Genomic DNA, 72,089 nt, shown 5'->3' with positions numbered 1-72,089 from the left:
AAGAAAGTAGCCCTTTTAAATTCATCTAAATATTACGTGGAGTCCGAAAAGTATGTTATACAGTAAAAGCGAATTTTATACTGGGATAGAAAGAAGGTAGGATGGCACGTTAAATTGGGCTTGCTAAGGTATAGCACAGCTGGTGGAGAGAGATCAGGCCGACCCCCTATTCAACAACTCTATAAAACTCCTCTCCTTACTCGAGAGCAGCCACTAGTACGCAATATTATGGTAACTTAGCGGCGCGGGGGATTTGCGCTCTAATATTCTTGTTCATTGTCTGTTCGCCTTCTTCATCTTACCATTTCGACTTGTCTGAGTATCTGGTAGCCTACTTTTCATTATCGGTTGTGAAGGTACTAACTCCGACGTATGTTAGAACATACATTAATATGTATGATATGGGGGAGGGCATCCTCAATGAGAGGAGACACTCATAAAAAATTCTGACTCGTGGTTGTTTTTTGTCAAATAGCATCCGGATTGTCATGAGTGGAGGTAGGACTCTCCCCCCTTATATGAGTCGTAGCGACGCCTTAGTACCATTTTGCCATGGACTGTGCCTCAACGACATGGCGCATTAGCTACTTGTCTTGCGATCCCCGTCGTCCACCATGTTTGCTCTGAGTATGGTTACTTGACTGGGTCGATAGTGGCATTATTTCCGGTGCACGATCACATCACATGTTGTATCTGGTACGTGATCATAGTTTTATGCGTTCGATGATGCAGAGCCTGGCGAGGTTGTGAGCGCACTTCTGTCTCGCAACACTAAGTCTCCTCGATAATATTTGGTTATGCTCCGGGTCTTTGAGGCGAAGCTCTCTTCTGTCTGACGCGTTAGCCTGGACTATTTCCGGTCAAGAATTAGGTACTGATCCCAGATCGACCCCCTTGTCGTGCTGACGGAGACATCAATATCCTCCCTGACTCTACTGTTAGCTGGACATTTCGTGTGCCTGGCATGCCGTTCATCGTCATGAGATCTGAACGGTTAGCGCTGAAATGTCCTACCCTTTAGCCGCCAGAGATGGCGCTAGTTTCTGGTAATACTCTCTAACGATACCATGGTCTAAACGTTGATTTGGCTATGTTACCGCTTTGCTCAGCCCCTCTTATAGCGTTGTTAGTTGCAGGTGAAGATTGAAGTTTGCGTTCCTTGTTGGCACTGTTTTATTTTACTTGTTGGGATATCACTATATATCTTATTTAATTAATGCATCTATATACTTGGTAAAGGGTGGAAGGCTCGGCCTTATGCCTGGTGTTTTGTTCCACTCTTGCCGCCCTAGTTTCCGTCATATCGGTGTTATGTTCCCGGATTTTGCGTTCCTTACGCGGTTGGGCTATAATGGGAACCCCTTGACATTTCGCCTTAAGTAAAGCTCTTCCAGCAATGCCCAACATTGGTTTTACCATTGCCACCTAGCCTTTTTCCCTTGGGTTTCCGCGATCCCGAGGGTCATCTTTATTTTAACCCCCCGGGCCAGTGCTTGTCTAAGTGTTGGTCCGAAACAGAGCCTTGCGGCGCCACCTCGGGGAAACTTGAGGGCTGGTTTTAGTTACGATTGCATCCGGTGTGCCCTGAGAACGAGATATGTGCAGCTCCTATCAGGGATTTGTCGGCACATCGGGCGGTGGCTGGTTTAGTTTTACTCTGTCGAAATGTCTTGTGTACCGGGATACCGAGTCTGATCGGAAGTCTCGGGTGGAGGTCTATCCTTCGTTGACCGTGAGAGCTTGTGATGGGCTAAGTTGGGACACCCCTGCAGGGATTTGAACTTTCGAAAGCCGTGCCCGCGGTTATGGGCAGATGGGAATTTGTTAATGTCCGGTTGTAGAAAACCTGAACTTGACCTTAATTAAAATGAATCAACCGCGTGTGTAACCGTGATGGTCTCTTTCCGGCGGAGTCCGGGAAGTGAACACGGTGTTGGAGTTATGCTTGACGTAGGTGTTCTAGGATCACTTCTTGATCATACTTTTATCGACCGTGCTTTGCCTTCTCTTCTCGCTCTCATTTGCGTATGTTAGCCACCATATATGCTAGTCGCTTGCTGCAGCTCCACCTCATACCTTTACCTTACCCATAAGCTTAAATAGTCTTGATCGCGAGGGTGCGAGATTGCTGAGTCCTTGTGGCTCACAGATACTTCCAAAACCAGCTTGCAGGTGCCGATGAGTCCGTGCAGATGACGCAACCAAGCTCAGGAGGAGCTCGTTGAAGATCTTGTCCTTTATGTTGTTTCGTTCTAGTTGATCGGTAGTGGGGCCCAGTTGGGGTCGATCGGGGACCTTTGTCGCATTTGGGGTTCTTCTTTATTTTGGTTCCGTAGTCGGACCATGAGTGTATTTGGTTGATGTAATGTTTATCATGTAATTGTGTGAAGTGGCGATTGTAAGCCAACTATGTATCTCTTTCCCTTATGATATTACATGGGTTGTGTGAAGATTACCTCACTTGCGACATATGCCTTCAATGCGATTATGCCTCTAAGTCGTGCTCGACACGTGGGAGATATAGTCGCATCGAGGGTGTTACAAGTTGGTATCAGAGCCTTCCCCGACCTTAGGAGCCCCATTGCTTGATCGTTAAGGCCGAGTTGTGTCTAGAAAAATGTTTTGAGTCATTTAGGAATTATATATCGGAGAGTTTAGGAATTCTTTTTACTTCCCAGTCTCCTCATCGCTCTGGTAAGGCATCCTGACGTAGAGTTTTGACTCTTCTCTTCTCAAATTTCACTAAAAAAAATTTAGGATCACGCGAGTATCTTGGATTTTGTTCCGATGGTTTTGTGACGAGAACATTGTTCTTGGTGCCTCCTGTCTTTAGGGGTTGTGGCAGTGTCCCGGGGAGTTGAGCTCGGAGGTGTTGTCGTCACAATTTTATCGTTGCAATTCTGGTATACTTGAGATATGTTCGCGACATCGAAAATCTCTTTTATGCAGTTCGTTGGTGAGATAACCTCGACGCCACCCAGTACTGGGGCGGGAGTTCGGGAGTATCGCCATAACTTGTATAACGGATGCTTTTCGAAGGTTGAGGTAGATGGTTCCGAAGTTTTTTTGGTTATGTGTTGAAGGATGGATACAGCTGGATGTAGGATTTGCTAGTTTGGGTGAGATATTATGCTTCCCCTGTATCCCCAACACCTGATTGCATAACCGGAAAGTGTTCGGGAGTTTCATAGGTGGGAATTCAAGTAGCTCTTAGGATATCTTTCCGACAGATGTATGATATGAAATTGGGGTTCGACGTCTAGTGGTCCACCTATTCACGGTCGATTTTACAGTGGTCTCGTTGTGTCTTAAAGAGTCCTTGGCTATGCCGACTCGGGGACGCTTCGTATGTCATGTGCACTGCCTTGTACATGATGGTGCTGTACGATCGAGCCCGTGTAGGCCCCACCACGAAAACTTCGGACGAAATCTCTATCATATGTTTGTTCTGGCTTATTCCGCAAGCCAACCCTTTGTTTTTGTTTTGAGTTGTGGTATTCGAGTTGCTTCGAAGTCAAATGTTGATTCCATACCTTCCCCAAATGGTGTTCTCATACTCCTATGAGAATACTAATCCTTCTTGGTCATCGAGATTGTCATCTAAAATTCTTTTCAACCGACGTGTTTTCTCTTCAAGTGGATACAATCATTTCAACAACCACAAGATCAATTATCACTTCTTCTCAACGATGTTCGTTTCATCTATTCTAGATTGTCTTTGTTTTCTCCCACCCTCCCTCCCTTGTTTTCTCCCAGGATTCAGATTTCTTATTCAAGTATCCTTTTATTCATGTGAAGTCTCCCCATTCTTTTTCGTCAATTTTCTTATCCGGTGATGCTCATGAAGATGCTAACGAAGTTTCTAGTTCATCATTCTTCATTCTTTTCTTCTCCGGTGGAACCAATTCAAGCTTTCGGTGTTGATCATATTCTTTTCCGTATTTCAATGTTTTTTTTCTCATACCGTTGCACCTCATAATCATCCACCTCTTGCTATGCAATTGTTCCGGAGTGCTCAAGATATCTCGAAGATTCCTGTTTCCACTCTGCTTTTGTTCAAGATCTTTCGAGGATGTCACCTCATTCAAGCCATTTAATTCAACCGGTGCAACCTCTCTTTTAAATCATTTCAACGGTGTTTATTTTGAGTGGGCCCTAACCCACAGGTCTATTCCCAGGATCTTACCTGACTCTTCTAATTTTTCCGGAGCTATTCTCAAATCTTTTAAAGTTTGACGTAAGAATGAATTATCATCAGTCAAATGTTTTTCTCCAAGATATTTCAAATTCTTTTCATCGTTGGCTCAACTTTTCCATTCTTTATTCCGGAGTGTCTAAATAATTCTTGGTGGTGTTTCTCGTGGTCATTCTCGGATTTTGAAGACCGAAGAAGAGTTTCTCTTTAATCTCGCTCCATTCTCTTCAAGATTCGTGATTCTAGCTTGTTGCCATCCTCTCGTAATTGTTTTGATTGTGAGAATTCTTTTCATCCATCCGGAGTAATTCAAGAGTCTTCTCAGTTTGATTATCCGGAGTCCATCAATTCAGGTTTATTCATTCTCAGCTTTCAGCTATCATTCTCTAAATTCTACCGGTGCTTCGTGCAAGTGATCTCTTAATTTCGTGATCTCTTCGTTCTCTTATATCTAAATTCTCTCAAGCATCTTCGTTCATTTGCTAATTCTTCCCGGTGTTTCATCTACTTCGTTCATTTCAATTCTTACGGTGTTCGTTCAAGATTTCTCTTCCTTATCAATTTATTCGTTATTTCAATTCTACCGGTGGTTCGTTGAAGACCTTCCTAAGTTTGACTATATCTCTCTTAATCCTTTCTACGAGAATAAGTAATATGCCAAATCCGTTTGATTGTCATCTATTTAATTGGTGAAGGATAAGCATAATGTAATTCTTATTCTTGTTTCATCGAGTTTGTTCAATTCCTGCTTTCCGGACTGGTTCATCATATCATATTCTCAGTTCGAGATGCCTTATCTTTTCTTTTCCGGAGTTCCAACCTCTTTCAATTATATTATCACGGAGATCTCTATCTAAATCATTGCGAGGCTTCAATCTTATTCTTTCCACCAGTCAATTATTTTGGATCATTCTTTTATTACCGGAGTTTTTCATGGAGTTCTACATGTTGGCTCATCAAGGATTTAATTCTTTCTCGAAGTTTTCATCGAGATTCTTTTAAGAAGCTCAAGCTTTCTTCATATTGTAATCCGGAGTGCATTTCTGTCTATCGTATCTTTGGAGGTAATATTATGTCTTTCTTGATAATTTGAAGTCATGTTTTCTTGATTCACAAGTTATCAAGAATGAGATATTTTAAATCCTTCAATCTCGTCATTGGAATTATCTTGGGTTATATTTCACCTAAAGCCTTCCCTATGGCTTGTTGCTATCTATGTTGTTTATAAATGACCCAATTTCTTCATTTATCCTCCCGGTGAATTAAGTTTCTTGTCTCCGTGTTCATATCTATCCAATATATCGTTAACGTTAGTGGCACAATTTCACCTCATAGTTTTGAGATGTTCTCCATAAGCCCAGTACAACCTTGTTCTTTTCGTTGTTGGTTTCCAACAACTCCGTGCGACCCCTCTCTTTAAGATGCTTTTCAAATTCTATTGTGGTACAAGATGTCTTTTCCTCTCAATTCTTTCCTTTTCCAAGATCCAACTTCTATTCTTTCTCCCGGAGGTTTTAGTGATGTTGCTCTTTTCACTCCTCGTCTCGGTTTGTCAAGTTCATGTTCAATTTCTTCCATTTACAGTCAAAGTGTTGTCCAAATTATATCAGTCTTTTTCCTTCTCTATTTTGTTTAACCGGAGTGTGGTGCCATTCTGCTCAAGTTCTTTCGCCTTATCAAATTTTGACTCCCTTCTCAAACGGAGTGCTGTCTGACATCTTTCTTACCCCTTATTCCATTCTTTTAATAGGTCCAGAGGCAGTGTGTGGTGATTTCAGCAAATATCTTCTCACCTTATCAAGTTCTTATTCAATTCCTCTCTTTTCAACCGGAGTGCTGCCTGAATTTATTATTCCTTGTTTCTCTTTTCTAACGGAGTGTTTTCAACTTCGTTCACCTTCGTTGTATTCTTTTCTCGAATTTGTTCAACCTTTGCAAGGTTCTCTGGTCTCACTCGTTTGTCAGAGAAGCAACTTAGTTTACCTCTTCTCTTTCTCTTCCGTTTTCCCTCCGGTGCCATTCTAGATCTCGGGACGAGATCCTCTCGTAGTGGTGGAGTGTTGTAACGCCCCGAGACCGATGTGCCAGTTGTCGTTCAGTTATTCGCTGTTGTTGCGTTGTCTTTGCTTGCGTGTCATGCATTGCATATCATGTCATCATGCGCATTTCATTTGCATACGTGTTCGCCTCATGCATCCAAACTTTTTCCCCGTTGTCCGTTTTGCAATCCGGCGCTTCGTTCTCCTCCTGTGGTCATTCTACCTTTCTTTCTTGGGTGGGGGTTAAACATTTCCGGATTGGACCGAGTCTTGCCAAGCGGCCTTGGTTTACTACCGGTAGACCGCCTGTCAAGTTTCGTACCATTTGGACTTCGTCTGATGCTCCAATGGTTAACCGAGGGACCGAGAAGGCCTCGTGTGTGTTGCAGCCCGACACCCTTTCAATTTGGCCCAAAACCCACCTAACTCTGCTCCATCATCTCGGTCATTCGATCACGATCGCGTGGCCGAAAACCGCACCTCATTTGGAGCTTCCTAGCTCCCTCTACCTATAAAAGAGCACCCCTCCCCGAAATTTCGGATCATTTCGCAGTCTAAACCCTAGATCCACTCCTCCCCACGCCACCGGACGCGTCCGCGCTGCACCAGACATGTCCGCCCCCGCGCGCCACCTCACTCCAGCCAATCGAAGCGCGCCACCTCAGCCCCGCCGCCGCTCTCCTCCAACCCGCGGCCGCCACCTGTCCCAGCCGGCTTCCGCGTCACCCCACTTCGCCGCCGGCCCGCGGAGCCCATCCGGGGCCCGCGCGAGCCCGGATCTCCGCCGCCGCCCGCAGGCACCCCGCGCCTCCTCGCTCCCGTAGCCGGTCGACGGGAGGAGCCCCTCGATCCGCGCCTCCGCCGCCTAGCGTCTCTCCGCCGGCGACCTCGCCTGCAACCTTCGCCGGAGCGCGCCGCCCTACGACTTGGAGCCCCGTCCGGCGCCGCTGTCGCCAGATCCGATCATCACGCGCCGGGATCCGCCCCTTCCTGCTCACGGCTAGCCTCCCCTCGCCGGAGCACATCTCCGCCGGAACCGCGCCGCCGTCCACGGCTTCACCGGAGTCATCGCTCCCTGCGCCAGATCGGGACGAGTCCGATCCATCTGCGTTGACCGCGCCGCGCCTCCACGTGGGCCACGCCCGAGTCTGGCCCAGCTCGCCGACCTCCTTCCTCTTCATTTCGGGCCGCGCTCCCGGGCCCATCTCCAGCGCCGGCCTCGCTCGGCCTCCTCCCCAGCTCCCTTCGCCAGTCGCGTGGGCCGCAGCGCCAGGCCCACCCGGGCCACCTCCTCCGCACCGCGCCAGCCCAGCTGGCCTGCCTCTCCCTCCGACCGGGCCAGGCCCATGGGGGAGCCGCCCCAGCGCCTGCCCTATTCCAGTTTCAGCCCGATATGTATTTTTCTTCGGGTCCTGCGATTTGTTCATTATCCAGTGCATTGGCAGTTTTGCAGTATAGTCCCCCTAGTTCATGCATTTAATATCTCACAAACCGTGCATCGGATTAAAATAAGTTATATATGAAACTTGTTCAGAATTTTGTGTAGATTAATAATATCCAACTTTCATCCTTGTTTAAAATGTTAAAATGTTGTATGCATTAATTTGCTCCTATGCCATGTTAAAATGATTTAATTCATAACTAAATAACCGTAACTCCGAATTTAATAAACTTTATATGTAAATGGGGTAGAATTTTGCCTAGTTTAACATGGTGGCATCATCTTGCATGTTTAACAACTCTAAAATATTGTTTATGGCAGAACAGTACCAAACCTAATTTATGCTCATGAGGAGTTTCCTGAATTGTTGTTCGTTGCTTCGTGCCTCATTTAACCTTGACTAGATAGGTAGTTTTCATTTGCTTCACCTCTTGCCATGTTAATCAACATTTAATATTGTTGGGGTACATAAATGAGAGAGAACTAAATAATTGATGTGGTGTTTTGTTAATATGCATCCCGATGAATATTGAGCTCCCCTTAATTTGTAGGATTGCTTGTGCATTTTGCCATGCCGTGCCTCATTAAACCGGACATGCATCATACTTGTTTGCGCATCGTGCCATCTTGTTGTCGTGGTTGTTTACTATGTTGTGTGCTTCTTTTCCGGTGCTTGCTTCTTCGGGTTGGTTCCGATAACGTCGAGGTTGTGAGGATCCGTTCGTCTACGTCCGTTTGTCTTCTTCATGGACTCGTTCTTCTTCCTTGCGGGATTTCAGGCAAGATGATCATACCCTTGAAATCACTACTATCTTTGCTATGCTAGTTTGCTCGCTCTTGCTATGCCAATGCTACGATGCCTACCTTTTGCTTGTCAGCCTCCCAATTGCCATGTCAAACCTCTCACCCACCATGTCCTAGCAAACCGTTGATTGGCTATGTTACCGCTTTGCTTAGCCCCTCTTATAGCGTTGCTAGTTGCAGGTGAAGATTGGAGGCCGTTCCTTGTTGGAATATTTATTTACTTGTTGGGATATCACTATATATCTGATTTAATTAATGCATCTATATACTTGGTAAAGGGTGGAAGGCTCGGCCTTATGCCTGGTGTTTTGTTCCACTCTTGCCGCCGTAGTTTCCGTCATATCGGTGTTATGTTCCCGGATTTTGCGTCCCTTACGCGGTTGGGCTATAATGGGAACCCCTTGACATTTCGCCTTAAGTAAAGCTTTTCCAGCAATGCCCAACATTGGTTTTACCATTTGCCACCTAGCCTTTTTCCCTTGGGAGTCACGCATCCCGAGGGTCATCTTTATTTTAACCCCCCCGGGCCAGTGCTTGTCTAAGCGTTGGTCCAAACTAGAGCCCCTTGCTGCGCCACCTCGGGGAAACTCGAGGGCTGGTTTTAGTTGTACGGATTGCTTATCCGGTGTTGCCCTGAGAACGAGATATGTGCAACTCCTATCAGGATGTCGGCACATCGGGCGGTGTTGCTGGTTTAGTTTTACTCTGTCGAAATGTCTTGTTGTACAGGGATACCGAGTCTGATCGGAACGTCTCGGGTGGAGGTCTATTCCTTCGTTGACCGTGAGAGCTTGTGATGGGCTAAGTTGGGACACCCCTGCAGGGATTTGAACTTTCGGAAGCCGTGCCCGCGGTTATGGGTAGATGGGAATTTGTTAACGTCCGGTTGTAGAAAACCTGAACTTGACCTTATCTAAAATGAATCAACAGCGTGTGTAACCGTGATGGTCTATTTCCGGCGGAGTCCGGGAAGCGAACACGGTTGTTGGAGTTATGCTTGACGTAGGTAGTCTAGGATCACTTCTTGATCATACTTTTATCGACCGTGCTTTGCCTTCTCTTCTCGCTCTCATTTGCGTATGTTAGCCACCATATATGCTAGTCGCTTGCTGCAGCTCCACCTCATACCTTTTACCTTACCCATAAGCTTAAATAGTCTTGATCGCGAGGGTGCGAGATTGCTGAGTCCCTGTGGCTCACAGATACTTCCAAAACTAGTTTGCAGGTGCCGTTGAGACCGTGCAGATGACGCAACCAAGCTCAGGAGGAGCTCGTTGAAGATCTTGTCCTTTATGTTGTTTCGTTCTAGTTGATCAGTAGTGGGGCCCAGTTGGGGTCGATCGGGGACCTTTGTCGCATTTGGGGTTCTTCTTTATTTTGGTTCCGTAGTCGGACCATGAGTGTATTTGGTTGATGTAATGTTTATTCATGTAATTGTGTGAAGTGGCGATTGTAAGCCAACTATGTATCTCTTTCCCTTATGTATTACATGGGTTGTGTGAAGATTACCTCACTTGCGACATATGCCTTCAATGCGATTATGCCTCTAAGTCGTGCCTCGACACGTGGGAGATATAGTCTCATCGAGGGCGTTACAAGTTTCCCCCCTTATTACGGGATTCTCATCAATACAGACGTGGGTAACCCAACCGTGCCATCAATTACGACATTTGGGGAATAAGCGATTTTACCAGGCAAGTGGGGAGGCGCATCACCTCTTCCGCCCCTATAAAGGGACAAGGATTCACCCTTTTTTACCCACGCCTTCTTCCTCCTTGCTTAGCCATTCTTGCACACTCGAGCTCCAGCGCCCAAGTTCGCGTCCTTCCTCTCAAACCACTCGAAGCATGTCCGGAGCGGGAGGCAAGTGGATGGTCTCCTCCATCACGGAAGAGAACATCACAATGTTACGGGAAGCCCGATATCTGGCCGCGGATATCGCACACCGGCTGCCAGATGCAGGGAAGCTCATCCCCACGCCCGAACCCCATGAGAGGGTAGTTTTTCTTACCCACTTCGTCCGCGGACTGGGATTTCCCCTCCACGCGTTTGTTCGCGGGCTCTTGTTCTACTATGGGCTGGATTTTCATGATCTGGCCCCCAATTTCATCCTCAACATCTCGGCGTTTATCGTCATGTGCGAGGCCTTCCTCCGCATCAGGCCCCACTTCGGCCTGCGGCTGAAGACCTTCAATGTTAAACCGAAGGTGGTGGTTGGCCAGCAATCAGAGTGCGAAGGTGCCATGGTGGGTACAATGCCAAACGTCACCTGGCTCGAAGGCTCCTATGTGGAGACCAAAAAGGGGTAGCAATCGGGGTGGTTCTACATCACTGAGCCGCGCGACACAAACTGGGTGGCGGCCACCAAATTTCGATCTGGAATCCCCACGCGGCTCACTTCCTGGAAAGGGAAGGGCCTGTCCTGGGGTTCTTCGGTAGAGCTGACAGGACTCCAAACCTGCATCAGGAACATGATGAGCAAGAAAATCAAGCTCGTCAACGTGGTCCAGGTCATGCTCTTCCACCGGATTCTCCCGTGTCAACGACGAGCATTCAATTTGTGGGGGTTTGTCGGGACCCCGATCCTAAGTCACACCGATCTAGCATGTAACACATCATATCACTTTGCGGCCTCACGCACGGTATTCCCACGGGTGCCACCTTACCTTGTGTGAAACTACAGAACTCTTCTCTCTTGCGGTCAATGAGGGCTTGAGGAATGTGATGCTCACGAAAAGCCTTAGTGAAATACTTCCAGGTAGGTATCTGGCCAGCTGGAAGCATAGCCTCATAGTTCTGCCACCAAAGACTAGCAGGACCTTCCAGGTGATATGTAGCGTAGGTGACCTTGTTACTTTCAGCTACGTTCACCGAATGCAGCTTGTGTGTGATACTACGGAGCCAGTCATCTGCATCGAGTGGTTCAATGGAATGATGGAAGGTAGGTGGTTTCAGACCAATGAAATCATGGATGGACACAAACTCTTTGTGCTGATGGGAGGTGTTCTCCTCAATACGTGCTAACAAGCGGTTAGACTCATGCTTGTTCCTCTCCATCTCTAACATGAACTCTGCCAACGAAGACTGGTCGGGAGGATCCTCATCCCTACCATCTCCGTGGTTCCGGCTACGAGCAACAGAACTTCGGTTAACCGGCAACATCCTGAAGAACGAAACCAAGGAAAACAAGGATGGATTCAGCACCAACTATAGGATGCAGAAGGTAGCACAAGAATTTAGTATCTCTCAGGCTCCTAGGACAATTCCGGAAGCATAACGGCAGTAAAATGCTCAAAATGAGACATTCTGCAAAAGACGGGGTAGCACCATACTCAACATCATCACTCAAGGTTCTGAGATATTACTAAACAAACTACACCGGAAGTACTCAAACTGGGATATGACTCTGATTACCAATCCTAAGAGACTACGGAGTAGTAACACGTGATCCTGATAGATAAGAAAGAGGAAGCCTAGTTCCTTAACCCCGTAGGAAGATAGGATGACTCAGATTAGAAGGCCATGAGATATCAGGAGTAAAAAGATCCTTACGTTCCCTTCCACAATCAATTCCCCTACATAACTAAAGAATTTCTAGACTCAACTTCGACCAGGTTGGCTTGGAAATCCTACAGGCAGTCAGGCTCTAATACCAAAGCTGTCGGGACCCTGATCCTAAGTCACACCGATCTAGCATGTAACACCATTATCACTTTGCGGCCTCACGCACGGTAATTCCCACGGGTGCCAACCTTACCTGCCCGGGAACCGTTTGCGCCTTTTGCTCACGTATATGAATAGTGTCGCTAGCATCCAATGACAAGAACCGGGCCGACATGGCTTAGTCGTGAATCCAAAGCGGCACTAACCCATGAGGACAGCATACATGAATCACATCGAGCATGTCGGTCATCAACGTGGTGAATCCGGGCTGTAGCCGGCTAACAGGACTCGGTACCGGCTGGTAGCAGGCTAGGCAGGACTCCGGATGTCAACGTGACATTTCCCCGAAGGGACAGACATGGGAACGAAGTGAAACACATGCCGGCCAGTAGTGTTCCGAGCAGGTAGTTGCTGGGCTAGCAGGAACTCCGGTGGACCGGGCTGTAGCGACTACTATCGCTCAGAGAAGCACTAGACTACATTTCCATATGATAGGCTGCTGCCAAGGATAAACAACTAGATTGTCGGATCCCACACATAGCAATACACGTTACACATACGCATAACATGCAAGTATGTGTTGTACAACATGGCATCACAACATAACGCAAACTCATATAGATAAAGGCCCAGAAGAGCCACATAGCATTAAATACAAACAGGGGTCACTTGACCTAACATTCAGAGCATACAAGCAACAGAAGCATTACTTGTCTGAGTACAGACAACTACAAAAGAAAAAGGCTGAGAAGCCTGACTATCTACAAGACCCTCCCAAGGGTACAAGATCGTAGCTGAGGTAACAAGCTACTCGTCGAAGTCCAAGCGGAACTACTAGTAAGACAGAAGTCTCTCGCTGCAAAAACATAAATAAAGCAACGTGAGTACAAAGGTACTCAGCAAGACTTACATCAGATCCTATCATACATGCATTAGTATCAAGAAGGTAATGTGGGGTTTAGTTGCAGCAGCCAGCTTTGACCAGTGGGCTATCCTGTTCTACGACTACGGAGAAACTCTTTGAGTGAAGCAGCGCACACGAGTCACTAATCACCCATCAATACACTACTATGATTCATCCCCGTCTCCCTACGAGAAGGCCATCCATAGCACTCACACTTGTCTTGAGCATTTTAGAGTATCCACTTTAAGTTGTCTATGTACCACGTAAGCATCCGAGAAGTCCATAACCGAGGACACGGCTATTCGAATATATCATGATAACCCTGCAGGGGTGTACTTCCTCACACACGCTCTCACCACTTATCACCACGTACACGTCATGTATCTCGGAAACCTTCAAGCGGAAGCCTGGCAAGGGTGTCGGCCACGACCTGACTAACCACACAAGACTCTAGTCCAGGTTTATCGCCTATTCGGGTTCCATCCGCAAGGAGATCCGGCCGGGGTGTCGCTCACGGCCCCAAACGATGTGTACAGGGTTCCCGAGCCCACCATCCGGGTGCCACTCGGTACACCGGGCCACGTGTGCCTAGTCTGTCCCAAGCCCACCCTGCCGGGTGTCACTCGGTAGAAAAATAGCACTACCTACAAACACCAGAAACTAATTGCAACTCCTGGACAGAGATCAAGTTGGTTAATAAGTCGAGAGGGGCACTTAAGCATTCCAATGTGTGGTAGTAGCTAGTCATTGGAAAACATACACAGAACTCAGTGCTTAAGGACGGCTCCAGTGAGACAACCCACCATGTACTCCTACATGGCCTCTCACCGCTACCTTTACCAAATCGTGTTCACACACTTAACTCTCAGCATCAGAACATATCATAACACTCCAATCCATTCCCAATGAATCAGACCTGACACAACTCTAAGCAATAGCAGGCATGGCATGGTAGGAACACAACATGGCTCAATCAACTCCTACACATGCTAGTGGGTTTCAACTATTTACTGTGGCAATGACAGGTCATGCAAAGGAATGGGTTCAACTACCGCAGCATAAAGTAGCAGTTGAATCGTTGTTGTCCTAATGCAATAAAAGAGAGCAGGAGCGAGAGAGTGGGATTGTATCGGAATGAACAAGGGGGGTTTGCTTGCCTGGTAGATCAACAAGGGGGGCACTGCTCCTCTGACAGGTACTCTCTCGATCGATCTCCGAAGCAAAGACCTATCGAGAAGGAACGGTGTCGACAATCAAACACAAGCATATGCAGCAATATGATGCATGAATATGTGATGTGGTTTGTGCTAATGCATCTAGCATTCTGTTTGGAAGTGGTCCATTTGAACTAAGGGTTCAAATGCAACTCTAAATTAAGCCTTTATAAATGCCATTCATATGTTTTCATATATACAGCAGGTATAACTTGATTTTTCATGCATGAAACTGGTACAGATGGATAGATTGCATTTTTCTGATAATTTTTCATATATAAATCATATATAAATTATTTCAATCTGAGCTACGGTTGAATTTATATGAATTTTTGAAGTTTTGAACATTTTCTGGAATTTCCTGTTTTAAAATAATTCCAGAAAATGAATAACTGCGTCAACATGACGTCAGCACTGCGTCAGCGGTCAACGGCGCTGACTAGGTCAAACCTGACGTGTGGGGTCCACACGTCAGTGACTCGGTTAGTTAACAGAGGGATTTATTGGTCTAATTAGGATTAGAGGGCGCCGGGCCCACTGTCAGCGTCAGGATTAGTTAAACGGTGATTAGCCTTAAGCTAATCACCTGGCAGGCCGGGCCCGCACGTCAGGCCGGCTAGGGTCGTCGGTGGGCGACCTCTGGACGCGGCGGCGTCCACGCTGCAGGGCGCGGGGGTGGCGGCTGGGAGCACCGGGGCGTAGCCCGTGCTCTCCCGCATCTAGTGGGGTAGGTAGGAGGAGGAGGGGTGGCCGGAGCTCGCCGGAGTGAAGCTCGCGGCGGCGATGGCTTCGGCCAGGGTAGAAACCACGGCTACGACGCGGGAACGAGGGGGAGAAGAGAGGGGAAGCAGGGGGGAAGCGGATAGGAGCTCACGGCGGAGTTGCTGAGCAGGCCAGTGGGCTCGGGGAGGCGCTGAAGACGGCAAATCGGAGTCGGTGGTCGGCGGCGTCCGAGGAGGAAGACGATGGCGACGGCAGCTCCACAGGGCGTCCGGCGTCTTGTGGCTTGACGGAGAGGAAGAGGGATATGCAGCGAAGCTCTCGGGCTTGTCGGAGAGGCGAGGGGGAGGCGGTGGCTGCGGCTATGGCGAACGGCGGTGACGGTAGCGCTTGGGCGCGGTAAGAGAGAGCGAGGGAGAGGAGAGGAATGTGCACGGGAGAGTGAGAGGGGAACGGGGCGGCGCGTGGCGTCATCCAGGGAGGCCAGAGCGTCGAGGGGGAGGGCACGCAGGCAGGCTGGTGGCGTGGCGCCCATGCGCGCGGCGGCGAGCGCATGCCCCTGTCCTCCTGACGCGAGGAAGGGGACGACCTGGCATCGGCCAGCTGGCTGGGCTGGCCTGCTGGGCCGCTGGGCTGCCAGGTAGGAGGCCCTGGTAGGTATTTCCCTTTCTGTTGTTTTCTGTTTTCTATTTTCTAACATTTGTTTATGATTTAGTAAAATACTAAATCATTTTATTTACTTATGCCAATTTTTGTAGGGGCTAGTGGTATTATTCCAGAGCTCCTCAACTACTGGCATAATTTTTGGACAATATTATATATATATAACAATATATATCCAAAGCAAATAAATATCGGATTAATTCCAAATGGCCAAAATAAATATTTGTGAGCTCCTAAAATATTGGTTTGATTTTTATCTCTGTCCAATATTTTCAGAGAGCAACATGAACATTTTCTTGGACCTTTTAGGAGAAATTTTTATCTGGGTCATTTCCAAAAATGGTTCTGAGGGTTTCACAAATCCCCATTTCAAATTTAAATGAAATTTAAACATGATGCACACATGACTAGCTAGCCTTGAGCATACCAGAACTAGGGATGTGATAGAGTTCAACCCGGCCCAGCACCAGACGTTGCGAGAGCTCTACGACATGACGCACAAGGACGTCTGGAGGGTGCTATTCAAGTGCGCTGAGGAACCTCCTTCTCTCACCGAGGACCGGAGATTCAGCACAAAGCGCCATGCCAATCCGGTAAGTTTTTGTATCTCACAGGGTATTTATTTGACCTAGTTAAATGATGTGCGGGATCTAAGCTCTCATTCCATTAACAGGACTGGATAAAGACAATGGAGCAGCTCGATTGCCCAGCCCCCCTGCCTGTAGATCCCGCAGATGCTCTCCTAACGGAGATGCTGGCTCCGGCACCTTACGAGGTGCTGGTGAAGAAGACCAAGAAGAAGGCCACGGGGACCCGAAAGGGTCTTCGGTGCAAGGTTGTATCAGACTCATCGTCTGATGACTCCAACGCGCACTCCTCCCACGAAAACGAGGAGGAGGAGGAGGAAAGTTCTCCCCCCAGCCGGGGGAGACAAGAAAAGGAAGGCCGACCCAACCGGGGTGGCCGAAGGGTCTAAGAAGGGAAGGACCCTCCCTCCGGACTGCTCCACGACGGCCGCCTACAGCGGCGACGAGTGGCTACCCAGGGTCAAGCCCCTGGCGAAGTCGTAAGTATCTGGACACCATAGCAATTCATGGTATGTTTTATTGCACTACTTCTCCTCATGCCGAACATGATTATGCAGCCCGTCTCGAGCTCATCTCGATGTGTCTTCATCGAGCGGTTCATTGGACTCGTCAGATATGAACAACGGTTCTCTTCCGACCGCCTCCACCCCTCGCCCTACGGACAACGCCAAGGTGTTGTCTCAAAAGGCACCGAGCCAAGGGGAGGTAGTCCTGGGGGTGCCTCAAGGCGACCTTCCGGACCCTGGGCGCAAAGGGAGCAGGACTCCCATGGGCTCTAGGTTCGGCCACCAGCCGAACACTCCACCGGAATCTTCGGTGGTTCCGGACTCCAGCGGGCGGCCACCTGTGAAGGGGTCAATCCGCCCATGCCGGTGTCCTCTGTCCATCCAGAGGCACCAGACAACTTTGCGGCGCTTCCATCAATGAAGAGCACCGCACTATCATGAGTGCGGTGATCCAGAAAGTTCAGTCCGCCAAAAACGGACTGACCGAAGCTTGCGCCAGCCTCCTAATAGGCTTTGAGGTAAGCAATCAAAATATAAGAAAATATTACCGCATAAATAGTAGCCCCTGATGCTCTGTTCGACGTTTGAGAAGAAAGGCCGAATAGAGGATCAAATAATGACTCAGGAGTCTAATCAGAATATATCTATGTGTATGTGCAGGCTTCACTGCTGGTCGCTGCCGCATGTACTGCGGAGGTCTCTGCACTGAAGTAGGACCTGAAGCAGTCCAAGAACGAGCTCAGCCTTACCAAGAGGCAGCTCGAGGAGAGCAAAGGTAAGCAATACCTTGTCTACGCTTTTAAAAATAAGTTCGGTTGTAAAATAATAGGATCATCGTGAATGTGCCAGGGGCCATGACCGAGGTGGAGACCCGGAAGAAGGCGCTGTCCGAGGCTGAAAACAAAGCGGCCAAGGAGCGCCTTGAGCGGGAAAAGCAAGAAGCCCGAGTAGGCGAGGTGCAGCAAGAGCTCGAGGCTCTCGCCAAGAAACACGAGTCATTGGAGCTTGACTCTAAGACGCGAGAGTCCGAGCTTGAGAAGGCGCTCGAAAGTGCTCGGAGCGCCAAGGCTGAAGCCCACAAGGCCCCCCAGCAGATTGATGCGGTGAAGAAGATAGCAGCGGGTAAGGAATTCATTATGCAAAGCAATCATGTGAAGGAAACTTTCCTTTTTCTTACCCGATTTCGGAGCTCTCTAGGAGCGTTTGCAGATCTTCCCCGCAGTGTACTAGATGCCGCAGAGTTTTACCGAACTGAGGAGGGGAGCTCGACGGAAAATTTGTTCTGGTCTCAGTATACTGGGACCAAACACCCAATGCCCTTGAGCGACCAGCTGAAGCAACTGGTCGAGCTTCACAAGGCGGCCGAACAGGCCATGTGGGGCCTTATAGTCCGGATGTGGCCCGGCGAGCCCCTGTTCGGCAGCTACTTCGGTCTGGTGAGATGGCTTGTGGATGCCTGCCCACGGCTTGAAGTCATCAAGCGGTCCATCTGCATCGAGGGTGCGCGCAGGGCTTTTGCCCTGGCGAAGGTGCACTGGGCGAAGCTGGACGCCGAGAAGCTGGCGAAGGAGGGGCCGCCGGAGGGCAAGGAGCATCACTGCCCCGAGATGTATTATGAGAGTGTCCTGAAGGGTTACCGCCTTGTGGCAGATGAATGCACCAAGGATGTAATTTTTGAATGAACATGTTCATGTGATCTTGTAATGTGAAACGAGTTCATCTGCACTATGCAACGCTTTTCTAATTTAAAATATTACCTTCTGTGCGGCTGTTTATAAAATCTGAGAGTTGGCCAGTCGTCGGCTTCTGCCCCCATGTAACTAGTACTGGGGTGTTCAGGATAAACCTGAGCACTCTTTACCCCAATGTTGGGTCCATCAAGGGAGGTGTTCAACGCAACAAACCAGGCAATCGGACTATGAGGCTTTATCACTCACACTTAGCCATAGAAGTCTACAATTTTAAATTTTGGCGAAGCCCCCAGTATTCGGTAGGCCAAATTTGGGGCGCTATACATGCCTAAGTCGGACAAGGCTGACTCCTCGCCCGAAGCGGAAAAAGTCTTTAAGGACTTGAGACCTCTCGAATAGCGACCAGTCTCTCGCCTTATCATGACAGTCAGTTTTTGACTTTCTCTACTGAGGTGCTCGTCCGGAAGAACCGGGACACAATCGCAGTAGTTCTCCCACTGCTACCTTAGCCAATATAGCGGAACATAAGGTACCAAAGCATGGGAGCCTGGCAAACCCAACTATTGACCCAAGACATGATTCAGAGCTGATGCATATAGTGCTGTCAAAAGTGTTCGGACTTCTCGCGCCGTATTATGGGGTAAACGGAAGCCCCTGGTGTACTGACCAGACCTGAATGTGCGGGTGCGGATTGTCGTGAATGGACATATAAGAAAAAAGGATAAATAATGCAATAATAGACTAATGCTATGCATTGTTATTTAAATAATACGTCGAAGCGTACTAGTACAAGTAGTGCAATAAGCAGAAAGTGGGACTATTTGACATGTCCTATCCAAGGGCAAGCTGTGTATGGATAGTAGAAAGCGGGTATATCGATTAATATTAGAGACCATCTGAGGGTTCCCGTGTACATCTTAGCTTCTTGCCGCCTTGGTTGTTCCTTCCCGTAATGTGTCCGGCAATCGTACTGCCGAAAAGGGCTTCCAGAGAGTTAGGCCCTGAAAGAGAAAAGAAATGATAAAGGTATACAGCCCCTAGGGCGGTTAAGCCGCATTGCGGGACGTGCCCTGATCGTGCCCCCGCCTATATCCATGGTATTTTCAGTGCATAATTATGTACACGCGGCACGGATTTTGTCGCTTGGCTGGGACTGGGACCGGGGCCGAATTGCTAGGCGAGCTCTGAACGTGCCAGGCGATCCTGTTGCAGTTTACTCTGGACTCGCTTGAAGGTGTCCGGGGGCTGGAACGCCGAATTAGTGGTTTGCCTTAAAAGGCTGCTTTGTGCTTCTGCTGTGAGGGCCGCAGTGTGCTCTTCCGTGCGGAGCGAGCGTTATATGTTTCCATTTACTGTTATGACCCCCCTAGGTCCTGGCATCTTGAGCTTGAGGTATGTGTAATGCGGTACTGCATTAAATTTTGCAAATGTTGTTCGTCCGAGCAGTGCGTGATAGCCACTGCGAAACGGGATGATATCGAAGATTACCTTCTCGCTTCGGAAGTTGTCCGGTGATCCGAAGACCACTTCCAGTGTGATTGAGCCCGTGCAATGGGCCTCTACACCTGGGATGATGCCCTTAAAGGTGGTTTTGGTGGGTTTGATCCTCGAGGGATCGATACCCATTTTTCGCACCGTATCCTGATAGAGCAGGTTCAGGTTGCTGCCGCCGTCCATAAGGACTCGGGTGAGGTGAAATCCGTCGATGATGGGGTCTAGGACGAGTGCGACGGATCCGCCATGACGGATAGTAGTGGGATGGTCCCTGCGATCAAAGGTGATCGGACAAGCAGACCATGGGTTGAACTTTGGGGCGACGGGCTCCATCCCATAGACGTCCCTTAGTGCACGCTTCTGCTCCCTCTTGGGAATGTGGGTTGTGTATATCATGTTAACCGTCTTCACCTATGGGGGGAACCCCTTCTGTCCTCCCGTGTTCGGCGGCCGGGGCTCCTCCTCATCATCACTGTGCAGCCCCTTGTCCCTGTTTTTGGCATTTAACTTGCCGGCCTGCTTGAACACCCAACATTCTCTGTTGGTGTGATTGGCTGGCTTGTCGAGGGCGCCGTGGATTTGACATGAGTGATCCAGTATGCGATCCAAACTGGACGGAGCCGGAGTACTTCTTTTAAATGGCTTTTTCCGTTGACCGGATCTAGAGCCTCTGAATCCGACATTGACTGCCGTATCATCATTGTTATCGCCGTTGTTATGGCGCTTTGGTCTCTTACGACGTGGTCTGCCGTTGGCATCTTTGGTATCCGAAGTGCCCGGATTCCTTGATGTGTTGTTGCTGCGAGCCAGCCAGCTATCCTCGCCCGCGCAAAAGCGGGTCATGAGTGTCGTGAGGGCTGCCATAGACTTCGGCTTCTCCTGGCCAAGGTGGCGGGCAAGCCACTCGTCGCGGATGTTATGCTTGAATGCCGCTAGGGCCTCTGCATCCGGACAGTCAACAATTTGGTTTTTCTAGGTCAAGAACCGTGTCCAGAATTGCCTGGCCGATTCCCCTGGCTGCTGGGTTATATGGCTCAAGTCATCAGCATCTGGTGGTCGCATAAGTGCCCTGGAAGTTGTCAAGGAATGCGTCTACCAAATCCTCCCAACTGCCGATGGAGTCTGCTGGCAAGCTATTCAGCCAATGCCGAGCTGGTCCTTTGAGTTTTAGTGGGAGGTACTTGATGGCATGTAGATCATCACCGCGAGCTATGTGGATGTGAAGGAGGAAATCCTCGATCCATGCAGCGGGGATCTGTTGTACCATCATACTATTCAATATTAACGGGTTTAAAACCCTTCGGGAATTCGTGATCCATAACTTCATTAGTGAAGCATAGGGGGTGTGCGGTGCCTCTATGCCAGGCTATATCATGACGCAGTTCATACGAGTCTTGTCTGCTGTATTCGGCCCGGCCGGATTTATCTTTGGTGTATCCGGCGCGATGATCATCGTCCCATGTTGGCACGCGCCGTGACCCATATATTGACCTTGCGAGTTTTGCCCTGCTGTCCAATGCGTCTCGCAGGTCCCGTGTGTTGCCCCGGGCCTTGATATTTTTGCTTGAGTGGCGGCAGGGTGCAGGCTGAATTTTAGGCTGAAACGCCTTTCTGTCTCGGCCACGCGGTGGCCGGTCAGCTGCATCGTACACTGCTGATGGAGGTTTCAATGCTTCCTCCTCTAGGTGAGGTAGCAACCTGCGTTTTGGGTAAATCTTGGAGAGGCGCTCGAGTTCATATTCCTCGGCCTCAAGGACTTCGGTCCATCTATCTGCTAGCAAGTCTTGATCAGCTTGACGCTATTGTTGCTTTTTCTTCAGACTATTTGTTGTGGCCATAAGACGACGCTTGAAGCGCTCCTACTCGACGGGATCCTCAGGCATGATAAATTCCTCATCGCCGAGGCTCACTTCGTCTTCGGAGAGAGGCATATAATTTTCCTCCTCCAGTTCTCCATCCGCCGACTGCTCTGGAGGGCTAGCTTGTTGATCCTCCCGCTCTACATCGTACTGGAGGGGGTTGTGGTTGTCTTCGGCACTATCTGGAGTGTTATTATCTCCTATGCTGGTATCACTACTTTTGCTGTGGCGGGACTTAGAGCGGCGCCGCTGACGTCGGTGCTTGGGTTTCTTCTTGGAGGGGTCATCCTCCGCTATCTCGTCGCCATCGCCTTCTTTGGGGGGGTGTCCACCATGTATATATCATATGATGAGGTGGTGGCCCAGCGCCCTGTGGGCGGTGGTTCCTGTTTTTCTCCTGCATCATCGTCCATACCGTCGATGTCTTTGGAGTCGAAGTAGAGCATGTCGGTTAAATCGTCGATAGTGGCTACTAAGTGGGTGGTGGGTGGGCAGCGAATTTCTTCGTTGTCCGCATCCCATTCTAGCTGGACATAGTTCGGCCAAGGTTCTCCTGACAAGGAGAGAGACCTTAATGAATTTAGCACATCGCCGAAAGGCGAGTGCTGAAAGATATCCGCGGAGGTGAACTCCATGATCGGTGCCCAGTCGGACTCGATGGGCGCGGATGCAGGCGGCTCGGAGTCCGTGGCCGGAGACGTATCCAGTGGTTCGGCGACACGGCTCTCGTAAGGGGGGAAGTCAGTATCTAGCTCTATCGCCACTGAGAGTGCGGCCTCCATGGCGGAGGTCTATCCCTCTGTCATCGGATGGCGCAATTTGCTCCGAATTGAAGGCCGAAGTAGTTGCAGATGCGATATCTCGAACACTGTCCGATGGCAGAGTTACGTCATGCTCATCGTGATTGTGCGGCACACCTGACACGGGCTCGAATCCATCGAAGATCAAGTCTCCGCGGATGTCGGTAGTGTAGTTCAAGTTTCCAAATCTGACCTGATGGCCAGGGGCGTGGCTCTCGATCTACTGCGGATGGCCAAGCGAATTACCCCGTAGTGCGAAGCCGCCGAATGTGAAGATCTGTCCGGGGAGGAAAACCTCACCCTGGACCGCATCATTACCGATGATCGAAGGAGCCATCAAGCCTTACGGTGACGGCATAGTGGAACTCTCAATGAAAGCACCAATGTCGGTGTCAAAACCGGCGGATCTCGGGTAGGGGGTCCTGAACTGTGCGTCTAAGGCGGATGGTAACAGGAGGCAGGGGACACGAAGTTTACCCAGGTTCGGGCCCTCTTGATGGAGGTAATACCCTACGTCCTGCTTGATTGTTCTTGATGATATGAGTATTACAAGACTTGATCTACCACGAGATCATAGAGGCTAAACCCTAGAAGCTAGCCTATGGTATGATTGTATTTTCTCCTACGGACTAAACCCTCCAGTTTATATAGACACGGAGTGGGCTAGGGTTACACAGAGTCGGTTACAAGGAAGGAGATCTACACATCCGTATTGCCTAGCTTGCCTTCCACGCCAAGGAGAGTCCCATCCAGACACAGGACGAAGTCTTCAATCTTGTATCTCCATAGTCCAACAGTCCGGCCAAAGGATATAGTCCGGCTGTCCGGAGACCCCCTAATCCAGGACTCCCTCACTTATTTTAGTTAATTTTTGTGCATACTTATGATAATACTTTTTAAGCAATATTAAGGAGATGACCCGTTGCTAGAAGTTAATTTCATTTTCTTGATTTACCAGCAGTTCTACACTATTTGCCGAATGAAAACTCCATTCATGTGTCATGACAATCTTCTGCTTGCAAAATTAAATGACCTCTCGATACATATTCTTTTGACAAATACTCATGTTTATCAGAAGATCTTTTATATTTCTACGTAACCTCTGCATTGAAGAAATCACAAAGCTTCTGTTATTTTTAGTGGGTACTTAACCACATGTCAATTTCTTGTGAACAACCCAAAAGAAACCAGTTATCTATTTGTAAGAAACAACTTCTTAATTTTTAGAAAAGGGAAGCAACTTCTTAATGATTCCGTTCTGCACTTGAAAGCGTACTAGATGTCCCACAGCAACGCGCGGGGTATCCATCTAGTTTAAATAAAGAATGAGTTCACAACAGTACCATAAGTGGTGATTTATTTTCTTATACTAACGTATCTCATGAGATTTTTTGTTGAGTTTTGTGTTGTGAAGTTTTCAAGTTTTGGATAAGGATTTGATGAACTATGGAATAAGGAGTGGCAAGAGCCTAAGCTTGGGGATGCCGAAGGAACCCTAAGGTAATATTCAAGGACAACCAAGATCCTAAGCTTGGGGATGCCCCGTAAGGCATCCCCTCTTTCGTATTTGTCTATCGGTAACTTTACTTGAGGCTATATTTTTATTCACTACATGATATGTTTTTTGCTTGGGGTTTCTTTTATGATTTGAGTCTTTGCTTTTTAGTTTGCCACAATCATCCTTGCCGTACAGACCTTTTGAGAGGGACATGCACGAATCATGAAATATTAGAATACTTTATGTGCTTCACTTATATCTTTTGAGCTAGGCAATTTTGCTCTAGTGCTTCACTTATATCTTTTTAGAGTACGGCGGTGGTTTTATTTTATATAAATTGTTGAACTCTCATGATTCACTTATATTATTTTGAGAGTATTTTTAAACAACATGGTAATTTGCTTTGGTTATGAATTTAGTCCTAATATGACAGACATCCAAGAGGGATATAATAAAAACTTTCATATAAAGTGCATTGAATACTATGAGAAGTTTGATTCCTTATGATTGTTTTGAGATATGAAGATGGTGATATTAGAGTCATGCTAGTGAGTAGTTGTGAATTGGAGAAATAGTTGTGTTAAAGTTTGTGATTCCCGTAGCATGCACGTATGGTGAACCGTTATGTAACGAAGTTGGAGCATGAGGTATTTTTTGATTGTCTTCCTGATGAGTGGCGGTCGGGGACGAGCGATGGTCTTTTCCTACCAATCTATCCCCATAGGAGCATGCACGTAGTACTTTGTTTCGATAACTAATAGATTTTTGCAATAATTATGTGAGTTCTTTATGACTAATGTTGAGTCCATGGATTATACGCACTCTCACCCTTCCACCATTGCGAGCCTCTCTAGTGCCACACAACTTTCGCCGGTACCATACATCCACCATATACCTTCGTCAAAATAGCAACCATACCTACCTGTTATGGCATTTCCATAGCCATTCCGAGATATATTGCCATGCAACTTTCCACCGTTCCGTTTATCATGTCACGCTTCATCATTGTCATATTGCTTTGCATGATCATGTAGTCGACATCAAATTTGTGGCAAAGCCACCTTTCATCTTTTTTATACACGTCGCTCTTGATTCATTGCACATCCCAGTACACCGCCGGAGGCATTCAAATAGAGTCATATTTTCTTCTAGTGTCGAGTTGTAATTCTTGAGTTGTAAGTAAATAAAAGTGTGATGATTTTCATTATTAGAGCATTGTCCCATGTGAGGAAAAAAACTAAAAGTGGCCAAAGAAGCCAAAAAATGAGAGAAAAGAGAGAAGGGGCAATGCTACTATCCTTTTTCCACACATGTGCTTCAAAGTAGCACCATGATCTTCATGATAGAGAGTCTCCTATGTTGTCACTTTCATATACTAGTGGGAATTTTTCATTATGGAACTTGGCTTGTATATTCTAACGATGGGCTTCGTCAAATTGCCCTAGGTCTTCATGAGCGAGCAAGTTGGATGCACACCCACTTAGTTTCTTTTTGAGCTTTCATACACTTATAGCTCTAGTGCATCCGTTGCATGGCAATCCCTACTCACTCACATTGATATGTATTGATGGGCATCTCCATAGCCCGTTGATACGCCTAGTTGACATGAGACTATCTCCTTCTTTTTGTCTTCTCCACAACCACCATATTCTATTCCACCTATAGTGCTATGCCATGGCTCACGCTTATGTATTGCATGAAAGTTGAAAAAGTTTGAGAACACCAAAAGAATGAAACAATTGCTTGGTATGTCATCGGGGTTGTGCATGATTTGAATATTTTCTGTGATGAAGATGGAGCATAGCCAGACTATATGATTTTGTAGGGATAAATTTCTTTGGCCATGTTATTTTGAGAAGACATAATTGCCTTAGTATGCTTGAAGTATTATCGTTTTTATGTCAATATTAAACTTTTGTTTTGAATCTTATGGATCTGAACATTCATGCCACAATAAAGAAAATTACATGGATAAATATGTAAGGTAGCATTCCACATCAAAAATTCTGTTTTTATCATTTACCTACTCGAGGACAAGCAGGAATTAAACTTGGGCATGCTTGATACGTCTCCAATGTATCTATAATTTTTTACTGTTCCATGCTATTATATTATCTATTTTGGATGTTTTATATGCACTAATATGCTATTTTATATTATTTTTGGGACTAACCTATTAACCTAGAGCCCAGTGTCAGTTTCTATTTTTTCCTTGTTTTTTAGCTTCGGGAAAAGGAATAACAAACGGAGTCCAAACGGTATAAAACCTTTGCCATGATTTTTCTTGGACCAGAAGACACTCGAGAAACTTGGAGATCAAGTCAGAAGAGCCACGAGGCGGCCACAAGGATGGAGGGCGCACCCCCTACCTTGTGGGCCCCTCGGTGACCCCCTGACCTAGCTCTGCCGCCGATATATTCACATATATTCACAAACCACTAGAGGCATCCACGGAAAGACTTTTCCGCCGCCGCAACCTTCTGTTCCTGTGAGATCCCATCTTGGGGCCTTTTCTGGCATCCTGCCAGAGGGGGATTCGATCACGGAGGGCATCTACATCAACTCTATTGGGGATGTGCTGCAAGGCGATTAAGTTGGGTAACGCCAGGGTTTTCCCAGTCACGACGTTGTAAAACGACGGCCAGTGAATTGTAATACGACTCACTATAGGGCGAATTCGAGCTCGGTACCCGGGGATCTATCCGATGTAATCTTATTTTGCGGTGTGTTTGTCGAGATCCAATGACCTGTGGATTTATGATCAGATTATCTATGAATATTATTTAAATCTTCTCTGAATTCTTATATGCATGATTTGATATCTTTGTAATTCTCTTCGAACTATCGGTTTAGTTTGGCCAACTAGATTGGTTTTTCTTGCAATGGTAGAAGTGCTTAGCTTTTGGTTCAATCTTGCGGTGTCCTCACCTAGTGACAAAGTAGGGGTAGCGAGGCACGCATTGTAATGTTGCCATCAAGGATAAAAAGATGGGGTTGATAAGTCTCCAACGTATCTATAATTTTTGATTGCTCCATGCTATATTATCTACTATTTTGGACATTATTGGGATTTATTATCCACTTTTATATTATTTTTGGGACTAACCTATTAACCGGAGGCCCAACCCAGAATTGTTGTTTTTTGCCTGTTTTAGGGTTTCAAAGAAAAGGAATATCAAACGGAGTCCAAACGGAATGAAACCTTCGGGAACGTGATTTTCTCATCGAATACAACTTAGGAGACTTGGACCCTACATCAAGACACGTAACAGGAGGCCATGAGGTAGGGGACGCGCCTACCCCCCCAGGCGCGCCCTCCACCCTCATGGGCCCCCTGTTGCTCCACCGACGTACTTCTTCCTCCTATATATACCCACGTACCCCAAACGATCAGATATGGAGCCAAAACCCTAATTCCACCGCCGTAACTTTCTGTATCCACGAGATCCCATCTTGGGGCCTGTTCCGGAGCTCCGCCGGAGGGGGCATCGATCACGGAGGGCTTCTCCATCAACACCATAGCCTCTCCGATGAAGTGTGAGTAGTTTACCTCAGACCTACGGGTCCATAGTTAGTAGCTAGATCGCTTCTTCTCTCTTTTTGGATCTCAATACAATGTTCTACCCCTCTCTTGTGGAGATCTATTCGATGTAATCTTCTTTTTGCGGTGTGTTTGTTGAGACCGATGAATTGTGGGTTTATGATCAAGTCTATCTATGAATAATATTTGAATCTTCTCTGAATTCTTTTATGTATGATTGGTCATCTTTGCAAGTCTCATCGAATTATCAGTTTGGTTTGGCCTACTAGATTGATCTTTCTTGCAATGGGAGAAGTGCCTAGCTTTGGGTTCAATCTTGTGGTGTCCTTTCCCGGTGACAGTAAGGGCAGCAAGGCACGTATTGTATTGTTGCCATCGAGGATAACAAGATGAGGTTTTCTTCATATTGCATGAGTCTATCCCTCTACATCATGTCATCTTGCTTAAGGCGTTACTCTGTTTTTACTTAATACTCTAGATGCATGCTGGATAGCGGTCGATGAGTGGAGTAATAGTAGTAGATGCAGGCAGGAGTCGGTCTACTTGTCTCGGACGTGATGCCTATATACATGATCATACCTAGATATTCTCATAACTATGCTCAATTCTGTCAATTGCTCAACAGTAATTTGTTCACCCACCGTAGAATACTTATGCTCTCGAGAGAAGCCACTAGTGAAACCTAAGGCCCCCGGGTCTATATTTATCATATCAATCTCCTATTACTTAGTTATTTACTTTGCTTTTATTTTACTTTGCATCTTTATCATAAAAACACCAAAAATATTATCTTATGATATCTATCAGATCTCACTCTCGTAAGTGGCCCTATAGGGATTGACAACCCCTATTTGCGTTGGTTGCGAGGATTTATTTGTTTTGTGCAGGTGCGAGGGACTCGCGCGTAGCCTCCTACTGGATTGATACCTTGGTTCTCAAAAACTGAGGGAAATACTTACGCTACTTTGCTGCATCATCCCTTCCTCTTCAGGGAAAACCAACGCAGTGCTAAAAGAGGTAGCAAGAAGGATTTCTGGCGCCGTTGCCGGGGAGGTCTACGCAAAAGTCAACATACCAAGTACCCATCACATACCCTTATCTCCCGCATTACATTATTTGCCATTTGCCTCTCCTTTTCCTCTCCCCCACTTCACCCTTGCCGTTTTATTTGCCCTCTCTCTCTATCCTCCCTCTCTTTCTCTATTTGCCTCCTTTTGTCTGCTTGCTTTTTGTTTGCTTGTGTGTTAGTTTGCTTGCTTGTCACGATGGCTCAAGATAATACTAAATTGTGTGACTTGAGCAATACCAACAACAATGATTTTATTAGCACTCCGATTGCTCCTCTTACCGATGCTGAATCTTGTGAAATTAATGCTGCTTTGCTGAATCTTGTTATGAAAGATCCGTTCTCCGGCCTTCCTAGTGAAGATGCCGCTACCCATCTAAATAGCTTTTTATTTGTGTGACATGCGAAAGAAGAAAGATGTGGATAATGATATTGTTAAATTGAATCTATTTCCTTTTTCGCTTAGAGATCGTGCTAAAGCTTGGTTTTCGTCTTTGCCTAAAAATAGTATTGATTCATGGAACAAGTGCAAAGATGCTTTTATCTCTAAGTATTTTCCTCCTGCTAAGATCATCTCTCTTAGAAACTATATTATGAATTTTTAGCAACTTGATCATGAACATGTTGCACAAGCTTGGGAGAGAATGAAATTAATGATACGTAATTGCCCTACTCATGGTTTAAATTTATGGATGATTATACAAATTTTTTATGCCGGATTGAATTTTACCTCTAGAAATCTTTTAGATTCGGCCGCGGGAGGCACTTTTATGGAAATCACTTTAGGAGAAGCTACTAAACTCCTAGATAATATTATGGTTAATTATTCTCAATGGTATACTGAAAGATCTACTAATAAAAAGGTGCATGCGATAGAAGAAATTAATGTTTTGAGTGGAAAGATGGATGAACTTATGAAATTATTTGCTAATAAGAGTGTTTCTTCTGATCCTAATGATATGCCCTTGTCTACTTTGATTGAGAATAATAATGAATCTATGGATGTGAATTTTGTTGGTACGAACAATTTTGGTAACAACGCGTATAGAGGAAATTTTAATCCTAGGCCTTATCCTAGTAATCCCTCTAATAATTATGGTAATTCCTACAACAATTCTTATGGAAATTATAATGAGATGCCTTCTGATTTTGATTCTAATATTAAATAATTTATTATTTTGCAAAAGAATTTTAATGCTATGATTTAAGAAAAATTACTTAAGATTGATGATTTGGCTAGGAATGTTGATAGAATTGCTCTCGATGTTGATTCTTTGAAACTTAGATCTATTCCACCTAAGCATGATATCAATGAGTCTCTCAAAGCCATGAGAATTTCCATTGATGAGTGCAAAAAAAGAACCGCTAGGATGCGTGCTAAGAAAGATGCCTTTATAAAAGCGTGTTCTTCTAGTTCCTATGAAAATAATGATGAAGATCTAAAAGTTATTGATGAGTCCCCTATTAAATCTTTGTTTTGCAATATGAATCTTGATAATGATGGGACTGAATATGATCCACCTTTACCTAGAAGGCGTTCCAAGAATTCTGAATCTTTTGATCTTGATGCCAAATTTGATAAAAGTGGGATTGAAGAAATTAAAACCCGAGATGTTGCTAAACCCACTATTATGGATTTCAAGGAATTTAACTATGAAAATTTCTCTTTGATTGATTGTGTTTCCTTGTTGCAACCTGTGCTAAATTCTCCTCACGCTTATAGTCAAAATAAAGCGTTTACTAAACATATTGTTGATGCCTTGATGCAATCTTATGAAGAAAAACTTGAATTGGAAAGTTTCTATCCCTAAAAAACTTTATGATGAGTGGGAACCAACTATTAAAATTAAAATTAAAGATCATGAATGCCATGCTTTATGTGATTTGGGTGCTAGTGTTTCCACGATTCCAAAGACTTTGTGTGATTTGTTAGGTTTCCGTTATTTTGATGATTACTCTCTAAACTCACACCTTGCGGATTCCACTATTAAGAAACCTGTGGGAAGAATTAATGATGTTATTATTGTTGCAAATAGGAATTATGTGCCCATAGATTTTATTGTTCTTGACATAGATTGCAATCCTTCATGTCCTATTATTCTTGGTAGACCTTTCCTTAGAACGATTGGTGCAATTATTGATATGAAGGAATGAAATATTAGATTCCAATTCCCATTAAGGAAAGGAATGGAACACTTTCCTAGAAATAAAATTAAACTACCTTATGAATCTATTATGAGATCCACTTATGGATTCCTACCAAAGATGGCAATACCTAGATCTATTCTTGCATGTTATGCCTAGCTAGGGGCGTTAAACGATAGCGCTTGATGGGAGGCAACCCAATTGTATTTTTATTCCTTGATTTTTTATCCTATTTAGTAATAAAGAAATTATCTAGCCTCTGTTTTGGTTGTGTTTTTTGTGTTTAATTAGTGTTTGTTCCAAGTAGAACCGTTGGGAAGACTTGGGGAAAGTCTTGTTGAACTTGCTGTAAAAACAGAAACTTTAGCTCTCACAAGAACTGCTGTCATTTTTATTTGGAAAGTGATATTTAGTTAATTATTTTGCAGATGATTAATAGATAAATTATTCACGTCAATCAATTTATTTTATAATTTTTGGGGTTCCAGATCTTGCGCTAGCTACAGATTACTACAGACTGTTCTGTTTTTGACAGATTCTGTTTTTCGTGTGTTGTTTGCTTATTTTGATGTATCTATGGCTAGTAAAATAGTTTATAAACCATAGAGAAGTTGGAATAAAGTAGGTATAACACCCATATAAATAAAGAATGAGTTCATTACAGTACCTTGAAGTGGTCTTTTGTTTTCTTTCGCTAACGGAGCTCACAAGATTTTCTACTTTAAGTTTTGTGTTGTGAAGTTTTCAAGTTTTGGGTAAAGATTTGATGGATTATGGAACAAGGAGTGGCAAGAGCCTAAGCTTGGGGATGCCCATGGCACCCCCAAGATAATCTAAGGACGCCTAAAAGCCAAATCTTGGGGATGCCCTGGAAGGCATCCCCTCTTTCGTCTACTTCTATCGGTAACTTTACTTGGAGCTATATTTTTATTTACCACATGATATGTGTTTTGCTTGGAGCGTCTTGTATGATTTGAGTCTTTGCTTGTTATTTTAACACAATCATCCTTGCTGTACACACCTTTTGAGAGAGCCATACATGATTTGGAATTTGTTAGAATACTCTATGTGCTTCGCTTATATCTTTTGAGTTATATAATTTTGCTCTAGTGCTTCACTTATATCTTTTAGAGCACGGTGGTGGATTTGTTTTATAGAAACTATTGATCTCTCATGCTTCACTTAGATTATTTTGAGTGTCTTAATAGCATGGTAATTTGCTTAAAATCCTAATATGCTCGGTATGCAAGATTAATAATAAAACTCTCTTATGAATGTGTTGAATACTTTGAGAAGTTTGATACTTGATAATTGTTTTGAGATATGGAGATGGTGATATTAAAGTCATGCTAGTTGAGTAGTTGTGAATTTGAGAAATACTTGTGTTGAATCTTGTGATTCCCTTAGCATGCACGTATGGTGAACCATTATGTGATGAATTCAGAGCATGATTTATTTATTGATTGTCTTCCTTATGAGTGGCGGTCGGGGACGAGCAATGGTTTTTTCCTACCAATCTATCCCCCAAGGAGCATGCACGTAATACTTTGCTTTGATAACTTGAAGATTTTTGCAATAAGTATATGTGTTCTTTATGACTAATGTTGAGTCCATGGATTATACGCACTCTCACCCTTCCACCTTTGCTAGCCTCTCTAATACCGTGCACCTTTCGCCGGTATCATACACCCCCCATATAACTTCCTCAAAACAGACACCATACCTACCTATTATGGCATTTCCATAGCCGTTCCGAGATATATTGCCATGCAACTTTCCACCATTCCGTTTATGACACACTCCATCATTGTCATATTGCTTAGCATGATCATGTAGTTGACATAGTATTTGTGGCAAAGCCACCGTTCATAATTCTTTCATACTTGTCACTCATGCATCATTGCATATCCCGGTACACCGCTAGAGGCATTCATATAGAGTCATATTTTGTTCTAAGTATCGAGTTGTAATTGTTGAGTTGTAAGAAAAATAAAAGTGTGATGATCATCATTATTAGAGCATTGTCCCAGTGAGGAAAGGATGATGGAGACTATGATTCCCCCACAAGTCGGGATGAGACTCCGGACGAAAAATAAATAAAAGAGGCCCAAGAAGCCCAAATAAAAAGAAGAGAACGAAAAGAGGCCATAAAAAAGAAGAGAAAAGGCCCAAATAAAAAATAAAAAATGAGAGAAAAAGAGAGAAGGGACAATGTAACTATCCTTTTACCACACTTGTGCTTAGAAGTACCACCATGATCTTCATAGTAGAGAGTCTCTCATGTTATCACTTACATATACTAGTGGGAATCTTTCATTATAGAACTTGGCTTGTATATTCCAATGATGGGCTTCCTCAAATTGCCCTAGGTCTTCATGAGCAAGCTAGTTGTATGCACACCCACTTAGTTTCTTTTTGAGCTTTCATATACTTATAGCTCTACTGCATTCGTTGCATGGCAATCCCTACTCACTCACATTGATATCTATTGATGGGCATCTCCATAGCCCGTTGATACACCTAGTTGATGTGAGACTATCTTCTCCTTTTTGTCTTCTCCACAACCACCACTCTATTCCACCTATAGTGCTATATCCATGGCTCACGCTCATGTATTGCGTGAAGATTGAAAAAGTTTTGAGAATGTCAAAAGTATGAAACAATTGCTTGGCTTGTCATCAGGGTTGTGCATGATTTGAATATTTTGTGTGGTGAAGATAGAGCATAGCCAGACTATATGGTTTTGTAGGGATAACTTTCTTTAGCCATGTTATTTTGAGAAGACATAATTGCTTTGTTAGTATGCTTGAAGTATTATCATTTTTATGTCAATATGAACTTTTGTCTTGAATCTTTCGGATCTGAATATTCATACCACAATTAAGAAGAATTACATTAAAATTATGCCAAGTAGCAGTCCGCATCAAAAATTCTGTTTTTATCATTTACCTACTCGAGGACGAGTAGGAATTAAGCTTGGGGATACTTGATATGTCTCCAATGTATCTATAATTTTTGATTGCTCCCTGCTATATTATCTACTATTTTGGACATTATTGGGCTTTATTATCCACTTTTATATTATTTTTGGGACTAACCTATTAACTGGAGGCCCAGCCCAGAATTGCTGTTTTTTTTGCCTGTTTTAGGGTTTCGAAGAAAAGGAATATCAAACGGAGTCCAAACGGAATGAAACCTTCGGGAACGTGATTTTCTCATCGAATACAACTCAGGAGACTTGGACCCTACGTCAAGACACGTAACAGGAGGCCACGAGGTAGGGGGCGCGCCTACCCCCAGGCGTGCCCTCCACCCTCATGGGCCCCCTATTGCTCCACCGACGTACTTCTTCCTCCTATATATACCCATGTACCCCCAAACAATCAGATACGGAGCCAAGACCCTAATTCCACCGCCGTAAATTTCTATATCCACGAGATCCCATCTTGGGGCCTGTTCCGGAGCTCCACCGGAGGGGGCATCGATCACGGAGGGCTTCTACATCAACACCATAGCCTCTCCGATCAAGTGTGAGTAGTTTACCTCAGACCTACGGGTCCATAGCTAGTAGCTAGATGGCTTCTTCTCTCTTTTTGGATCTCAATACAATGTTCTCCCCCTCTCTTGTGGAGATCTATTCGATGTAATCTTCTTTTTGCGGTGTGTTTGTTGAGACCGATGAATTATGGGTTTACGATCAAGTCTATCTATGAATAATATTTGAATCTTCTCTGAATTCTTTTATGTATGATTGGTTATCTTTGAAAGTCTCTTCAAATTATCAGTTTCGTTTGGCCTACTAGATTGATCTTTCTTGCAATGGGAGAAGTGCTTAGCTTTGGGTTCAATCTTGTGGTGTCCTTTCCCGGTGACAGTAAGGGCAGCAAGGCACGTATTGTATTGTTGCCATCGAGGATAACAAGATGGGGTTTTCTTCATATTGCATGAGTCTATCCCTCTACATCATGTCATCATGCTTAAGGCGTTACTCTGTTTTTACTTAATACTCTAGATGCATGCTGGATAGCGGTCGATGAGTGGAGTAATAGTAGTAGATGCAGGCAGGACTCGGTCTACTTGTCTCGGACGTGATGCCTATATACATTATCATACCTAGATATTCTCATAGCTATGCTCAATTCTGTCAATTGCTCAACAGTAATTTGTTCACCCACCGTAGAATACTTATGCTCTCGAGAGAAGCCACTAGTGAAACCTATGGCCCTCGGGTCTATCTTTGTCATATCAATCTCCTACTACTTAGTTATTTACTTTGCTATTTACTTTGCCTTTATTTTACTTTGCCTCTTTATCATAAAAATACCAAAAATATTATCTTATCATATCTATCAGATCTCACTCTCGTAAGTGGCCCTATAGGGATTGACAACCCCTATTTGCGTTGGTTGCGAGGATTTATTTGTTTTGTGCAGGTGCGAGGGACTCGCGCGTAGCCTCCTACTGGATTGATACCTTGGTTCTCAAAAACTAAGGGAAATACTTACGCTACTTTGCTGCATCATCCCTTCCTCTTCGGGGAAAACCAACACAGTGCTAAAAGAGGTAGCAGGGGTTTACATCATATTGCTTGAGTTTATTCCTCTCCATCATGTCATCTTACTTAAAGCGTTACTCTGTTCTTCATGAACTTAATACTCTAGATGCGGGCAGGAGTCGGTCGATGTGTGGAGTAATAGTAGTAGATGCAGGCAGGAGTCGGTCTACTTGACACGGACGTGATGCCTATATTACATAATCATTGCCTTGTATATCATCATAACTTTGCGCTTTTCTATTAATTGCTTGACAATAATTTGTTCACCCACCGTATTATTTGCCTTCAAGAGAGAAACCTCTAGTGAAACCTATGGCCCCTGGGTCTATTTTCCATCATATTAGTTTCCGATCTACAATTTTGTAATCTTTACTTTCAGATCTATACAACAAAAAACCCACAAATATTTTATCTTTTTTTAGTTTTATTCATCCATCTTTATCAGATCTCACCTTTGCAAGTGACCATGAAGGGATTGACAACCCCTTTTTCGCGTTAAGTGCAAGTGTTTGATTGTTTGTGCAGGTATTAGGTGACTTGTGTGTTCTTCTCATACTGGATTGATACCTTGGTTCTCAAACCGAGGGAAGTACTTATCTCTACTTTGCTGCATCACCCTTTCCTCTTCAAGGAAAAAACCAACGCAAGCTCAAGAAGTAGAAATGTTCGCGGTCTAGGCGCAGTTTAGCAGTCCATCAGGCACCGACCGCATTTTGCACCGCCGCTTGGGAACGAAGCCATGTACCGGTGGTGTGACCTTGGCGATGGATTGGCCATCGAGCCAATGGTCCTCCCAGAACTTGCAGGTGCGTCCGTCGCCGACCGTCCAAGTACTAGAGGCTTTGAAGATGGCTTGGACCTCCGGATAGCTCGGGATGTGGAGATGCTGCCAAGGGCGCGATGCGTCTATGCTTTTTAAGCCAGAGCCAACGAGTGCGCAGAAAGATGCCAACACGCTGAAGGTCGGGGATTCCGAGGCCGCCAAGGGAGACCATCCGACAGATACGGTGCCAGCTCATGAGATAGTGGCCACCGCTCGCCTCCTTGAGCCCATACTAGAGGAAGTTGCAGATGAGATGGTTAATTTGCTTGAGGATTGGGCGGGGGGGGGGGGGGGGGGGGGGGGGGGGGGGGGGGGGGGGGGGGTTATGGACACCGTGGTGAGGACGTGCACGGGCATGGCCGAAAGGACATGCCTACAAAGTGCAAGCCGATCCCCTCGCGACATCACGGATGCCCATCAAGGTGAAAGCCTTTGCTCCAGCTTGTCGATGATCGGTTGCAGGGTGTTGGCGCTGGTCTTGCGAATAGAAAGTGGCAAGCCAAGATATGTAGAAGGGAAATCCTGGAGCGATCAGGCAAAGCTCGCGGCGATTGCGGCCCGGTCTGTGGGCGTGCATTGGATGGGGGTTGCAGCACACTTGGCCAGGTTGGTGTGCATACCGAAGGGAGCATCGAAGACGCGTAGCGTGAGATCCGTGCGTCTAGATGGTAGAATATCACCACATCATCGGCATATAGAGAGATGCTCGATGTCATGTGACACAGGGTGAGGCGTTGAAGCACGCCGTAGCTGGCCGCCTGTTAGATGAGGTTATTGAGGGTGTCGATCACCATGACGAAGAGCATGGGGAGACGTGGTCCCCTTTTCGTAGTCCACATCGGTGTAGGATTGGTGGCCCCGGGGCCCAATTGATGAGGACGCGCGTGCTAGTCATGCCGAGGAGAATGAAAATCCATTTGTGCCAATGGTGGCCGAAGTCGAGATGCCGAAGGGTCTTGTCGGTGTCAAAACCGGCGGATCTCGGGTAGGGGGTCCCGAACTGTGCGTCTAGGCCGGATGGTAACAGGAGACAGGGGACACTTTGTTTTACCCAGGTTCGGGCCCTCTCGATGGAGGTAAAACCCTACTCATGCTTGATTAATATTGATGATATGGGTAGTACAAGAGTGGATCTACCACGAGATCAAGGAGGCTAAACCCTAGAAGCTAGCCTATAGTATGGTTGTGTATGGAGTTGATTCTCTCCTACGGACTACAACCCTCCGGTTTATATAGACACCGGATAGGGTTAGGGTTACACAGAGTCGGTTACAATGGTAGGAGATCTTGAATATCGCATCGCCAAGCTTGCCTTCCACGCCAAGGAAAGTCCCATCCGGACACGGGACGAAGTCTTCAATCTTATATCTTCATAGTCCAGGAGTCCGGCTGAAGGTATAGTCCGGCTATCCGAACACCCCCTAATCCAGGACTCCCTCAGTAGCCCCTGAACCAGGCTTCAATGATGACGAGTCCGGTGCGCAAATTGTCTTCGGCATTGCAAGGAGGGTTCCTCCTCCAAGTCCTTCATAGAAGATTGTAATCACCAAGAGTAGTGTCCGGCTCTGTAAAATAAGTTTCCACATATTGCCATAGAGAGAATAATATTAACACAAATCAAATCTGCTGATGTATTCTGCAATGCGCCATCACACTACCGCCAAGTCCTTTACTCGAATCGTTTTTATTTTTCCACCTCAGCATGTTTTGCGAGGCGGTTTCCTTGGCACGTCTTGTCAAAGCAGAGATCGTGTCCCCTTTACTTATGGGATTCTCATCAATACGGACGTGGGTAACCCAATCATGCCCGTTAGCATGTTTTCTCGATTAAAGGCGAGCCCTAAACGGTTACGGGGAGGGCTCCTGGTATTCGACCTCTTATAAAGAGACCAAGGCCTTACTCCTTTTTTCAATCTCAAAACGAGTTCGCCCGTCGCCTCGAGTTCCATCACCCTAGGCTTCAGATTCCAGGCGCTTCGGACTTTCGACAATGTCCGGTTCCGACCTTCAGGGCCGATGGACGCCTTCCTCCGTTACGGAGGAGGACGTGCTAAAGTTGAGAGAGGCTAAGTTCTTGACCGTCGAAATTCCGCATAGGTTGCCCGCCCAAGGGCAGGCTATTCCCAGTCCCCAGCCCGGTGAGAGTGTAGTGTTCATGTCTCACTTCCTTCGGGGGTTAGGCTTCCTGATGGATCCCTTCGTGAGGGGGCTGCTGTTTTACTACGGGCTGGAATTTCATGACTTAGCTCCGGAGTCCATCCTCCACATTTCTTCATTCATCATTGTGTGCGAAGCGTTCCTCCGTGTTACTCCTCACTTCGGATTATGGCTCAAGACTTTTGGAGTGGAGCCGAAGATGATCGAGGGACGGCACCCAGAGTGCGGAGGTGCCGTCATAAGTAAGAATGCCGATGCTCCATGGCCCGAGGGCTTCTTTCAAGAGGAGCTCGGCTCGTGGCAACGAGAATGGTTCTATATCACCGCTCCCAGGAGCACCAAGTGGGCGGCGCCTCCTGCCTTTCGCTCGGGTCCCCCATCACGGCTAGCGTCATGGGCCAACAAAGGATTGGATTGGGGTTTGCCCAAAGACGTGCCCCTGTTACAGGGCCAAATTAAGGATCTCTTGGAAGGAGACCTCAGTTTGGTCAAGGTGACGCAGGTCATGCTGATTCGCCGAATATTGCCCGGCAAACGTCGCCCCCTTCGCCTGTGGGAATTTAATCCCGAGGGACCGCGAGCTCTCCAGAATTTTATGGGCGCAACGCCCACGGAGATGTATAGAATGTTCTTCGGATCACAAGGGATGTGTCCGGATTTGACCGAGGACGCAGGCCTAAGCTGCAACCGCCCGGATACTCAAGTAAGCAACCCTGTGCCCGGACCTTCTATCCGTATAGTTGTCATTAACTTGCCCCTAAAAGAGCCGTCCTCTTAAACAGGAGTGGATAGCGAAGGCGAAGCTGATCAGGTGTCCGGCTCCCCTTCCTGAAACCAGGCCGGATCCTGTGCTAGTCAGGATGCTAGAGATAATGCCTTTGGAGGGGGAGGGCAAGGAAGCTATGGCCTCCTCGAAGGAGGCTGCTCCGAAGGGAGGAACCAACAATTCCTCTCCTAAGGGGAAGAAGAGAGCCGCCTCTGACGGCCCGGAAACCATGGCCTCGAAATGGGGGAGAAAATCCTCGTCAGAGGGTCCGGTGCTGGGGAGTTCCTCGGCCGGACTACGCCCTCAAGGGGATCGGCCCTCCAGCGAGCCGTAAGTGGAGAAGAGATTTTCCTTTTGAGGGATGAGAGAAATCCTTGATTTATAACTGAGAAGATTAACCGAAATTTTACCTTGTAGCTCGGACCTCAGCCCCTCGCAGCAGAGCTCGTCTTCGGGGGATCTTCTTCCGGAGATGATGGAGAGCGGAACACCTCCCCCTGCCGTGCCGCCCAGCAAGGCGGGCGACCTTGAGGTGTCGTCGCGGAGGGCTTCTCCGAATCCGGCAGGGATGGGGGGTGGCAGTGCGGTCCCCCGAAGTCCTCCGTGTCCGGCCTTCGAAAGAGGACATAAGCCAAGTCCGGCACCGTCTGGTGCTCGGCCGGAAGAACTAAAGATTCTGCTGGGGCAAGCTGCTATCTCAGAAGAGCACCGTGCCTTGTTGGGCACGATGATTGAAAGGATTTCATCCGCGAAAAGCGGATTGTATGAGGCCGTCAAAAATTTACTGACGGGTTTTGAGGTACGTTAGATAATGTACACTTTTGTCAGTTGCGCATAAATAAGATGCGCCCTGTGTAGATAGTAGCCCCTGAGACTCTGCGTGTTGTTAAGAAATGATGGCACGTAGAGGATCATAATCCCAGGTCTAAGATGTTGCCTTTGAATGTAGGTGGCGAGGTGTCCGGAATCAAGCCGGACTAATGATTTGGCCGAACTAAAGCGGCAACTGGACTTGGCAGATGCCGACATCGTGCTTGTCAACAAGTGGCTTGATGAGGCTCAAGGTATGTAATTCTTCGGGCGGCATTAGGTAAGAGGAGCTTCATGCCAGTGTCTTACAACATGTGTGCTTGATGCAGATGGTACGGCCGCCGTGGAGAATCTTAGGGCAGAACTTGCCCGAGCTAAGGAGCAAGCCAGAAAAAGCGATGCGGCTGCCAAGAAGGCCCTTGAAGAGTTGAGAGCCGAACAGGCTGCTCACTGCCGAAGCAAAGAGGAGCTGGCCGAGATGGCCGAGAAGTTAAAGAGCGCTGTAGACCATTGCAAACTTCTTGAGAAAGAAGACCAGGCGAAACAGACGGACTTAGAGAAGGCCGTTGCCGATGCCAAGGACGCTTGCTCTGCGATGAGAGCTGCGAAAGAGGAGCTGCGTCGGGCCGAATAGATTGCGGCTGGAAAGCCCTTTATGCTGTGGAGGAAGATTTGTGATCCAAAGTTTGCTCCGTTGGACCGGATGTGGAGTGTGAAGGACACCTATCTGGACTTGGCAACAAGTGCCACTGATGCGACCGAACACTTTCAAGATCAGAAAGATTGCGAAGTGGAAAAGCTTTTCTGGTCGCAGTTTCATAATCCAGAGCGTCCACTGGCAGTGGATGATCGTTTGGCTCAATGGGCCGAACTGAATAGGTTGTCCGGGCTCGCCATGAAGTACGTCATGGATCATCTGTGGCCGGGGAGATCAGAGCCGAAGAGTTATTTCAGCTTGGTGCAGCAATTCCTTGACGTGGTGCCGCGTATAAATGCAATTAAGAGGTCAGCATGCATAGAGGGAACACGGATGGCTCTTGCCCGTGTTAAGACATACTGGGCAGAGATGGAGACCACCGTTGTTGCGTCCCGAGATTCGGACCAAAGCCGATTACCCTCCGAGCACTATTTTCAGGAAGTTCTTGAAGGCGCTCGTGTAATAGAGACGGAGTGCCTGAAAGATGCTATGTTATGATAGCATATGTAATTATAAAGTGATATTTTGATAAACTGTAGTGGCCTTTTTTATACTTGTGCCTTCAAGTATTTTGAACACCTTCTATGCGGCTGTTTTAAGATATATATATATATATATATATATATATATATATATGTAGAATCTGAAAGATGGCAGTCGTTGGCTTCAGCCCCCACGCACATAGTGCGGGGGTGCTCGCAGAAGACGCATTTTCACACTTAATCCAACGTCTTGGTCCTACAAAGGAGGTGATAGCGCAGCGGGCCAGGCAACCGGACTATAATGCTTTAACACTTTCACTTAGCCTTAGGAGTTTGACAATGAGACTCTTTAGGTAGCTCCTTTGTGGAAACTGCGCTCGTCCGAATTCGGGGCGCGTATGTACCTGACCGGGAAGCGGTCCTTCGTTAAAGCGGAGAAATCCGATAGATTCCGATAGGTCATCGAGTGGCTGACCAGTCTCACGCTACATCATGACAGTCAGTTTTCGGCTTTCTCTACTGAGGTGCTTGCCCTGGCCGAACCGGGGGCACAATCGCAGTAGTTCTCCTGATGCTACCTTAGCCGATAGAGCGGAACGTAAGGTAGCCGAACTCAGGAGCCGGGCAACCCAACATTTGACCAAAGACATGATTCGGAGCTGATGCATATAGTGCCAAAACTCGCGACGCCGAACACTCCCTAAGGTGTTCGGTCTTTATGGGTGCAGGCAAAACAACACTCTTTATTAAAAAAGCCCCTAGTGTCCAGGTACGTGCAAAAATTCTGACGTGGCCACATGCCAAGACGCCAGCCTCCTCCTTGGCTATAACGGAAAGGAAAAAACCAGGGGATGTGTAACAACGAGAGACCGTAAAAAAGGTTTACGCAGGGTCTTAATCCAAAAAGAATCCTTTAAAACGGGTCCCTACTGCACGTCTGCACCTGTGTCTCCGTTGTGCTGTATTCTGGACGGGCGTCGCACGACGTTCATCTGTAAAAGAGAGGAACTGCATTAAAAACGGGTCGCGCCGGAAAAGCTTAAAATAAGCAAAGTATAAAGTAAGATATATGAGATTGAGCTTTATTGTCTCTTATTGTATATGCGTGGAGCCCCTTGTGCGGGGGTATATGGCTTCTAGGCCTGCATCAGTGATGATTTTGCACCGAACTCGTCTATCCGTGTTCGTGGTCTTGAATGACCTATTTCGAAGTTTATTGGCCGGTGAGGCCATTTTGCTATGGGACTGTTAAAGTGGCCGCACAGTCCTCCGCTTGGGGAGGTGCACTTTAGTGCTCCCCCTTCAAAGAGATGATGCCTCGCAGTCTGGGCATCTTGAGCGTAAGAGATGCATAATGTGGTATTGCGTTAAAGCGAGCGAAAGCTTCGCGTCCCAGTAGTGCTTGATAGCGACTTGAGAACGGGGCGATATGGCAGGTCAGCTTTTCGCGGCGGAGGTTATCGGCAGAGCCGAATGTGACTGTCAGCCGGAGAGAACCCGTACAATGGGTGTTCGGACCAGGTATTACCCCTTGAAAGGAGGTTTTACTGCGGCGGATTCTTGCTGGGTTTATCCCCATGAGCTGGATTGTATCCTGATATATCAGGTTTAGTCCACTGCCGCCGTCCATAAGGACATTTGAAAACTTGAGTCCGCCAATTATTGGATCGAGTATCAAGGCAGTCCAGCCTACATTATTGATATTTCTAGAAATCTAGCTGATCGAAGATGATCGGTTTTGACAACCAGTGGCAGGACCCTTTGGGCCGTGTGGTGCATACCTTTATGGGCGCCGTACGTTTTGTTATGTGAAGTGAGTTCACTGTTTTTACTTCCTGTGGGAAGTTCCTTTGTTTCCTGGTGCTCTGCTTTTGGGGTTCGTCCTCGTCCTCGCTTGGTGTGTCGATCCCCTTGTGTTCGGCATTAAGTCTGCCGGATTGTTTGAGAACCCAACAGTCTCTGTGGGTATGGTTAGCAGGCTTCCGGGGAGTACTATGTATCTGACATATCCTGTCCAGGATTTTATTTAGGTTGGATGGATCGTCCCTGTTATCCTGGGGGGGCGATTTTTCCTGATTTTGTCGCGAGCCTTTGAATCCGGCATTGACTGCCGTGCTCTTCGGACTTTTGTCGTTAGTCCAGCGACGGTCCTTGTTGCGTCGTGGTTTTCTGTTTCCATCCCTAGTTTCGGATGTACTTGGATTGCTGGGGCTGCATCTTGCCAACCAGCTGTCCTCTCCTGCACAAAAGCGGGTCATGAGGCTTCTTAGTGCGGCCATTGTTCTTGGCTTCTCTTGGCCGAGGTGTCTGGCGAGCCATTCGTCTCGGACATTATGCCTGAAAGTTGCTAAGGCTTCAGCGTCCGGACAGTCGACTATCTGATTCTTTTTAGTGAGGAATCTATTCCAGAACTGCCGAGCTGATTCTTCGGGTTGTTGAGTTATGTGACTGAGATCGTCTGCATCCGGGGGACGGACATAGGTCCCTTGAAAGTTTGCTCGGAAAGCATCCTCGAGCTCTGCCCAGCTTCCAATTGTGTTTTCTGGAAGGCTTTTAAGCCAATGCCGGGCTGGCCCTTTAAGCTTAAGGGGTAGATATTTTATGGCGTGGAGATCATCTCCTCTGGCCATATGTATGTGGAGGATATAATCCTCGATCCAGACTCCAGGGTCTATTGTTCCATCATATGCCTCTATGTTTACGGGTTTGAATCCCTTTGGGAATTCATAGTCCAGGACCTCATCGGTGAAACATAGAGGGTGTGCGGCGCCCTTGTATCTGGGTGTGCTGGATTCTGATGATGGCTTCATAGCGTTGCTTACGAGAGCTTGCTTTCTTGGCCCGTAAATGGACCTGACTGGGCCATGATGCGAATCCTTAAGAGGGTCGCATGCCGATTTGAGTGCGGCGCCGCTTGCCGCTTTATGGGGTCGTCTATCCGACCGTGTGGCTTTTTCATTTTTTGAATGCGAGGTCTCTAGGGCCTCTTCGTCGAATTCAGGCAGTAGCTTTCTTTTCGGATAGCTTTTAGTGCGGCAACTGTCGCTGTACTTATCTGTGGTATTGATTACTTTACTCCATCTAATCCGAAGTGCGTCTTCCGCTGTTTTTAGCTTCCGCTTCAGCTTCTTTAGGCTTCGTGCAGTTGCAACGAGCCTCTCATGGAGATTCTTGTGCTCCGTAGGTTTATTCGGCGTGAGGTCGCCGTTTTCGCCGGAGGAGGGATGTTCGGTTTCTCTATCCGTGTTTCCTTGTTCAGACGGTTGCTCAAAGGCCTGCTCGTCATCCACCGGATCGTCCTGCTCTATGGCTGGGTTTTTGTCGAGGCGGAGCTTGGGTCGGTGTTTACGTCGACGCTTTGATTGCTTTTCGGGGGGTCGATCTCTCGTCCCATCCCCTTTTCCCTCGTTGTCGCTTCCTTTAGGGGTTTCCACCATGAACACATCGTGAGATGAGGTGGCTGTCCAATGCCCTATGGGCGTTGGTTCGTCGGTATCTCCTGCATCATCATCCAAGCTGTCGATGTCTCCGGAGTCGAAGTTGAGCACGTCGTTTAAATTGTCGACGGTGGCTACCAAGTGGGTGGTGGGTGGGCTTTGAATTTCTTCGTCGTCCGTATCCCATCCTTGCTGACCGTAATCCGGCCAGGGCTCTACTGATAAAGAGAGAGACTTTAGGGAATTCAGGATGTCGCCGAAGGGCGAGTGCTGAAAGATGTCTGCTGCGGTGACTTCCATTACCGGCGCCCAATCGGATTCGATTGGCAGGGGCGCGGGGGTCTCGGAGTTCGGAGAGGAATCTGGCTCCTCGGAGTCACGGGCCGTGCGGAGCACGGGGCTGGAGTTCGGCTCGATCGCCTCTGAGATCGCAGCCCCTCAGGCAGCGTCCAACCGCTGATCCTCGATCGGCGCAGTAGGTTCCGAATCAATGGTCGAAACTGGTGCGTGTGCGGCCTCCACGGTGCTGTTCGGCGGTAGAGCTATATCATGCCCATCGAGACAGTGCGGCACGCTTGGCTGTGGCTCGAATCCGTCGAAGATCAAGTCTCCGCGGATGTCAGCCGTATAGTTTAGGCTTCCAAACCTGACCTGATGGCCAGGGGCGTAGCTTCCGATCTGCTCAAGGTGGCCAAGCAAATTGGCCCGCAGTGCGAAACCGCCGAAGACGAAGATCTGTCCGGGGAGGAAAGTCTCACCCTGGACCGCATTGTTGTTGAAGATCGAAGGAGCCATCGGGCCTGAAGGCGACGACACAGAGGAACTCTCAATGAAAGCACCAATGTCGGTGTCAAAACCGGCGGATCTCAGGTAGGGGGTCCCGAACTGTGCGTCTAGGCCAGATGGTAACAGGAGACAGGGACACTTTGTTTTACCCAGTTTTGGGCCCTCTCGATGGAGGTAAAACCCTACTCCTGCTTGATTAATATTGATGATATGGGTAGTACAAGAGTGGATCTACCACGAGATCAAGGAGGCTAAACCCTAGAAGCTAGCCTATGGTATGATTGTGTATGGAGTTGATTCTCTCCTACGGACTACAACCCTCCGGTTTATATAGACACCGGATAGGGTTAGGGTTACACAGAGTCGGTTACAATGGTAGGAGATCTTGAATATCGCATCGCAAGCTTGCCTTCCACGCCAAGGAAAGTCCCATCCGGACACGGGACGAAGTCTTCAATCTTATATCTTCATAGTCCAGGAGTCTGGCTGAAGGTATAGTCCGGCTATCCGAACACCCCCTAATCCAGGACTCCCTCAGGTCTCGAGGAGGAATGCCCATGAGACGGAGTTGAAGGCACGCGCAATGTTGGTCTTGAGAATGACATGCGGGTGTTGGAGGTTGTGTAGTTACTGCATGCTTTGCTGGATGAGTAAGAAGTTATTGTGGATGCATCGGTCGGTGATGAAGGCCCTTTGGTTGGTGGAGACCATTATGCCGAGGCGAGGCGCGAGGCAGAGCGAGAGCACTTTGGTGAAGAGCTTGGTGACAAGATGAATTAAGCTAATCAGCCGGTAGTCCGAGAGCATGCCGGTGTCGGGCCTTTTCGTAATCAAGGTGAGGAGTGCCTTATTCACTCACTAGAATCCCTGGCCATTGAGGTGGTAAAGCTTTTCAAAGGCTTCGACGAAATCGTCCTTGATGGTCGTCCAGGAGGCGTGAAGGAATTCAGAAGTAATTCCATTGGGCCCAGGCGTCTTCCCCTTTGGCAGTTGCTTGATGGTATCCCAAAGTTTGGCCTTAGGAAAAGGTAACTCAAGGTCTTGCAGCTCAAACGAGCATGGGTCGAGAGCATCGAGGTCGATGGAGGATAGATGCTCAGCCGGAGTGCCGAGGATTGTAGTGAAGTGATGGAACGTGGCCTCGGTGATCGTCGTGTTCCCAGACATGGTGGATCCGTCAACTTGGAGCAGGAAGATGGAGGTTTTATGGGCATGTTGTGCAGCATGTAGACGAAAGAAATCCGGGTTTGTGTCACCGGCTTTAAGGAAGTTGAAGCGCGCGTTACCTGGCCAGGGTGCGCTCAGGGATGCCAGTCCCAGGTACGACGCTTTAAGCTTTCAACGAAGCCACGTCTCGGCAGGCGAGAGCAGCCTGGTGTCCTGAGCCACTTCAAGCCGCGCGATGAGCTCCCATGCAACACAAAGCTGAAGCGAGACGTTGCCCACATTTTTGGAGCTCCAACGATGTATATGTTTTGCCATGTTACGCAGGCACGCAAAGATGCGGCGGAAGGGGTCTGACTCAGCGGGTGTTGAGGCCCATGCCTCGACCACAACCTGGTGATAGCCTTGTAGATTGGGCCAGAATCTTTTGAAATGGAAGCGTCTGGGCTACGAGGATCGTGGGTTGGATTCAATGATGAGGGGTGCATGATTCTATGCGGCGGAGGACAAGCATCAAGCATGCATCTGAGATGGTTAGTCTCCTAGCCCACGGTGCAGAGTACATTATTGATGCGCACCAGGGTGGGTACGTCGCGCTCGTTCGACCAAGTATAGCGGCATCCATGCATATACATATCCCGGAGCTCCTCATCAGCAATGAAGTGTCTGAAGCAGCACATGGTGGCCCTGTGAAGGTTGCCATTATTCTTATCTTCCGCTGTGGTGATCATGTTGAAATTTCCACCATGGAGGAGGGGCCGGTGCAGCAATATCGCATGTCATGGAGGTCGAAAAGGAAGATAATTTTGCCAGCGTCATCTGGCAGTCTGTAGACACCTGTGCAGACTACCGTCGCACAGGTAAACAAGTGCATTGATAAAGTGGTCACCAATTGTTGGGTGAGTCAGGCTGACAATGTCGCTCTGCCAGGCAAGAAGGATGCACCCGCGCGTGTTCGTGGATGGTAGGAAGAAGAAATCTACAAAGGGGGCACCGAGCGTCTCGGTAACAAGGTAGGACGAGATGGCAACAACTTTCGTTTCTTGGAGGCAAATGCTACTTCTTGAGCTTGCGTTGGTTTTTCCCTTGAAGAGGAAAGGGTGATGCAACAAAGTAGTGATAAGTATTTCCGTCAGTTAAGGACCAAGGTATCAATCCAGTAGGAGAAACACACAAGTCCCCAATATATGCACCTACACAAACAATCAAACACTTGCACCCAACGTGATAAAGGGTTATCAATCCCTTCACGATCACTTGCAAATGTGAGATCTGATAGAGATAGATATAAAAGATTACAAAAAGTAAAGCAAAATAACAAGTGTTGGCGTCCCAGGAACGGGGGTCCCTAGACTTGCCTGCATGCGGCCCGCGGCGTGGCTCCACCAGCGGCCCTGTACGGCCCATCTTCACCAGCAAACACTCAAGACCCTCGCGAGGGGCCAAGCCTCGCGAGGCGGATAACGCAAGACCTCCTCAGGGGCGGCCTCACCAGTCTGGCTCGCGAGGGGTGGAGAGATCAAAGCAAGGGACACCTCGCGAGGTTTCTGTGATGCAAGCCATCACGACTGGAGCCAGGCGGGCGCCAGCGCGTAGTGTCCTCGTTTCCTGTTTGGTGCTAAAGAGGCAAGCACAGGCGAGGAGTCCCGAGGCATCAGGCAAAGGTTTCCATATAGGTGCAACAAGACCAAGACCAACATGACAACAGGATGGAGGTCACCATGGAGCCCAAGACGACGTCGCCACCAGAGCCTTTGGCAGGCGAAGACTACTTTTGTCAGGATAACTTTTACTAGTTGTTTCCCTTCGAATTTGACCGTTGTGGGATCCCTTCCCGCTCAATATTTGGGAGAGGACCAAGGCCTCTATAAATAGGACTAGCCACCACCGTAAGAGGGGGGACAGATTGGATCGGAGCCATTCCATCCATAGCCGCACACAAGTTCACCAAGCACAAGAGCACCTCTCCTCAGGAGGCTGTTCTTCCCTTGTAACTGTTCAACCACAGCCCAAGAGGCAATCCACCACACCACACTGGAGTAGGGTATTACACTACATCGGTGGCCCAAACCAGTATAAACTCTTGTGTCTCTTTTTCTTTGGGTTCATCGAGCTAGGCCGTGAGAGCATGATGTGTGCGAGCTAGAGGGGGGAGAGATCTTCGTGTGCACCCAGTGTTCGAACCTCAAGGGTTTTGCCGGAACCCGAAATCCGACATTTGGCGCGCCAGGTGAGGGAGTCCTGGACTAAGGGGTCCTCGGGCGTACGGCCTGTTGGACATGGGCCGGACTATTGGGCCCTGAAGATACAAGATGGAAGACTTTCTCCCATGTCCATATAGGACTCTTCTTTGCGTGGATGGCAAGCCAGGCGGCCAGATATACTATTTCCTTTCTATGTAACCGACTTTGTATAACCCTAGTCCCCTCCGGTGTCTATATAAACTGGAGGGTTTAGTCCGTAAGGACAATCATAATCAGATAGGCTAGACTTCTAGGGTTTTAGCCATTACGATCTCATGGTAGATGAACTCTTGTAACCCCCATACTCATCAATATTAATCTAGCAGGACGTAGGGTTTTACCTCCATCGAGAGGGCCCGAACCTAGGTAAACATTGTGTTCCCTGTCTCCTGTTACCATCAACCTCAGACGCACAGTTCGGGACCCCCTACCCGAGATCCGCCGGTTTTGACACCGACATTGGTGCTTTCATTGAGAGTTCCGCTATGTCATCGCCAAGAGGTTTGATGGCCCCATCAATCATAAACAACAACATTGTCCAGGGAGAAACCTTCCCCCGGATAGATCTTCGTGTTCGGCGGCTTCGCTCTGTGGGCCAACTCACTTGGCCATCTAGAGGAGATCGATATCTACGCCCCTAGTGAAAGCACAAGTGCTCCCTAGGTGGTTTTGATAATTGATGACAACATATCTCTTGTTGGACTAACACTTCTATCCAGCATGTTTTAGATAAGTTCAACAATGGAGTGGCATGGACTAAAGGTTGTGGGAACTGCTTCAAAATGCTAAGGACAATGGATTGGCTCAAGCTCAAAAGCTCAAGACTCTTCATTTTATATTTTAGTGATCCAAGATCACATTGAGTCCATAGGAAAAGCCAATACTATTAAGGAGGGATTAGGTGTTGCTTAATGAGCCTCTTGCTTCATGTGCTTAGTGATATGCTCCAAAACCCTCAACTACTTTCCCATATCCACATATGACCTAAACTCTAAGCCAAACTCGGTCCTACCGATTCTTCCTATCCGGCGCCACCGAGTTTCACTTGTCATTAGCCACTGCCAAACCCTAGCAATTCGGTTCTACCGATAAGGATCTCGGTCCCACCGAGATGGGGTTGCAAACTCTCTGTTTCCCTTTCGTAACTTTTCGGTCCCACCGAAAGAGCGAATCGGTCCCACCGAGATTGCAATGTAAACTCAGTGTTTCCCCTTTGTAACTTTTCGGTCTCACCGAGTTCCACTCGGTCTCACTAAAAGAGCAAATCGGTCCCACCGAGTTTGCCTGACCAACTCTGTGGTTAGCTAATTACCAAATTCGGTCTCACCGAGTTTGTGTAATTGGTCTCACCGAGATTACGTTATGCCCAAACCCTAACCGAATCGGTCCTACCGAGTTGCATGTCAGTCCCATCGAAATTCCTAACGGTCACTAGGTTTACTATTTCGGTCAGACCGAGTTTATTGATTCGGTCCCACCGAGATTAGAAAACTGTGTAACGGTTGGATTTTGTGTGGAGGCTATATATACCCCTCCACCTCTTTCTCATTCAGTGAGAGAGCCATCAGAACACACACATCATTCCAACTCATATGTTCTGAGAGAGAACCACCTACTCATGTGTTGGGACCAAGACATTCCATTCCTACCATATGAATCTTGATCTCTAGCCTTCCCAAGTTGCTTTCCACTCAAATCTTCTTTCCACCAAATCCAAATCCTATGAGAGAGAGTTGAGTGTTGGGGAGACTATCATTTGAAGCACAAGAGCAAGGAGTTCATTACCTACACACCATTTGTTACTTCTTGGAGAGTGGTGTCTCCTAGATTGGCTAGGTGTCACTTGGGAGCCTCCGACAAGATTGTGGAGTTGAACCAAGGAGTTTGTAAGGGCATGGAGATCGCCTACTTCGTGAAGATCTACCGCTAGTGAGGCAAGTCCTTCGTGGGCGATGGCCATGGTGGGATAGACAAGGTTGCTTCTTCGTGGACCCTTTGTGGGTGGTTGCTTCTTCGTGGACCCTTCGTGGGTGGAGCCCTTCATGGACTCGCGCAACCGTTGCCCTTGGGTGGAGCCCTGTGTGGACTCGCGCAACCGTTACCCTTCGTGGGTTGAAGTCTCCATCAACGTGGATGTAGGATAGCACCACCTATCCGAACCACGGGAAAAACATCCGTGTCTCCAATTGCGTTTGATCTCTCCAAATCCTTCCCTTTACATTCTTGCAAGTTGCATGCTTTACATTCCGCTGCTCATATACTCTTTGCATGCTTGCTTGATATGTATTGTGTGTATTGAAATTGTGCCTAAACTCCACTTGAACCGAAAAGCATTAAAAATTGCAACTTTAGCAAGAAGTGTCTAATCACCCCCCTTTAGACACATCTACTTCTAGATCCTACAAGTGGTATCAGAGCTTTGGTCTCCATTGCCTTGGTTTAATCACCATTGGAGGAAGATGGATGTGTCTACTCTAGGGAGTCTTAGACATAGAGTGCCCATTCTTGATGGAAAGTATTTTCATGAGTGAAAAATGAGATGCTTGTAATCTTCAATCAATATCATTTGAACAAGTATATTGCTAGCCCTTGTGCACCCCATATTGATCCCTTGCATCCTACACTAGATGAAGATATTGACATGATTCGCAATCTTAGAACTATTGAGCTCATCATTAGAGGATTGCCCAAAGATTTGATTGCTAGTTTGCCTACTCAAAATTGCGCCTACACTATATGGAAATTTCTTGAGGAACGGTTTCCCAATCACTCCTTGAAAACTTTGGATGAAATTCTCCATAAATCTATTGCCTTGAGTAAGATGAACTCTAGTGATCCTAGTTTTGGTAAATGTCTTCTTTAACTTGCCAATCTTAAGCATGCTAAAGGAGATGTTGGAATCATTAATGATATCATACTCAAAGCTATAAGAATTCATAAAAGTAACCACTTTGATCATTTATCTAATGAATTACCCTCTCTAGGAAATGATGAGTCACAAGATCATGATGAACATGAATATTATGATGATGATGATAGTGACTCCGATCTTGATAATGCAATGAGACATTTTGGTCTTATGGCAAATCTTCGGGGATATGAATCAGGAGGAAAGGAATGGGTTCTTGATAGTGGATGCACTGATCATATGACCGGAGATGAAGAGATGTTCCGTCAGCTTGCTGAAAACAACGGCCCTCTAAAATATGTCACCTTTGGTGATAATTCAAAGGGTAAAGTGGTTGGCCTTGGTAAGGTGGCCATCTCACATGATAGTTCCATTCAAAATGTCATGCTCGTTGAATCTCTTGGCTATAACTTACTTTCAGTATCTAGACTTGCTGATTTCGGTTTTAACGTCCTATTTACTGAGGTAGATTACCAAGTATTTCGTCGAGACAATCATAAAATGGTCTTTACGGGTATGCGTAGAGGTGATCTTTACATTGTCGATTTCTCTAAAAAGGCACAACCTAAAACTTGCTTTGTTGCTAAATCCTCAAAAGGCTGGTTGTGGCATAGACGACTAGGTCACGTTGGCATGAGAAACCTTGACAAGATTATTAAAGGAAATCATATCCTTGGAGTTAACGATGTCATATTTGATAAGGATAGACTTTGCAGTGCTTGTCAAGCAGGTAAACAGGTTGGAGGAAGACATCCCGTGAAGAACATCATGACCACAAGGAGGCCACTTGAGCTGCTTCACATGGATCTTTTTGGTCCCAATGCCTACAAGAGTCTCGGTGGAAATTCTTTTGGTCTAGTTATAGTTGATGATTTTTCAAGATTTACGTGGGTGTTCTTTCTTAATGACAAGTTGCAGGTCCAGAAGATCTTCAGAAACTTCGCTAGGAAAGCCCAAAATCAGTTTAATGTGAAGATCAAGAAGGTTCGGAGTGACAACGGAACGGAGTTCAAGAACGCAAATGTGGACACCTTTCTTGACGAAGAAGGGATTTCACACGAGTTCTCGGCTACATACACACCTCAACAAAATGGAGTTGTTGAGAGGAAGAACCGGACGCTCATCGAAATGGCAAGAACAATGCTTGATGAATACAAGACGCCAAAGCACTTTTGGGCAGAAGCGGTTGAGACAGCTTGTCACGCAACAAATCGCTTATTCACAAGCTACTCAGAAAGACGGCATATGAGCTCCTCACCGGTAACAAGCCTCAAGTTGGATACTTTCGAGTATTCGGCTCAAAGTGCTACATTCTTGATAAGCATCGTCGTTCAAAGTTTGCTCCTAAATCTCATGAAGTTTTTCTACTTGGTTATGGCTCAAACTCTCACACTTACCGTGTCTACAACAATTTCACCCAAAAGGTTGAAGAGACGGTAGATGTGAAGTTTGATGAATCTAATGGCTCGCAAGTAGAGCAATTGCCAATTGATGTAGGAGACAAAGACCCTTCAGAAGCAATTCAAGACTTGTCCATTGGCAAAATTCGTCCAACGGAGGTGAAGGAGAGTACTTCATCCGTCCAAGTGGAAGCTTCTACTTCACAACAAGGTGAACCAAGAATCAACACGGAAGCATCCACAAGTGGGACACACCAAGATGAAGAAAACAAGGAAGTACGTCAAGATGAACATCAACAACCTCCTTCTCCACCACGACAAGAGAACGACGACGCCAACAATGAAGAAGGCCAAGAAGAAGAACAAGATGAAGAAGATGTTCAACAAAGACCAAAGAAAAAGCTCTCACGAATTCGAGCAAGAATTGCCAAAGATCATCCCGTCGAGCAAATCCTCAATGATATACAAACCAGGAGAATCACTCGCTCAAAAACTCATTTGGCTAACTTTTGTGAAAACTATTCATTCATCTCTAGCATTGAACCAATGAAGGTTGAAGAAGCATTGGAAGATCCGGATTGGATAAACGCTATGCATGAAGAGCTACATAATTTTGAGAGAAACCAAGTTTGGACATTGGTTGAGAAGCCCGACAACAACCACAACATCATTGGTACCAAATGGGTGTTTCGCAACAAGCAAGATGAAGATGGACAAGTGGTCCGCAACAAAGCACGTCTCGTCGCCCAAGGATACACACAAGTCGAAGGTATGGACTATGGTGAGACATATGCTCCCGTTGCTAGACTTGAGTCCATTCGCATCTTACTTGCATATGCTAATCACCATAATATCACCTTGTACCAAATGGACATTAAAAGTGCTTTTATAAATGGAGAAATAGAGGAGGAAGTTTATGTCAAACAACCTCCCGGCTTTGTCAATCCTAAGAAACCTAATCATGTTTACAAACTTCACAAAGCTCTTTATGGTCTTAAACAAGCTCCTAGAGCATGGTATAAATGCTTGACCAAGTTCCTTATTACAAGTGGTTTTGAAATTGGTAAAATTGATTCTACTCTTTTTACTAAAAGGGTTAATGGAGAACTATTTGTATGCCAAATTTATGTTGATGACATCATATTTGGTTCAACTAACCCTCTCTTTAGTGAAAAGTTTGGAAAGCTAATGTCAGAGAAGTTTGAGATGTCTATGATGAGTGAACTCAAATTCTTTCTCGGGTTGCAAATCAAGCAAACTAAGGAAGGTACATTTGTCTCTCAAACAAAGTACACCAAGGACTTATTCAAGAAGTTCAATATGCAAGAATGCAAAGGTATGTCTACACCCATGCCTACTAGTGGACATAATGATTTGACCAAAGATGGTGAACCTGTTGATCAAAAGGTTTATCGCTCTATGATTGGTTCATTGTTATACCTATGTGCTTCACGTCCCGATATTATGCTAAGTGTGTGCATGTGTGCACGATATCAAGCTGCTCCTAAAGATTGTCATCTTAAGGCTGTGAAAAGGATAGTGAGATATTTAATCCATACACCAAATTTTGGCATTTGGTATCCTAAGAGGTCTTCTTTTGATCTTGTTGGCTATTCCGACTCAGATTATGCCGGAGACAAGGTTGATAGAAAGTCCACTTCGGGTACTTGTCAATTTCTTGGTAGATCTCTTGTGTCTTGGTCTTCCAAGAAACAAAACTCGGTATCCTTATCCACCGCCGAAGCGGAATACATTGCCGCTGGTTCATGTTGTGCTCAATTACTTTGGATGACCCAAACTCTTAAAGATTATGGGATTTGTGTGAAACATGTTCCACTGCTGTGTGACAATGAAAGTGCTATCAAAATTGGTCATAATCCTATACAACATTCTCAAACTAAGCATATTGAAGTTCGTCATCATTTCATTCGAGATCATGTTCCTAAGGGTGACATCAATCGTAAGCATGTTCGCACCGATAAGCAATTAGCGGATATATTCACTAAACCGCTTGATGAGAAAGTGTTTTGCAGGTTGAGAGGAGAATTGAACATCATTGATGCTTCGAACTTGGAGTAGAAACTCCATTGGCTACATGCAAGACATGAGCTTATAACTAATCCATGATGTATCTCTTATGATAACTATCTTATGTCTTGGATATATTTGCACCTTGCATGTTGTCTAACCCATGTAGGTGCTTGGTTGAATTTAATTCCATGAGATTGCGACTCACTCACATCTTGAGCAATCTCTACAAGACCAAGACTCTACACAATAGTGGTTGAAGACAAGGAAGCACAAAACCATTCAAACATATCCTTTGACAAACTCTATGTTAAGCTTCATGATTGTCATTTTTGGATACACATGTGCTCTTCCTTGCAAGAACTAACCCATGTAGGTAGATGAACTCAAACTCCAAGTGGTGCTCCCAACTCTTGATGAACTACATCAACCCTGAGCACCCACACAAGTTCAACTTCATGAGCAAGAACCACATCACCACCCAAGGTATGTCATTCCATCTTAGAGAAGCTTTACTCCAAGACATGAGTCAAAGCAACTCAACAAGATGTGAATACATCAAGATGCTTAAATGAAAAATGGCAACCCCATTTTGAGCTTAAACGATGAGTATGACCTATGATCAAGTGTCCTCACTTGACTCCTAAGTCAATATACTCTAACATAGGTGACTATGTCACCGCCCAATTCTAGATGAAGTTCTCTCGTGTCCTTTTCTGAGTTATTGCATTTGTTCCTTGCATATTTGTTTCCTTCTCTCTCATACACAAAATAAAACTTCATCTAGAAACTTTCACTTTTTCCTGTTTGTTTTTGTTCTGCATATTTCTGCATCAAATTTCTTGCAAATCCTTCAGCTAATTCATTGCAAATCTTTGTGAGATCTTACTTGACTAGTGAGCTGAGGTGACAAGTGTTTTTCTCTGTGTAAACTTGGTTTCACCGACTTGCAAATTTCGATCCAACCGAATCTTTTCAGTACCACCGAAATGTGCCACTCGGTGCCACCGACTTTGTAATCAGAAAACCATTTTGCCCCTTGTTCTACATTTCTTCTGATCCAGCTCCACTCAATGAATCTTGTCCTCCACAAGCATCACAATTTTATCCTCTACTTTGTGCTGAATCTCAAGGACGAAACCTATTCGACGGATTCCAGGAAAAACCTTCTTCGAAATTGATGTCAAAGGGGGAGAGAGAGATCATATCAAAGCTTGTAGGAAAGAGAGATCACACCAAGAGAGAAAAAGTGTTAAGGGGGAGAGAAAGTCTCAAGGATCCCAGATGTTGTTAAGGGGGAGAGAGAGATCTCCAGGGAGAGAAAAATACTCAAGGATCCCAGATGCTTGATGTTCAAGAGGAGAGATGCCACATGTCTTTTTGGGGGAAATACATGTTCATATGAACTCATTTGAATTAAGTTCTATTCAGCTCTGATTTTCTGTTTCCTATCTTCTCCCAATATCCCATGTAAGATTCAGGGGGAGCAAGACACCTAAGGGAAAAGAAATCAGCCAAATTCATTGCATATCTTTATTCTTGGGGACATGTTGAATCCAATGTTATCACTCTCTACATGTCATCCCAGTCTTGGCATTCTTGTGGTTTCTTTTGTTTGCTCTGGCTAGTGGACGTACCTGTGTTATCTAACCTTGTTTGCAGGTTCATTCCATCCTAAGCCAACTCGAGATCACAAGGTAAGTATATGCATCAAAATCATGAGTATGAGGAGTTCTTGCTTATGTACATACTGTTTGCAAGAAGGACTCATGAGCATGAAGGTATTTTCCTTAATAATCTTTTGCTCTGATGCATATGGCCAAGATACATGTAACACATTGCCTACTCTGTCATGATTATGCTCTCACATGCCTCTATATTTCATATTTACATGAGTGCATACATGTAGGGGGAGCCTATGCTTGCTACATGTTCTTCCAAAGCTTTACTTGCTGTTCTGTATATCTTTATCTAAAGCTTTGATGTATGTTGCCATCAATTACTAAAAAGGGGGAGATTGAAAGCACAAGTGCTCCCTAGGTGGTTTTGATAATTGATGACAACATATCTCTTGTTGGACTAACACTTCTATCCAGCATGTTTCAGATAAGTTCAACAATGGAGTGGCATGGACTAAAGGTTGTGGGAACTCCTTCAAAATGCTAAGGACAATGGATTGGCTCAAGCTCAAAAGCTCAAGACTCTTCATTTTATATTTTAGTGATCCAAGATCACATTGAGTCCATAGGAAAAGCCAATACTATTAAGGAGGGATGAGGTGTTGCTTAATGAGCCTCTTGCTTCATGTGCTTAGTGATATGCTCCAAAACCCTCAACTACTTTCCCATATCCACATATGACCTAAACTCTAAGCCAAACTCGGTCCTACCGATTCTTCCTATTCGGCGCCACCGAGTTTCACTTGTCATTAGCCACTGCCAAACCCTCGCAATTCGGTTCTACCGATAAGGATCTCGGTCCCACCGAGATGGGGTTGCAAACTCTCTGTTTCCCTTTCGTAACTTTTCGGTCCCACCGAAAGAGCGAATCGGTCCCACCGAGATTGCAATGTAACTCAGTGTTTCCCCTTTGTAACTTTTCGGTCTCACCGAGTTCCGCTCGGTCTCACCGAAAGAGCAAATCGGTCCCACCGAGTTTGCCTGACCAACTCTCTGGTTAGCTAATTACCAAATTCGGTCTCACCGAGTTTGTGTAATCGGTCTCACCGAGATTACGTTATGCCCAAACCCTAACCGAATCGGTCCTATCGAGTTGCATGTCAGTCCCACCGAAATTCCTAACGGTCACTAGGTTTACTATTTCGGTCAGACCGAGTTTATTGATTCGGTCCCACCGAGATTAGAAAACTGTGTAATGGTTGGATTTTGTGTGGAGGCTATATATACCCCTCCACCTCTTTCTCATTCAGTGAGAGAGCCATCAGAACACACACATCATTCCAACTCATATGTTCTGAGAGAGAACCACCTACTCATGTGTTGAGACCAAGACATTCCATTCCTACCATATGAATCTTGATCTCTAGCCTTCCCAAGTTGCTTTCCACTCAAATCTTCTTTCCACCAAATCCAAATCCTATGAGAGAGAGTTGAGTGTTGGGGAGACTATCATTTTAAGCACAAGAGCAAGGAGTTCATTACCTACACACCATTTGTTACTTCTTGGAGAGTGGTGTCTCCTAGATTGGTTAGGTGTCACTTGGGAGCCTCCGACAAGATTGTGGAGTTGAACCAAGGAGTTTGTAAGGGCAAGGAGATCGCCTACTTCGTGAAGATCTACCGCTAGTGAGGCAAGTCCTTCGTGGGCGATGGCCATGGTGGGATAGACAAGGTTGCTTCTTCGTGGACCCTTTGTGGGTGGTTGCTTCTTCGTGGACCCTTCGTGGACTCGCGCAACCGTTGCCCTTGGGTGGAGCCCTGTGTGGACTCGCGCAACCGTTACCCTTCGTGGGTTGAAGTCTCCATCAACGTGGATGTAGGATAGCACCACCTATCCGAAGCACGGGAAAAACATCCGTGTCTCCAATTGCGTTTGATCTCTCCAAATCCTTCCCTTTACATTCTTGCAAGTTGCATGCTTTACATTCCGCTGCTCATATACTCTTTGCATGCTTGCTTGATATGTATTGTGTGTATTGAAATTGTGCCTAAACTCCAGTTGAACCGAAAAGGATTAAAAATTGCAACTTTAGCAAGAAGTGTCTAATCACCCCCCCTTTAGACACATCTACTTCTAGATCCTACACCTAGCCATCAGGTCAGATTTGGAAGCTTCAACTACGTCGCAGACATCCGCGGAGACTTGATCTTCGACGGATTCGAGACCGCGGCAGTAGCCGCTCCCTACGACCACGATGAACATGGCCTAAATCTGTCATCGAACTACACCCAGGAGATAGAACCTACAACTGCTTCGGCTCTAGATCTGGAGCAGGTCACGCCATCCGAGGATGGGAGGCTCAATCCCACCACGGAGGCCGCAACTCAGCGGCGTTGGAGCCGCACACAGACCCAACCTCATGTAAGATCTGTATTGCCAGAACCTCGGACACGTTTCCGGCTACAGGTTCTGAAGCATGTGCATCCGCACACGACGAGCTTGAGCGGGTGTCGATCGTTGAATTCAGCTTCGCAGACGTCTTCCGGCACTCGCCCTTAGGCGATGTGCTAAACTCATTCAAAACACTCTCCTTACCAGGGGACTCACGACCAAATTATATCCGATTTGAACTAGAGGCTAATGACGAATTTCACTTCCCACCCCCCGCCCACTTAATAGCCACTGTCGAAGACTCAACTGACATGCTCGATTACGGCTCCGACAACATCGACGGTATGGACGACGATGCCGGAGTAGAAGAGGCCCAAAACCCATCGTTCACCGGAAGCAGGACGACCACTTCCTCATATGACATATACATGGTGGATGCACCAAAAGAGAATAGTGGCGATGACAAGGAAGATCTAGTCGAGGATAAAACTCCCGAGATACTACCAAAGTGCCAGCGTCAGCGGCGCCGCTCTAAGTCACGCCGCAGCAAAGATGGCAACACCAGCTCAGGAGAAGATAACACTCCGGACGGTGCCAAAGACAATGAAGACCCCATTTATGCAACTTCCGAACAAGATGAATGGGAAGACGGGAAAGTTAGACCTGATGAAATCGCCAAGCACGAAGACTCGGAGAACTGTAATCATCTTCCGCTCCCCGAGGATGAGGCGAGCCTCGGCACCGAGGATTTTATCATGCCAGAGGAACCTCTCGAGCAGGAGCGATTCAAACGCCAGCTAATAGCCACTGCAAGGAGTCTGAAAAAGAAATAGCAGCAGCTTCAAGTTGATCAAGATCTGCTCAATGATAGATGGACTGATGTCCTGGCAGCCAAAGAATACAGCCTCAAGCACCCAGCTCAGAGTTACCCAAAGCGCAAACTGCTACCTTAGTTTGATGACGAGGCGCGGGAGCCGGTATGATCATTGGGCAATGCGGCTGACCGACCAGCACGTGGTCAGGATAAAGCGGCAACTCAAGCCGAACATAAAACAGATCGGGAACACACATATGACCTACGACAGGACTCGGACGGTAGAGAAAGTTAGAATAGATCAATCTATGGATCACGGGGACGTGCCCCGACACGCGATGATGGCTATCTAGCCGAACGCAATAGCCATACCCACGCCCGGGCCGAGAACCGCAGACGAACTCTATCCGAGCTACGTCGCGATGCATCCCGATACAGAGGTGCCGCTCACCCACTTTGCTTCACTGATGAAGTAATGGACCACGAATCCCCAAAGGGGTTTAAACCCATAAACATCGAATCATAGGATGGAACAACAGATCCTACGGTATGGATTGAGGACTTTCTTCTCCATATCCACATGGCCCGCGACAGTGATCTCCATGCAATTAAATATCTACCACTAAAACTAAAGGGACCAGCTTGGCACTGGTTAAACAGCCTTCCGGAGAACTCCGTTGGCAGCTGGGAAGACCTGGAAGACGGCTTTTGTGATAACTTCCAAGGTACATATGTCCGGCCACCAGATGCCGATGACTTAAGTCACGTCATCCGGCAGCCTGGAGAGTCAGCCAGAAAGCTCTGGACTTGGTTCTTAAGTAAAAAGAACCAAATTGTCGATTGTCCGGACGCCGAAGCCCTCGCGGCCTTCAAACACAGAGTCCGGGATGAATGGCTCGCTCGCCACCCCGGTCAAGAAAAACCAAAATCCATGACAGCCCTTACCACTCTAATAACCCGCTTTTGCGCGGGAGAAGACAATTGGCTCGCTTGTAGGAGCAACGGCGCCAGTGACTCGGGCACTTTCGAAGTCCGAGACGACAACGGAAAGCCACGACGCAATAAACACAAGCATCGTAATAATGATGAAATAACGCAAGACACAACAGTTAACGCCGGATTCAGCGGCTCCAAGCCCAGTCAACGGAAAAAGCCATCCAAGGGAAATAGAGACGGACCATCCAACCTCGATAAGATATTGGATCGGCCCTGCCAGATTCATGGCACCCTCGATAAACCAGCTACTCATACTAACAGAAGATGATGGGTCTTCAAACAAGCCGGCAGGCTAAAAGCCAAACACAAGGGGAAGGGACCGCCCAATGACAACGTTGACGAAGAGACTCGCGAGCCGAATACTGGGGTTGAAAAGCAATTCCCCCCCCCCCCCCGAAGTGAAAACCATACATATGATATATGCGACGTACACCCCTGCAGGGGAGAACACGCGCGCACTAAGGGACATATACGCCATAGAGCGGGTTCCCCCAAAAATTAGACATACCCGTCCTGAAGGATCGGCAACTTTGATCATCAATCCAGTTATCGATGGGCTCCATCTCACCAAAGTCCTTATGGACGGCGACAGTGGCCTTAATCTACTGTACCAAGACACTGTCAACAAAATGGGCATTGATCCTTGTAGAATCAAACCCACCACAACAATCCTCAAGGGAGCAGTACCCAGCGTAGAAGCTCACTGCACGGGCTCCATCACACTGGAAGTCGTTTTCGATTCGCCAAACAACTTCCAAAGCAAGGGCTTGACCTTTGATATTGCCCCGTTCCACAACGACTACCACACACGAATGGGGCATACCGTTTTTGCTCAATTCAATGCGGTCGTACTCTACGCCCTTGCAAAACATAAAATGCCCGGTCCGCACGGTGTCATAACAATAAATGGAAATACGGGACACTCTTGCCATACAGGGGATTGCACTACGGCCATTACAGCCGACACACAAAGCGGCCTCATCAAGCCGCATAATTCATCAACCATGAAGCCGCCGGTTCCCACTAAATGGAACCAATCTATCTCGGAGCAGAATTAGCAGCCAGCCTCCATCGTTCGCCTCACAATCACACGAAGTTTATACCATGCATGCATAATTAAGTACTTAAGATACCCTAGTGATACGTCCATTTTGCATCATGCTTTTATATCGATATTTATTGCATTATGGGCTGTTATTACACATTATGTCACAATACTTATGCCTATTCTCTCTTATTTTGCAAGGTTTACATGAAGAGGGGGAATGCTGGCGGTTGGAATTCTGGGCTGGAAAAGGAGCAAATATTAGAGACATATTCTGCACATCTCCAAAAATACTGAGCGAAGAAAGTACCAGAGGGGGGCACCCACCATCCACGAGGGTGGGGGTACGCCCTACCCCCCTGGGCGCGCCCCCCTTCCTCGTGGGCCCCCTGGTGGCCCTCTGATGCCCATCTTTGGCTATATGGAGTCTTTCGTCGAGAAAAATAATAATAAGCAAGCTTTCGGGAAGAAACTCCGCCGCCACGAGGCAGAACCTTGACGGAACCAATCTAGCGCTCGGGCGGAGCTGTTCTGCCGGGGAAACTTCCCTCTGGGAGGGGGAAATCATCACCATTGTCATCACCATCGATCCTCTCATCGGGAGGGGGTCAATCTCCATCAACATCTTCACCAACACCATCTCATCTCAAACCCTAGTTCATCTCTCGTATCCAATCTTTGTATCCAAACCTCAGATTGGTACCTGTGGGTTGCTAGTAGTGTTGATTACTCCTTGTAGTTGATGCTAGTTGGTTTACTTGGTGGAAGATCATATGTTCAGATCCATTATGCATATTAATACCGCTCTGATTATGAACATGAATATGCTTTGTGAGTAGTTACGTTTGTTCCTGAGGACATGGGAGAAGTCTTGCTATAAGTAGTCATGTGAATTTGGTATTCGTTCGATATTTTGATGAGATGTATGTTGTCATCCCTCTAGTGGTGTCATGTGAACGTCGACTACATGACACTTCACCATTGTTTGGGCCTAGAGGGAGGCATTGGGAAGTAATAAGTAGATGATGGGTTGCTAGAGTGACAGAAGCTTAAACCCTAGTTTATGCGTTGCTTCGTAAGGGGCTGATTTGGATCCATATGTTTCATGCTATGGTTAGGTTACCTTAATACTTCTGTTGTAGTTGCGGATGCTTGCAATTGGGGTTAATCATAAGTGGGATGCTTGTCCAAGTAAGGACAGTACCCAAGCACCGTTCCACCCACATATCAAATTATCAAAGTACCGAACGCGAATCATATGAACGTGATGAAAACTAGCTTGACGATAATTCCCATGTGTCCTCGGGAGCGTTTTCCTTCATATAAGAGTTTGTCCAGGCTTGTACTTTGCTACAAAAAGGATTGGGCCATCTTGCTGCACCTTATTTACTTTTATTACTTGCTACTCGTTACAAATTACCTTATCACAAAACTATCTGTTACCGATAATTTCAGTGCTTGTAGACAATACCTTACTGAAAACTGCTGATCATTTCCTTCTGCTCCTCGTTGGGTTCGACACCCTTAATTATCAAAAAGGCTATGATAGACCCCCTACACTTTTGGGTCATCAAGACTCTTTTCTGTCACCATTGCCGGGGAGTGAAGCGCCTTTGGTAGGTGGAATTTGGTAAGGAGAAATTTATATAATGTGCTGAAATTTACTGTCACTTGTTACTATGGAACATAATCCTTTGAGGGGCTTTTTCGGGGTATCTTCACCCCGACCAGTAGAGCAAAGAGTTGCTCCTCAATCTACAGAACCTACTGAAAATGTTTACTTTGAAATTCCTTCGGGTATGATAGCGAAACTGCTAGCTAATCCTTTCGCAAGAGATGGAACATTGCATCCCGATTTACACTTAATCTATGTGGATGAAGTTTGCGGATTATTTAAGCTTGCAGGTATGCCCAATGATGTTATGAATAAGAAGGTCTTCCCTTTATCTTTGAAGGGACATGCATTAACGTGGTTGAGGCTATGTGATGATATTGGATCATGGAACTACCAACGATTGAAATTGGAATTTCATCAAAAGTTTTATCCTATGCATCTTGTTCATCGTGATCGTAATTATATATATAATTTTTGGCCTTGCGAAGGAGAAAGCATCGCTCAAGCTTGGGGGAGGCTTAAGTCAATGTTATATTCATGCCCCAATCATGAGCTCTCAAAAGAAATGATTATTCAAAAAAAATTATGCTCGGCTTTCTCTCAGTAATCGCTCCATGCTCGATACTTCTTGTACTAGATCTTTTATGATGAAGACCATTGAATTCAAATGGGATTTATTGGAAAGAATTAAACACAACTCTGAAGATTGGGACCTCGACGAAGGTAAGGAGTCAGGTATAACACCTAAGTTTGATTGTGTTAAATCTTTTATGGATACCGATGTTTCTGTGAATTTAGCACTAAATATGGACTTGACTCTAAGATAGTTGCTTATTTCTGTGAATCCTTTGCTACTCATGTTGATCTCCCAAAGGAGAAGTGGTTTAAATATAATCCTCCCATTTGTCAAGACCCCGATTCCAAGCCACATCGATTTAGCCGGTAACACCTCATATCACTTTGCGGCCTCACGCACGGTATCCCACGGGTGTCGCCTTACCATGGCCCGGGACCGTTTGCGCCTTTTGGCTCACGTATATGATAGTGTCGGTAGCATCCATATGACAGAGAACCCGGGCCGACATGGCTAGTCATGAACCCAAAGCGGCACAGACCTATGGAGACAGGCATACATGAATCGCATTGAGCATGTCGGTCATCAGCGAGTGATTCCGGGCTGTAGCACTGGGCTAATAGGACTCCGGGGAACCCGGGCTGTAGCAGGCTAGGCAGGACTCCGGAAGTCACCACGTGACATTTCCCCGAAGGGACAGACATAGGAACGAAGTGAAGCACATGCCGGCCAGTCAAGTGTCCTGAACAGTAGTGCTGGGCTAGCAGGACTCCGGTGAACCGGGCTGTAGCGGACTACTATGGCTCGAGGAACACTAGACTACATTTCCCCATAAGAAAGGCTGCCAAGGATAAACAACTAGATTGTCGGATCCCACTCATACCAAGCATTTCAATCATACACACAATATGCCCGATATGAGTACATACAACATGGCATCACAACAAAACTCTACAACTCAAGTACTTTATTTAAAGGCTCCAGAGAGCCATACATAACATGTTCATACAGATAGGGGTCACATGACCCGACACTCAAGTCATACAATCATACAAGCACATGCGGAAGCAACTAGTCTGAGTACAGACACTAGAAAGAAAGAAGGCTTCTCGAAGCCTGTCTATCTACATAGGGCCCTCCATGGCCAGGATCACCACCTGGGTGGCTAGTCACTCGTCGACTTCAAGGTCTACATAGAACCCATAGGAGGGGGCGGTGTTGTCGTCTGAAAACAGTAATTAAGCAAACATGAGTACAAGGGTACTCAGCAAGTCTTACAACAGAACCTACTATACATGCTTATTCTCAAGAAGGTGGTGGGGTTATTGCAGCAAGCCAGCTTTGACTCTTGGCTAAGCTATCCTACGGAACTCCACCAGTAAAATAGTTTTCGCACACGAGTCCACTACTCACCAACACAATACTCCACCGAGGATCCTCCCTCGTCATCCTACGAGAGGGCCATCCTCGGTACTCACACTTATCTTGAGTCTTTTAGTCGTATCCATTAACTTGTCTATGAACTGCATAGGCAACCAAGTAGTCCTTTACCGCGGACGCGGCTATTCGAATAGTTTTATACCCTGCAGGGGTGTACTTCGTCACACATGTTTCGACCACTTAGCATCTGCACACGACATGTGCTCGGCAGACTTCAAGCGAAAACCGACGTGGGTGTAGACCACGACCTGACTAACCTCACAAGTCTCTAGTCCAGGTTTATCGCCTATTCAGGTTCCATCCGCAAGGAAATCCGGCCGGGGTGTCCTCAACGGCCCCAAACGATGTGTACAGGGTCCCGAGACGCCAAACGGGCGCCCGGCATACCCGGCCACGTGTATCTACCGCATCATAGCCCACCCCTAGGGTCAGCGCTACGCACGGCCGCCAACACATATCCTACAAACACCAGAAACTAGTTGCAACTCCTGGACAGAGGCGAGAGGGGTCAGTAAGTCGAGCGGGGTCATATTTCAGGGCCCAATGTGTGGTAGTAGTAGCTGATCTTAAATCATACAGATCTCAGTTCTTAGGACGGCCTCAATGAAACAACCCACCATGTACTCCTACATGGCCTCTCATCGATACCTTTACCAAATCATGTTCAACACATTCCCTCACATTACCGACATAATCATTTCACTCTAGCCCATCACCCAGATGAACCAGACCTGACACAACTCTAAGCATAGCAGGCATAGCAAGGTAGGACACATACATGGCTCAATCAACTCCTACACATGCTAGTGGGTTTCATCTAGTTACTGTGGCAATGACAGGTCATGCAGAGGATAAGGGTTCAACTACCGTAGCACACAGCAGTTTGAATCGCGTTGTCTTAATGCAGTAAACAAGAGCAGAAGCGAGAACATGGGTTTGTATCGGAATGATCAATGGGTTGCTTGCCTGTTGTAGAGGTAGTAGGGTACTGCCCTTCAGACGGATACTCGGGGTTATCCTCGGAGGCAGAACCTACCACGAAAGACACACCGAACACTAATCAACACATGGCAATATGCAACAATATGATGCATGCTATGACATGGCAAGATGAAGGTGTCTTGGCCTAATGCAAGCTAAAACAGAAGGGATGAACTCATTTGAGTCAAAGATTCAATTATTAGCTTATTAAACATGGCTTTATTAGTGCATTACCTCATTCTGCTTAAACAGCAAGGTTAACTTGTTTTGTCATGCATGAAACCATTACAGATGGATAGATTGAATTTTTCTGATCATTTTTCATATATAAATCTTTGCATTTGGAGCTATGGTTGATTTTCTATGATTTTTAGAAGTTTTGATTATTTTCTGGAATTTCCTATTAAAGAATAAATCCAGAAATTGAATTAATGCGTCAGCACTGCGTCACTGTGACGTCAGTGGGTCAAAGGCGCCAGCCCAGGTCAAACCTGACTGGTGGGCCCCTTCTGTCAGTCTCTCAGCTAACTAACAGAGTTAGTTAGTGTTTAGTTAGCACTAAACTGGGTTAGTTAGGCTCTGGGCCCACATGTCAGTGAGAGAGGGTTAGTTAACGACGTCATTAACCTCTAACAGAGTGATTAGCTCTAATTTAAACTAATCTAAATTAGTTAGAAGCCGGCCCCACACATCAGTGTCTCAGATGGAGTCAAACTGGGGTCAAACCCCTGGTCAGCGGGGCTAATCCCGCCGGCGTTGAGTCGCCGGCGAGGCCGAGACGGCGGAGAGCTTCGGATTTGGTCCTCCGGTGACCAAATCGCCGGTGGAGACGTGCTACGCGTAGCTGGGGAGCTGCCGCATCCAGTGGTGCAAGTGGTTGGACACGGGGACGCCGGAAACGACGCCGGCGAGCTCGACAGCGGCGGCCGGAGTTCGGACGGGGTTGGGTTCGACGCTACGGTGCACGGGAGAAGGAGCTGGTGGTGGCTACGGGCTCCTGGTGCTGCGCTGAGCACAACGGTGAGCTTGGCTTCGAGCCACTGTGGCTCTGGCCACGACGGCGCCATGGCCGGCGGCGGGGAGCTTTCGGGTGCGGTGGAAGTGGCGACTACAGAGGCCAAACGAGCACGGGAGCTAGGGGAAGGAAGAGGAGCTCACAGGGTCGGAGAGGGGGTCAGCGAGCTCGGGGAGGTCCTGGCGGCGACGAATCGACCGGAGACGGCTCGGGTGCCCGAGGTTGAAGACGAGGGCGAAGACGGCGTTCGGCGGCGTTTGGAGTCGCGTGGGTCAGCGGAGAGGTCCAGGGCGACGAGGCGGAGCTATTGGGCTTGTCGGAGGGGCGAGGGGGTGGCTCTGGTGACGTCTACGGCGAACGGCGGCGAGGATCGCGCTCGGCCATCGCGGGAGAGGGTGAGGGAGACGAGGGGGAGAGTGAGGGAGGATGAGAGGGGGACGTGGGGGTCGGCGTGGCATCCCTGGACGTCTCCAGGGCGTCGGCAGAAGCAGGAGGTGGCCGGCGTGTGGCCGCGGGCGCCGGCCACGCGCTCCTCGTCCTCCTGGCGGGAGGAGGACGACGACTGGCAAGGCCAGTCGGCTGGGCCGAGCCAGGTGGGCTGGGCCAGCACAGGTAAGGCCCAGGTGGGCTTCCCTCTCTCTCTTTTTTTTGATTTGTTTCTGTTTTTCTATTTAACTGCAACTGTTGGGCTTTATTAAAAATACTAAAACGTTTCCAAAAATCCTGAAAATAATTGTGGGCTCTGTTTAGAATATTTCCAAACAGCAAACATTTATTTCCAGAATTATTTGAGCATTTAAATTATTTTATAGCATTTAAATGCCCAAAATCAAATACTTATGATTTAGTTCAATGACCTTCTATTTACCTAGAAAATTGTGCACCAATTTTGCCAGAGGTTCTAACCCAAGACAAAGAGAGTGAACTTTTTAGAAGGGCATTTCAGGTTCATTGAAAAATAATTTTAGTAAACCCTAGTTGTTTCCAGGGGGGTTGGGGGTTCTGTCTTCCCCATTTCAAAATTAAGAGGAATTTAAACATGATGGACACTCTAATGCTTGAACTAACTAGGGTGTGACAACTCACCCCCACTCAAAAGAATCTCATCCCGAGATTTAGGATCCTCCGGAAAGAAGGTGGGGTACTCGAGTCGAAGACGATCCTCCCTTTCCCAAGTGGCTTCTTTCTCGGAATGGTGTGACCATTGAACCTTGAGAAACTCGATATTATGATGTCGAGTGGTACGCTCGGCTTGATCAAGGATACGGACGGGATATTCCCGATAGGAGAGGTTATCTTGTAGATCAAGCGTTTCGTGGTCCACTCCACGGATGGGATCCGCGAAGCAACGCCTGAGTTGAGAAACGTGGAAGACATCGTGAACTCTAGAAAGATGCAAAGGTAGTTCCAATTGGTAGGCAACTTCTCCTTGTTTGGCAAGAATGCGAAAGGGTCCAATGTAACGAGGAGCCAATTTGCCTTTGATACCGAAACGATGGGTTCCCTTTAACGAAGTAACCCGAAGGTAAGCCTTCTCGTCGACTTCATAAGTCATAGGCTTATGTTTACGATCATATTGACTCTTTTGACAAGATTGGGCTGTTTTCAATTTCTCACGAATAACGCGAACCTGCTCTTCTGCTTCCTGAATCATATCCGGGCCAAAGAGTTGTCTTTCCCCGGTTTCTGACCAGTTAAGAGGCGTTCGACATTTTCGTCCATAGAGAACTTCGAAAGGAGCCTTGCCCAAGCTGGCTTGATAACTATTGTTATAAGCAAACTCCGCGAATGGAAGGCATTTCTCCCAACTCATTCCGAACGAGGTAACAGAAGCTCGGAGCATATCTTCCAGAATTTGATTAACTCGTTCTACTTGACCACTTGATTGAGGATGGAAGGCGGTACTAAAAGAGAGACGAGTTCCCATAGCATTTTGGAACTTTCCCAAAATCGAGAGGTGAAGAGACTCCCACGGTCTGAGTTAATTTCCAATGGGACACCATGAAGAGACACTATTCGGGAGATGTATAAATCGGCTAGCTGGCTAGCGGTGATACTCTCATGAATAGGTAGGAAATGGGCTACTTTGGAAAGTCGGTCGATCACGACGAAGATGGCATTATTCCCTCTCTTGGTTCTGGGAAACCCAGTGATGAAATCCATACTGATTTTATCCAATTTCCATTCAGGAATAGCCAAAGGTTGAAGGGTGCCAGCACGCCGTTGATGCTCTGCTTTAACACGACGACAAACGTCGCAATTAGCAATGTATTGAGTGATTTCTCTCTTCATCCTAGTCCACCAAAACCTCTGGCGTAGGTCTTGATACATTTTAGTACTACCGAGATGAATGGTGAGAGGGGACTCATGAGCTTCCTTAAGGATCAGCTGGCGTAGATGTTGTTTCTTGGGAACCACCAAACGGTTCTCGAAGAAGACAGCACCCCGCTTATCCATGGAAAAACATTTAGCAACTCCGCTAGCAATGTTTTCCCTAATCTGGGATATGCCCTTATCACGCTTCTGGGCAGCTATGATTTGATCCATAAGGGTAGGTTTCGCCACCATGGTGGATAGGAATCCTCGAGGAACAATGTGAAGATTAAGCTTACGAAATTCCTCATGGAGAAGTGGTTGACTTTGTTGTAACATCAGGTTGTTACAATAGGACTTACGGCTTAGCGCATCAGCCATGACATTGGCTTTGCTCGGGGTGTAAGTTATTCCTAAATCGTAATCCGAGATCAACTCAACCCAACGTCTTTTCCTGAGATTCAAATCTGGTTGGGTGAAGATATATTTCAAACTTTGGTGATCAGTGAATATCTCGCAACGATTACCGAGAAGGTAATGTCGCCAAGTTTTAAGTGGATGGACTACAGCTGCAAGCTCTAGATCATGTGTGGGATAATTTTCCTCATGTGGGTGTAATTGCCGTGAAGCATAGGCAATTACCTCACGATCTTGCATGAGTATGCAACCTAGTCCTTGTCGCGAGGCGTCGCAATAGATAATAAAGTCCTTGGAGAAGTCTGGTGGTACCAGTACGGGAGCAGATGTCAGGCGTCTTTTCAGTTCTTGAAAGATGAACTCGCACTGTGGAGTCCACTCGAACTTTTTATCTTTCTTGAGGAGTTCAGTTAGAGGTTTAGCAACCTTGGAGAAATTCTCGATGAAGCGGCGGCAATAGCTCGCTAAGCCAAGGAAGCTCCGAACTTGCTTAACCGTCTCAGGTGGAGTCCAATCAAGGACGGCTTGAACTCGCTCGGGATTGACAGCAATACCCTTACCAGAGATTACATGGCCTAGATAGGTCACTTCTGGCAACCAAAATTCACACTTGGAGAATTTGGCATAAAGGCGATGCTCTCGAAGTTTCATCAATACCAGCCTTAGATGTTCGGCATGTTCCTCTTCATTCTTGGAGTAGATGAGTATGTCATCGAGGTATAGTACGACGAATTTATCCAAGTACTCCATGAAGACCGAGTTTATTAACCGAGAGAAGGTAGCTGGGGCATTTGTTAAACCGAAGGACATGACGGTGTACTCGTATTGGCCATAACGAGTAACAAAGGCCGTTTCGGGAATGTCCCCGTTTCTGATTTTGATTTGATGGTAGCCCAACCTCAAATCCATCTTGGAAAAGACTGAGGATCCAGCGAGCTGATCATACAGATCGTTAATCCTAGGAAGCGGGTATTTGTTCTTGATGGTGACCAAGTTGACAGGTCGGTAATCCACAACCATTCGATCTGTTCCATCCTTCTTCTTAACGAAGAGGACGGGGAAAGCCCAAGGAGAGAAACTAGGACGGATGAAACCCTTTTTCAAGGACTCATCGAGTTGGTTCTTAAGCTCGGCTAGTTCTAAGGGTGCCATCTTGTAGGTTCTTCTAGAAATTGGAACGGTTCCTGGAACAAGGTCTATCACAAACTCAACATCCCTGTCAGGTGGAACACCTGGCAGTTCTTTTGGAAAGACATCCGGAAAGTCTCGGACTATCGGAACATCCTCAAGGTCTGGAAGGGGGTTGGCATTTAGGGAGTAAAGTTGGCGCTTGGCCACTCGGGTTAAGACATTGACTGTCTTGCCCGATGGGTGAGTAAGTTGAACGGTTCTAGTGGCACAATCGATCTTAGCATAATGAGCTGACATCCAGTCCATACCCAAGATGATGTTTCTGTCCGAGGACTTGAGAGCTATTAAGGATGCAAGGAAGACAAGTCTATCGACAAGAATTTCGTTCCCATGGCTTACTCTAGAAGTTTGCCATCTAGAGCCAGGGGTTTGAATTTCCATGGTAGAGGGCATGTCACAGAATGTCGTGTTATGCAATCGAGCATAGTTCTCGGATATGAATGAATGAGATGCTCTAGTATCGAAAAGAGCAGATGCCGGATGACAATTAACAAGGAGCGTACCAAGGACGACGTTAGGATCCTGATGAGCCTCCTCGGCTGAAACATAGTTGACATGGCCACGTGCAGTGGTGGCCAGCTTGGCGTAGAA

Source organism: Triticum urartu, chromosome 3, assembly GCF_003073215.2.
Source record: "Triticum urartu cultivar G1812 chromosome 3, Tu2.1, whole genome shotgun sequence".
NCBI classification, from domain to species: Eukaryota; Viridiplantae; Streptophyta; class Magnoliopsida; order Poales; family Poaceae; genus Triticum; species Triticum urartu.
This window is presented reverse-complemented; position numbering follows the sequence as displayed.